Source organism: Passer montanus, unplaced genomic scaffold, assembly GCF_014805655.1.
Source record: "Passer montanus isolate IOZ18808 unplaced genomic scaffold, ASM1480565v1 scaffold22, whole genome shotgun sequence".
NCBI classification, from domain to species: domain Eukaryota; kingdom Metazoa; phylum Chordata; class Aves; order Passeriformes; family Passeridae; genus Passer; species Passer montanus.
In genome coordinates, this window is record NW_024366815.1 from 745027 (window position 1) to 799181 (window position 54155).

The 54155-nt window shown below is 40.1% G+C and overlaps 1 protein-coding gene across 1 annotated transcript; it reads right to left on the minus strand.

The window, feature by feature from the left end:
- Window positions 1-6782: 6782 nt before the first annotated feature.
- Window positions 6783-37929, minus strand: GOLPH3 (golgi phosphoprotein 3). The gene is made up of 4 exons (XM_039709719.1): window positions 37539-37929; window positions 17888-18019; window positions 14023-14137; window positions 6783-10615 (listed from the first exon to the last, which is right to left on the minus strand). The coding sequence occupies exons 1-4, from the start codon at window positions 37752-37754 to the stop codon at window positions 10191-10193; spliced, it is 888 nt and encodes a 295-aa protein (XP_039565653.1). The 5' UTR covers window positions 37755-37929; the 3' UTR covers window positions 6783-10190.
- Between the last annotated feature and the right edge of the window lie 16226 nt (window positions 37930-54155).

Genomic DNA, 54155 nt, shown 5'->3' on the forward strand with positions numbered 1-54155 from the left:
GCATTTCATGTAAAAACTTGAGAAGCTCAGCTCATGCATTAGAGAACAGAAACTTAAATGTTGTTACTGAAACACCCACGTGATCTGTCCTGTGGAGATGGAGACCTCACAACCACATAAACAGAGGCAACAAGGACAAGAATTGAACCAATATAGCATTTCTACAATCACTTATAAACCAAGGCAACAAGAGCAAGAATTGTCATGATGTAACATTTTTACAGTCACACAGAACAAACTGTCTTTCAAAGGCAACAAATGCTTTCAGAGCCACTGATTTCCCTGGGCATGGGGTCAACCTGTGCTTTCAGTGAGTTCAGTTCAAAGCTCTACCCCTTCCTTTCTGTTCCATCCTGTCTCTGGCACATCCCACTGTGTACCCAGGGATCCAGTTTCCAGTGGCTGCTGTAAAACAGTCTTTTTGAAAATTTGGAGCATCTGTTTTAAAACTTCCCCTTGTCCCAAAGATTTGGAAGTTCACATGCCCTGTGGCTTAAAGCAGACAGCAAGACTGAAAGTGGTGGGTTGTTTCTAAAGAAATCTGGAACGCCTACGTGCTTTTTAATTATATAGCTATGTGCACACTTAATTTAATTAAAAAACAATTACCACAATTTATGATATGAGTACAACTCTTTAGCAAGCCAGAATTGCAGCTGAGTTTGCTTTTTAACTCTTCTTTTTTGTTGTTGTTTTTGATTGAGTGTAAGTGATCCTGGCTGATGCTTCTCTTTATGGAATAATAAGAGTTTGTTAGGATAGGTGCTCTGGCTAATTTCGGAAGTGGCAGACTTTTTCTCTTCCTGAGGCAGGTTGGACAGAGCTGGCAATTTGTTTATTTGACTTAAATGATGTTGAATTGAAAAACAGGAGACTAGAAGAACCTATGCTGAAGATTATGCTGTAAATGAAAGAGTCTCTTACTGTGCAGAGCAGTACAGCAGGAAAGATCCCTGCAGGGAATACAAGTTCCTACTACACCACTAAATTCCTTGATATTCATTCATAGAAATGAATGTGCATTAATTAGGAAAGGCAAGTATTTCACCAATGCAGATATGCTATCCTGTCTTTGAAGAAAGCAACAGGTGTATGTATTTGCTGAAAATATCCCATAAATTCATGTTTTGAAAAATAGTTTCTCACCTCCTTTTACTTAACAGAAGTATGCACAACAAGGGTTTTCTTCAAGTGAAAATAACTATAAATAACACACATGGACTTGAAGGATATTGCAACAGCTCAAAAAACCCAGCTCTGCTATTCTGACAGCAGTGGGCAGAGGTGCAGCATTTCTGCCTCTCCCCACATACCTCATGCCAAACTACAGGCAGGTGCCTTCCTTGGGGTTTGCTGTCTGGATGAGACCCCTTGGTGCGTTATCTGCCTGATGGTGTCACCATCTTGCAAAAGAATTATTGATTCTGGCAGTTTGGCTGGCAATAACTCCAGTTTATCTGTCAAATTAGGCACTGAAAATCTGCATCTAAACCCAGTCCCATGAAAGAACTGAGCAAAGCTTCTGGCACATGTGAAAATTTGGGGCATTCAGGACAAAGCTGAATAATATCGTGAGGGCTGAATTCCTGCTGCTCAAAGAAAATGAGCAGACCACCCTCTGTTTCCCTGCTATTTGACCAACCTTTTGAGCAGGAAGCTCGTTGGAGTATCCAGCTTAGCAGCCACAGTCCAAGCAATGAAACTGATCACAGGATTACAGAAATATTAGCTGAGAAGGACCTTTGGAGGTCATCCAGCTCAGCCTCCCACTTGGAGAAGGGTTTTTGCCAGCACTGGATCCGGTCAGCTGTGGCTTTGTCTAGACCAGTGCACAAGACCTCCAAGGATGGAGCTATCCCAGTGCCTCTGGTTAATCTATTTCAGGGCTGTAGCACCCTCCCAGGGAAAAAAAAATCCTGAAGTTCGATCTGAAACTCTGAAAGTGCAGTTTGATGTTGTAACCCACTGGTGTATTATCTGCTGCTGCTGAGATGAGTTGATCCCTGCGAGTTTTGTAACTCCCCTACGAAGTGGTTGTGGACCTCTCGTCCTTCTCTTCCCTAGATTAAAATATCCCAGCTCTTTGTACCTCTTCTTGTAACCATGTCCCCCAGGCTCAGGATCATCCTGACTGCCCTTTGTTCAACTTTTCTTTCTGAACCAGGGGACCCCAAGCCACACCTCACATGGTATTGCTAATGTTGATAAGCTCTTCCGCAGCTTCTTTCCCAAAAATGATGAGATGGTGTTGAAAGCCTCTCTGAAGTCAAGCATCCATTGTTACTCCCCTCCCAGTTCCCACAGGAGGCGTTTCATCACAAAAGGCAATTTTGTCAGTCAGGCCAAGTTGGATTTAATGAATCTTGGACCATTCCCTAGTGCTCTCCTGCCCTATTAGATGTTTGGAGTGGCCTCAAGAGGCTGCATTTCTTGCACCTTTGCAGGATCCAAGACAAAGCTGACTGTATCCTGCTCTCCACCTCAAAGACAGGCACAACACTGGCCCAGTCCCCAGGGCCCTCTCTGAGTCACTGTGGTTATTCCCAGCTGAATCTGTCCATCCCTGTCAGCTCCTTGGGGTGAATCCCATCCAGCTGCATGGATGGATGTGTAAATTCAACTTCCCTGGGCAGTCCCTGATGCTGGCTGCCTGCCTCCATCCCAAGCTCTTGGGGCACACCCTGAGCTCTGGGGCAGGCAGAGAAGAGCACACATCAGCATTTCCTCATCTCTCAGGTCACTTGGTTGCCTCCCTCACTTTCAGACTCACAGTGCTCACTATGGGCCGCCTCATCTGGGAACACCACAAGTGGTGCTGCCTTGTGAACCTGATAGATCCCCAGGGCTGAGAGAGGGAAGCCCAGGGACATGGGGCTCCTAGCCTCGGAGAGGGGAAGAGCCTGGGAGCAGAGCAGCTCCCACGGCAGCCTTGACAGTTGGCTGCAGATCTGAAACAGGCAAGTGGCAAATCTGCAGAGCCCTGGGCAGCTCAGAGACATTGATGTGGGAGAGCTGGGACTCATTTGACTGTATAAGCAAAGACCTGAGGACCAAGCAGAACTAAACCTCATTCATTACTGCAGCCCCACAGGGTTTCTGAACTCCGTTCTGTGCTGCGGATGAACAGAGCCTGCAAGACACACTAAGAGCAGCATAGTCACCAAACTGCTTGTACCTCTAGTTATCTCTGAAGCAATTACCTTCAGAGGACATACTTCAATTAAGGCTGCTGCTTCTCTCTATTGCTGTGCAGAGAAATTGAAAATGTGCCAGACTTATCTGCTGTGTGTGGCTCACAAATCCTTAACCCTTGTGCTGTCAGCCATATGTGATCTTGCCAGAAGGTCCTGTCCAAGAAGAAAGAACTTAAAATTTAAAAAAAAGGATACTTCAGTACAATCAAAAGACAACTTTGTCTCCTCTTAAAAGGTAATATTAGGAGCTGGTTCAAATGTTTGTAAATGCTGTGTGCAATTTTTTTGCATATCAGTACTGCTTATACATTCTGATGTTTTTTGATGAGCATCTCAGATTTGGGTATATTAAAATGTGTGCAAATCTTCAGCTGGATCTCAGAAGGAAGCTCTCAATAGCTAAAGCCTAACATCAGGCAACATTCTTGCAGCGAGGTGTCTACTCATGCAGCGAATTTAGCTCCATTTCCTGTTTGCAACGTATCCAACAAACAGACCCCAGTTGTTATTATGTGTTTATAATTGCGTTTTATTTCAGGCCTGTTTTATTTGTACGTATTCCAGCTTGAGGAAGGTCACGTGCACTCCCTTGTTTCAAGCAGAGCCGCTGGCCCGCGTGACGTGGCGCTTTCCGGGCTGAGTGGGACCTTTGTGAGCAGCAGCTGCTCCCTCCCACGCAGGCCAGGCGCAGCCCCAGACACATCTGCAGCGCGTTCACTGGTGGGCACCAGCCAGACTCTCACTGCACAGCTCCTCTGCTGCGCTCCAGGGATAAATCCCCCGCCGCAGAGGTCTCCCTGGCACACGGAGCGGGACCGCTGCGGGAGCAGGCTCCAGGGGAGGACGCTCAGGTGTGCCATGGATGTGAAGCCCATGGCCTGCCTGGATGCAGACCGGCTCCCACGTCACCTGAGGAGCACCGAGTGTCCCCAGCCTCTGGCCCAGAGCCAATGCCAAATGCAGTGGGAGTGAAGAGCAATGAAGCATGTATCCATGTAAGATCTTAGTAACTCTGAAAAAGGGTAATGATGGGACGAATCCCAAATCTTTCCAGGACAGGAAGCTCTCTTGGACCAATTTTTGTTCAGGCAACAGTGTGACTTCTCTGCAAAGGACTTGGCTTACTGCCACTGATGAGTAGGTTACCATAAGATTCCTGTTTGGAAAAATGATCTGGTTTTGATAAATTTCTTCTGCAAGTTCTCTGAAAACACAAGGTTTGAGATTTTTTTTAGTGTGTAGAAGTTGTTCTGTTTAGCACTGCAAAACCTATTCATTACTTAAATTGTATTTTTCAGAAATGTCTGAAGTCCTGAGAAGTTTAAGGAGTTAAAGAGGGATTCTGAAAGCTGGTTGAGACATGATTTGATTTCATTTGAACAGTCAGGAAACAAAGAAGGACCTATAAAGATGTCCTGGCAGTAGCAAAGAAAGCTTATAAACTGCCTGTCATTGCACTTTACAACCACCAAATTCTTCTTTAACATCTGCCTTCAAGATCAATCCCATGTCAAAAGGATAAAAAAGCCAAGATTTGAATAAATGTAAAAAAGAAAGGGGCAACAGATCTTGAAAGACTAGTGCATTAGATGATGGCAAACCCTTTTTGAGCAGACATCAGATGCACTAGATGAGAATTAATGAGTTGGTAATCAAGAAATCAAATGAAAGACCAAAACATTTTAGTACATAGTGCCAAAAAATGACTGATTCCATCACACTGTAAGTGTAATTATACCTTTTTCTTCTCCCACTCCTCCCTTTTAATCACATAATATACACATAAAGAAACCTTGTAAATAACGTGTGTCTACACCTTTGGAAAAATAAATACCCAAACAGAGCTGAGTCTTTGACCAGCAACACAAACTCAACTCTTATAACAAGCAGAGACCCCAAAACAGAAAATTGTTGTTGTATAGAACACTCTCACTGTAGGAAAAGCTTGAGTGAGAGATAGCAAGTCCCTGAAGCACTGGCTCACGAAATCTACTTGTATTAGAGAACTAGTAAAGTCATCACCCTCAGCTGCAAGTTCTCCCTGCTGCATGGACTATAACTTGCTTTAGAAGCTGGTAAACGTAAAGGTAAATTTTCAAGGTAAATTAGCACGAGCTTGTGTTCACCTTAACAAACCAGGTGTTATGAGCTGTAGCAGGCCACCAGCTGTTGCAGTTCAGCCATCAAGGCAGCTACTTTTGACAAACCCATATCCTGAAAAAGAGGAGGCTCCTTGAGGCTTTGATGGGGAATCAAATCAGAGGGGAAAGAGCTTTGATCAACCACCACCTAAAACACAGGACTAAGTGCCACATCCAGTTGTTTCTTGAACACTTCCAGGAATGGTGACTCTGCCACCTCCCTGGGCAGCCCATTCCAGTGCTTCACCACCCTTTCAATAAAAAAATTCTTCCCAATGTCCAACTTGGAACCTCCTGTGGCACAACTTGAGGCTGTTTCCCCTTGTCCTATCACTTGTTCCCTGGGAGAAGAGTCTGCCCCCCCCCTCGGTACATTATAATTTCAGGGAGTTGTAGAGAGTGACAAGGTTCCCCCTGAGCTTCCTTTTCTCCAGAATAAACATCCCAGGCTCCCTCAGCTGCTCCCCAGAGAATTTACGTCCCCAACACTTCCTCAGCTGTGTTCACCTCCTCTGGACACGCTGCAGCACCTCAAATGTGCCCACTGAATTAAGGGGCCCAGAAGTGGACACAGAACTCCAGGTGTGGCCTCACCAGTCCTGAGTACAGGGGGACAATCATTGCCCTAGTCCTGCTGGCCATACTGTTGCTGAAGTCACCAAGCAACACGACAAGAAACAGAGAAGACCAGAGCCCAGAGTTGGGGGAGAAAAAAGTTGAAGCAGCAAATTATCTGGAAGTACAGAAAGGTGGAAATCAGGGGGAAAGCCAAAGGCTACTATTTATCAGCATTTATTTCCCTATTTTTGTCTGCTGTCCTGGGACCCAGGTTTTCCTTGTCTTTCTACAGCAGCTTTCTTCAGGGTCAGAAGACATTTCTTACCATAAGCCTTGCACAGGCTTCATGCTGCTGCTCTGCGGGCAGGAGAAAGCAAGACCCACTGTGGGGAGACTCCAGATCTTATTCAGAGATTAACAAGGACAGCAGCTTTGACCACACTTCTTCCCCACCCACTGCCCCAAGGCAGTCACCCCACACACACACCTGAGATTTCACTTTCTATTTAACACTTACAAAGCACCTGACCTCATCTCATTTCTTAAGTAATTAAATTGTTAAATGCACTAAGCATTTCCACAGAATAAACTTACTTTTTCAAAATTTCTTTTTAAAAAAATTATCAGAAAATTCATACTTCTCTGAAGCTGGAAACCCCCCCTCCACAGAGAAAGACAGGCAATAGGGATAACTGGGACATAAGAGACTTTGGCTGCCTGAAGCCCAGCTAAGGCAGAGCTAAGGCTTTGATGAAAACCTTAAAAAAAAAGTTGTTTCTCAAACTGGTGAATAATGCAGCCTGAGGAAAAACTGGAAATTACTGAGCAAATGAAAAAAATATATCCTTTAGGTATTGCATGCATGTGATATGCAGTAACCACCTGCAGCTGATAGCATGAAAGAGTGCTTTATTTTGTTACAGTACAGATTCAGTCCAGTTCACAGAGAACACATCAGTTAATACATATCTTCACCTTGTAGGATAAATGGGCATGAACACACGAGCACACAGCCAGCAGCCTTTTACCACCACTTAGGCAAATTTTGCCTGAAAAGCATCATTTACACACGTTTCACTACCAGTCCATGTAACAGCACTGTAATGCCAGCTCTAGAAACACAGGAGAGGACAATGTCAATCTCAAGGACTGTGAAAATGTGTGTGTGTGTGTGTGTGTGTGTGTGTGTGTGTGTGTGTGTGTACACACACTGCTTGGTGATTTAACTTTCAAAATCCTGGTTTTGACTTTAAAGTTTGTTTTAAAATAATGTGTCCCTGAATAATACAGGCTATTCCTTGAGGCACGTGTTCAAGTTCAGGCTTTGGATAAGAGTCTTCACTTGAAGCAGCCACTGAGAGCCGAGGGTTTGGAGCAGACAGAACTGTCTGGAAACCAGGCAGGTCTCCGTGAGCTGCAGTAGCAGCCCACAGGCAGAATGGTACCTGAATCTCATCAACACAGTCTCCCATGTTTAACCATTTTTTAAAAACCTGAAGTAGCAACAAAGGCAACGATGTCAGCCAAATCAGTTCCTGTTAACCTACCAAACTTACCTTTCTAGAGGTTTTGGGCTTTTTGAAGCACAATTTTAGGACTCAGCACTCCAAAACCTCATCTATTTCCCCTGCACATCCAGGTTTACACCAGGTGGTCCAGCAAAAGACACTGTTGCTCTTCCCAAACCCTTCCTCACTTACATCCAATTTCTTTGACATGTCCAGCACAGACTCTCCCCATCATGGTCAGAGGTCCTATCTAAACAAAATAAAGCTGATAAATACTGTGTGCAGTTATCCCCTGTGTGGAAAAAAAAACAAACAAAAAAAACCCCCAAATCATCTTTCTCAGGGAGGATTAAGAAAGGATAACTTCTTCTAAACCATGTAGACCATAAGGATGATAAAACTCCAATATCCCCACAACCAAACATGAAACCAGGAGGAAAATGGAAGATACTCACAGAATGAAGAAGAGGCCAGAAAAAGGACAGTGAAAGATACTTTCAGTCTGAAGCATGCTTCAAGTAGCTTAGATTTTCAAAGCCATTTTAAAAGTTTTGTGCACATAACTTGCTCCTGCATACTCCACCAATTTTCTGACCTTTCCCCCTAATTACTTTTTCCTCCTCTCAAAGAGCAACAGAAAATGAGAAAACAGACCACATGAGAGACACAATGAAAGCTGTAAGCTGCATCTACTACCAAGTATACAGAAAGTATTCCATAAGCTGTCAAATATAAGAGCAACACAGCAATTTTCATTTTCCTCCCACTTAAAAGCAATCACAGCTTGAAATGTTTAAAAGACAATGTCCCAAGTTCATGCCCAAGCCGCTCAGTTTTCAACACAGCATTTTACAAGTGAGAGAACACTGTTTGTCTTTTTATTTGTAAACCAGAGTTTGAAATACTTTACAATATACTTTTAATTTCATTTTTCTAAAGAAATAGTATTAAGAACTGAAAGAACAGTCTGTCATTAAATGTCAAGGATCGTATTTTTAAAAACCTTTCTTAAAAAAGGTTATAGAGGTATGATGAATTTAAGTTGTATTTTAAAGTCTACTTAAGCATCTCAATGATTGAAAATGAAGTGCAAAATTGGAAGTCCAGTCACAGATGAGACTGTAGAACTGTGCTCAAGACTGAAGAGGTCTACCTAGGGCAGGCACAGTTGCACACTCCCCAAATTAATTCAGCCTGTCCTAGCTATGAATCCTGCAGATCTCAGCAACACCACTGATTAAGTCAGTTTGAACTACATAATACAAATTCTCCCTTTCTAATAAGAAGGATATAAACTAAAGCTTTCAGTTAGGCAATAAAACCTTTCTAATTAGCAACAAAAAAGTATAAGTGACATGCTTACTCTGTTTCAGGCACTTTCAAGATCATAGTTTATTTACTGTAGGTAAAAAGCTAGTATACAGATTAAGGGATCTCTTAAATTTCAACTCTACAGTTATACACCATCTAGTATTCTTGGTCTGAATATTAACCAAAAGGTTTCTAAACACCTGTAAGCCCCACTATAAATCTGCATTGGTATGATGAAAAAAGTATAGAAATCAATATTTAATTTTTTCAATGCATAATATTTACACTGTGAAACCAATGGGAAATAACAAGCAGCGGCAAAGAGGCAATAAATTTTAAAAAGCCAGGGTTTTATATAGGTTTTGGGTTTTTTTACAATAGTGTGCTAATCAGCATAATTGTATATATAAAAATTAAAATATAGCAGAGCATCCCATTACAGAAATCTGAATTCTCTGAACTGCTGCCATTACTTGCTAACCATTTACATGCAACACCTGCTAGGACTGACTTTTTGTTTTTGAAGTGTAAAACAGTTCAAGGTTTAAGAGACAAACACTAATTTGTGTACAAAACCAAAAACTGCACTCAACAATTGTACTGGTCATGAGTCTTTTCCATACAGAAGTGAGGGAAAGAAAAACGTACCAATGATAGAAAGCAGTCTCTTTCCATTCACTAATTTTCAAAGGCAATGCATAGACTGAGAATACCTGGATGGCAAACTCCAGGTACTCTGGGAATGAACAGCTTTCACACACAGGACCTCTGCAGGAGGCCTTTCTTTGCATCAGATGGCAATGGCTGACAGCAAATAAGGGGCACAGGTGTACAAGTAAGTAGATCTTGCAAAATACTAAGATGGGGCAGTTGTTAATATACAATCTGAACTATATATACACAATATAATGGAATGTATCCCCTCCCAAAACAGGTTTATGAAACAATTGGACCTTTCTATACTAGCCTTATGACTCAGTTATCATTCTAATGAAAATATAAGTACACAAGAGACCTGCATGAAAATTAAAATTTATGGGTCATTTTACAGGAACTATTGACAAAGCTGCTTAATGGCATTTCTGCTTTATAAGTAATTTTGTTATATGTTATTGAAAATATCTGTGTATAAAATGTCCTGACAGACACTTTAACATGGAGCTTTGGTGACAAACCACTTCAATAACAATGAGGTGAAAAATTAAACAAAGTATTTAAGGTAACTCAAACTGAATAGGAAATGGAATGCCAATATGGCAGTTCACCCTTCTTCTGTTGTTTTAAACAGGAAAGTCTCTTGTACCAGCAAAATCCTGTACACAGATAGAGAAGTAGGGAATACACCACTTATAATTCCCATTAAACAAAAACCAATTCATCATGTGAGAAGGTACAAATTACAGAAAACATGAATAGTCAATAACAGAGAAAAAACTGGTTTACATGAAAGAATAGAGAACACTTCAGTCTGAATGCAGTTACTTTGTGAAAGCTGCTACGACAGCCCACAGAACCTCATTGGTGTTGGTTTTCATACATTCAACCTCAGGGTCTAAATCCAGGAGCTGCCGCACTCTCTTTGTGGCTAAATCATACTGCTCATCCAGGAGGGGGGCAAAAGCGTTCTCCAGGACATCTGAGGCGTGGGCTAAGTACACGAGCGCCAGCAAGCGCTTGTCCATGCGGTGGGGGTCGTTCACCCACTTGTCAAGAACTGCCTCCTGAACCTTCTTGATGAGGCGCTGTTTGATGTTGTTGTTGGTGAGAGGGTGTGTAGTCATGTCAAAAAGCAGGAAGTTCTGTTTCTCTGTTGTCAGTACACCTTTTTCCACTAGATTTTTAGCTAACCGCTCACGGACATTTCGTAGTTGGTAGTGCAACTTCAGTGGGTTCCATGTTTCACCTACAACAGCAAGAAAACCGCACAACCCTTAGACAAAGTTTAAGCTGCACTGCTGCAGTGATTTTTTTTTTCAGTCTGTGGTGCAGAATGAGCTGTCAAAATCATATAGCAGACTACAAGACACTGTGCCCCTGTCAGCATTTCTATGATCCCTGGCATGGAGGCAGAAACCAGGAGAACCTCCTTGGAGCAGCTCTGGGGTACCTTGACAGTTTGGATGAAACGATACTACGCCATGTCTTGATTACAGATATGAAAAATAAACAACCTTGTATTGTAAAATAAAAAAACAACCAGTTATGCAGAATTAATTTACTTCATGTAACAATAAAAATGAAGTAAAATTAAGCACCTTCTACAGTCTTTTACTGTGTCAGAGACCAGGAGAAGTGTTACTGCCTTTCTTCTGCCACAGAGACAAGCTAATGCACAGTTACCCAGTGCATTTCTTTATTTCTGCAGGTTTCCACTCCTCTCCCCCTTCCTGCTCCCACCATATGAAAAATGACCATGCACTGTTAGTGTGTGTGGCACAGGTGTGCTCACATGAACCACATATTAGACAGAGTCTTTAATGCTTCTATATAAATTATTTCTAATTCCTTTTGTTAAAGCAGAAGAACTGGGCCCTTCAGAGCATGTGACTGTATGCACAGAGGAAATTGACAAAGCACAAAAGCAGCATCAACAGCTCCAACTAAAACTGTTTATCACTGAGAATTCTACCTTTGCTTAAGAGCTTATTTAACAGGCTAAAAATTTTAATTCCAGCTTACTTAGGAATTTATCATAATCCCCTCCTGATGTAAAAAACTATGCATTTTAAGGGGCAAGAAAAGGAACAGCTTTAAGTATTTCTTACATAGATGGACGTTTTCCATAAATGATATGAAAATTTCTGTACAAAACTTTTGAAAAATTTATCGGTTAGCATAAAATAATAACAACAACGACAATAAACCACAGGTGACTTTGAGGTTTCTCCCACTGTGACGGAGGGTGACACACTGTATCCAAGTAACAGCCAAGATAAGCAAACAAATGAGGTGACTCCAACTGCAGAGTGAAAGGCAGAAAACCCAACCAGGCCTGAACTACAGAAGTCCAGCTACACATCAATGAATGCCATTCCCCAGTTTGATAATAAATGAAACTATCACACAAACACAAAAAAGTGGTTTCCTTACCACCTTTCACAGGGCAAAGGCTATTCCCTAGATTTTTGTGCAGTTGCCATGTGGCTGAAATTTAGTGCTGTGGTGACACCTTGTGACCAAGCTCTTCAATTACACAGACACTTTGCAGACAAGGACAGAGATGTTTGCTACATCTCCAGGAAACCTGATATTTTGGTGCAAACATCTACATTCCCTACCTTTGCTTTCTTTAGAAGCTACCTTATAAACACCAGCCTGGCAAACACCACCTTGCACGTCCACATATTTATTTACATGATGGCTTTGAACTCACATGTACTGTAACTCCAAGCAGCACTCTGCATTACTGATAATCATGGATAGAGTAGATTTTTTTTCCAGGATCAACCTGGTCTCCAGGGCAAAATTCTAATAGAGTTTATGAATTTATTAAATAAAGCAAAATAAAGCAAAACCAACCTAACAATAAAAATAAAAACCCCCACCCAGGACCTTGAAATATTTTTCTTCACAATGACAGATCTCTAAACCATGGGAACCAAAGAACACTAATGCCATCCAAGAATTAGTAATTAATAAACATATGTTAGAAAAAACTATTGTTTCAAGCCTTAGCCACAATACTGATGATAACAATCTTCCCACAGCCAAAGCTCAGAAGGGTCAGGAAAACCTTAGCTTAGCTCAAAGAAAACCTAGTTCATTCATTAGCTGACCTTTTTTGAGCCAGTCCTAACTTGATGTGCATTGCACTGGGAAAGGAGGTGAAATGTCAGCACAAATTATGTATTTGGGACAAGAAAAATGAATTGTTTTGCCGTCTGTAAGAGGGAAGGGGAGCTGAGTGAGAACTGAACTGCATGGCTCCACAGCAGCCGTGACCCTCCTGACATGTAGTCCAGTCTCCCCCCTGCCTGACAGCCAAAGAGCAGGAGAGGGGGAATGGCCAGGACCTGAGAACGAGGTGGTGTGCAAGGAATGCTGTTTAAGTTACTGCAGAATGAATGGGAAGAACAAAGAAAACAGGAAAGCAGAGAAAGGCAAAGAGATTTTGCTCATTTCTGCAGCTTACTGGTTTTAAGAAGTAGCAGATTTTACACAGGCAACTTCCAAATCTCACTACTCCCAACTTCACAGTCACATTGTTGACAAGGAGGGTCAATGGTGCAGGGTTTTTTCCTGCGCTGTTTGCACAAGTACAGCTCTGATCTCCTCCAAAGAAGCTGTATTTATGTGCTTTGTGAAAACAGACAAACGCTGGTGATCAATTCTGTCTGCAGTTCAGCCTGGAGAGGAGAAGGCTCTAAGGAAATCTTGCTGCAGCCTTTCTGGGCTTAATGGGGGACTGCAAGATAGATGCGGTCAGACATTTTAGCAGAGCCTGGGACATGAGTAACAGTTTCAAAGTGAAGGAGAGTTGGACAAGGAAGAAGTTTTTCACAATGAGACACCAGAATGGATCGCCCAGGGAGGTGGTGGATGCCTCCTCCCTGGAAGCATCCAGGGTCAGGATGGATGGTCCTTGAGTAACCTGGTCTAGTGGAAGGCATCCCCGCTGACTGCAGAGGGGCTGGACTAGACGGCCTGTAAAAGTCCCTTCCAACCAAATCATAATTCATAACTCTGTGATCACTGACATTTCATTTTTTCTCAACTATTTACTAGCTTTACAGGGAAAGCTGTGTGCAAAGTACTCCTTTTGAAGGCTGTTTTGATCAACAATAATTATCTAACATTTAAAAATATTTATTACATTTCTTCAGTTAATGAAAAAATAAAACTCCTAATGCTTTGTTTTTTCTTTCTGATTAATGGCCAAATCGCTCTCAAGTTTTGTGTGCAAGCTATGAGCTCTTCACCTCCTTTCCTTATTGAAAGATCTGGATACTCAGTGCACACACTCAGGCTCCCAACTTCCATCAACCATCATTTCCAAACACAGAGAAAGGCAGCTCCATCTCCAGGGTGCAGTCCTGATTTACTTCAGTCAGCGGAAGGCACCTCTTCCACCGAGCTGAGATGTCCTCTGACACTTCCATACAGATCCTTTCTGTACCAAGTTAAGTCAAAAGCAACAGTTACTTATATTTGATTAAAGGCTACAATCAACAAGAGACTACCCTAGAGGACAGACTAATTAACTTTTCTGCATATTTTCTCTCAAAAAACCTTGCAATATAATCTCTAGTGATGCCAGATAATTAGCTTTATTTGGGTAAAGAAAGCAAATACATTATGAGCAAGGCTTACCACTAAGCAGTTCAATCCAATTTTGTACTGTTTCAGGAGGCTGGGTCTCTTTTATGTGTTTCAGAGCTTCATCAAGAAGAACATCCCCTGTAGGAGCATCTGACTTGCAAATCACCTAAGAATGAATAAAATACAGTCAGTATTTTGACATAATTCATATATGACAAACACACCCATCAATAAAAAAACCTACCTGTTAGGAAAACCAAAATATTTTTTTTAAATAACAAACTCTCTCTTAAGAATATACAACTTTGAAAATCCCAAACCTTTGTTATTAAAAAACCCCAAACTATATGTGTTTTAATTCAAAATACATAAAGTCTGAGGTTATCTGTAACTTAAATTAACCTTAATGGGCTAAAATTATAGTATTAATAACAAACTTAAAAGCTGTATTTTGAAGGAAAATAACTCACTTATCTAGCTAGGTGCCCTACTACAAAGTAGCAAAGGTCCCCAAAACAAAGTACATTGCACTAAATTAGTTTCTGAATATAGTCTATTTTACTGCTTCAAGTCAATTTATTCAAAATACTGAGTTAAACAATAAGGTTGCATTATAATAACAAAAAAGGTTGTAAAATAATAACAAAAAAAGTACAAAAACTAGTTTTCTTCAATATATGAACAGACAAAAATAGGTTCATGACAACATCTGCAAGTTTTGCAGCTCTGAAGAACACATTGCCACCTAACAGAGTTTCATTTAATAACAGTTAAACCACACATGCTATAAATACACATGTACTAATAAACCCCTTAACATGCAACAATAAATACAATACAAGTCTCTTATTTAATAATTTCTAAAATTATTTGAGTTCTTCACTCAGGAAAACACAACAAAAAAATTGATTCAGAGTAACACAGTAAAATTAAAAAACATGAGTAACATGAGCTTGTTTACCAGTATAACTACTTACAGAAACCATGCACAAATACAATTTTTTTTCAGGAGAGAAAATCAAGAGCACGAAATTAAAACTTCCAGATTAAACTAGCTCAAGTCGGTATGTTTAAATAAAATCTTTCTTTATTTATAGAATAATTAGTACAGTTGTTAACATTAAAATTAATATTAATATTAACATTAATATTAATAATAATTGTTATTATTGTTGTTGTTGTTACTATTCTATCTGGCAATTTAAACAGCTCACAAGCTAGCACTTTACAAGCATCAGGGAAAAGGTAGCAGGTGATTGACAGAAAAATGAATACATCAACACAATTCCATATATATATATATATATCTCAAAAGCAGGAAGCGAAAACTTTTATTTTTCTTAACACTTAGAGTAGTCAGAAACGTGTTCTGGAAATGTCATACTGTTCCACAGTTCACGGAACATCCTGTTTCTTCAGAGATGCTGGTCCTTAGCCTGATTGTAAAAAAATATTCTTTATTCCAATTTTTCAGTGATGAATCAGGTACTACATTTGCCTGGTACTTATCAACTAAGGAAATTTCAATTATACAGAATATTTAATTTGCATTTTTCACAATGCAGCTCTGCAATTAAGCAAAGCTAAAAAATTAAGTACAGATTTTTAAGTAAACTTCATTTTCTAGTTTTAATACAAAAATTCACTCTTGCATGAATTGCTCAGAACTGTTAGCAATAAAATACTGAAGCAAATCTGCCAAGGATTTTTTGGGATTCCTTTTGATTCTAATAACTATCGATTTGGTCTGCTCTCTGATCCTGTACAGCAATGTAGAGTTACCATCTTCTATTCTCAATAACCACTCACAAACCTCAACATTTATTTGTTTCTAATATTGATCCCAGTAGGCAGAACTCCAAAATGGTGTGACAATTACATACTCTTAAGCCAAATTTACAAGGATGTTGCAAAGTGTAACACATCACATCCACTCACAACTCTCACTAAGGTCCATCAAGTCCTTGTCCACTCTTTTCTCAGTCTCATTTGACTCTCTATGGCATTCAATCATAGATTTAATGCATCTTGATTCGTTCTGAAGTACAAAATATTATCAGCAGAGATCAACCTGATTTAAGGCTTTAAGTGGAAATCATTGTAGCTATCATTCTTTCAAGTTAATTACATGATTAAAGCCACAGTTAGGTAGTTATAAATCTGTGCTACTGCCCAAAAAACTTGTTCTACACTCTTCTCATCCTCACCTTATCACTTGTGCCCCACCTGATGACAAGATCAAGAGAGTGGTTCCAGTAAAAACTGAACTGATCAAAGTAAATTATTTCACCCCTGAATTACAACCCTGGATGTATTATTAGACAGCTCTTTCCACTCATTAGGCACAGTATTTATTTCACAGCCAAAGCAAAGGGCATGGGGAGCAAAGCCTGCAGAAGCAGGACCAGGAGGACACCTGACAGAGTAGAAACTTAAATCTCGTCAACACAGAAACGAAACTGAAATTTAGAGTAAATGGAAAACTTCAAATAAGGTGCAAACCAACATAAGTTGTTCAATTTCTAAATTGATGAAGGTGGTGCATTTAGGGATTTTATTTGCAGGGAAGTACTTAAGCAGAAAACAACCTTCATCTAAATTTTAAATTAATGCCTATTTTTATAGAACTTTCCTGCCTGAAAACTGAGAAGTATCTCAAATACTTTACAACAGCAGAAAAAGAAAACCTCTAAATTGCATAGATTTTAGATCACTTTAAATAAATATATTTACCCAATGCCAAAAATACATGATAAAATTTAACAAAAAACACATAACCACAATCAAACAAAAACTAATCACAACTCAGACCAATAATTCTGCTTGTATTCTTTAGTGAATATACATACAGGTTATTTTTCCATTTTCCTAAAAAACCTAGCAACCTCACAGTTAATATTTCAAGTAGATAGAACTGACAAGGTTTTCACAGAATGAAAATAACTCCTGACTGAATGCCTAAGAAGATTACTGAATGCCTAAGAAGCCAAAAGCTCTGGAGAAAAAAAAAAGTGAGAACTAATCAATGCTGAATATGCTTAAACGAGGCTAAAAGAAGTAAGGACTGTTTGTCAGAACAGAGGTTCAATTTTTCTGAAGTGAAGGGAGCTGGGAGAAGGTTAGGGAATTCACAAGCTTGCCTTAAAATTTAGCAAAAGATAATATTGACAGAGAAATGTGCCATAAAAGAATTTATTTGTGGTGGACAGACAACATTTGACCAGGTTTTCAATAGGCTTATTTTACAAGTATCCTCTAATGCTGATGAAGTAAAAATTCTTCCAAGAGCTTGACTTTGCACATTTTGCACAAAGGGAAAATTCAGTGGTAAAAGTAAAAAAAATAAAGGCCTCAAATCTTCAGCCCAATTCTATAAAGGACCATAGAGATGGGGTCATCTTGAAGGTCAGAGAGCACAATTTAACACACCAGCCTCATGAACTAGATAGTTGTGTTCTCAGGGGTCTCAAGGTGATGGTTTCCTTCCCATGTAATGCAAGCACAAACTGCAGCGCTGTGTACAGCAGAAGTAAACGGGTGGCCTGCAGGACACATCTGGCATCCGGCAGTTATGCATTCCTTCCAGCCCCAGCCCACATCCCACCGGCATTGCAAAAGCCAGTTCCTTCGGCCGACTGCGGCCCGCCCCAGCCAGAGCCAAGGCTGGCAGCAGCACCAGCAACACATCCCGAGAGCAAACACGGGCACAGAACAGGCACCAGAGATGTTCCAAGGCACTTCATCTCACCACCGAGACACCTTTTATCTCTGCACATCTGCCTTAGGTCATTAGTCAGAATCATCATCTTCACATAAAGAAAAAAACCCCAGGCTTTTTATTAGAACCAGTTGTAATTTATAGGTCCTGTATTTCGTGGAGCCTGACAAGTAAATGTGACCATTTTCCTGCACTCACCTTTCTTGTTAGCAGACTTTTGCGCCGCATTCCACAGGCCTCCAGCTGGAGACGCCCCCGCAATGCCAATTCAATTAACATACAGCCACGCAATCCTGAGGAGATGCAATCATTCCAGAACGATGTGTAACCCTGTGAAGAATGAAAGACAGTAAAATATCTCCATCTCCACCTGAAAACGAGCAGAAAAAGGGCCTTGCTGTGTTCTCTAAGCAGTTCTCCTGCTTTCACACTTTTGAAGTAGCACCACTAGTCACTATCATTCCTGCCCTGAAAACATGAAAGAGAAACAGTCTCATCCTCTGTTAGTTTTGACACTCAGTCTCTGCCTTGTGAAGAATTGGGAATCCTCAGGAAAATAATACAGAATGAAAGAGGGCAATACCAAGAACTACAATAAAGTGTAGTTTTATACACAGTCAAAATAAACTTACAATATTTTTAAGACATCAAGCAGTTGGCATTACTGACATCACTTGGCCTTATGAGTGACTGAGAAACATTAATATGATTTTACATACATAAACAATGTGGCACTGAGGAAAGCAATAATAAACTAAAAATGGATATTAAGTTAACTATGGAGTATGCTGGAAAACACAAATGTGGCAATCAACACAAATCACAGAACAGATTCTTTTGGCTTGAACATAGAAAACTAAAAGAAAAAAGCTTTAAAGAAATATTTATAACAGCTACTATTTTGTCATTTAAATAATTTGAAAATGTGCTTTTACAGCTTGAAGCACAGTTCTTATACAAACTGCAAAACTACAAAACACATTTATTCCATGAAGCACACCTCACCTACTGTGGTTTCTCTCTACTTCTGCATTGACAGCCATCTGCTTAAATGGCAGAGCAAACCATTTGACCCAATAAATTTATTAATCTGTATCTAGAAACACAACTATTGACTTTTGTACTCCATTGTTCAACAGTTATGACCAAAAATAATCTTACAAAAAAATTATCTTATATGGAGTAGCCAACAATGTTCTTGCATATTTTTTAATATTTGAGTATTTAAGATAAAAGTAAAATCCTTGAGATATGTTCTGAGAAATGTTTGATATGATTCATAAAGATCTTCCCAAAGTCCTCTAGTGAAGCACTTCAAAAAAACAGCAACTTCAGGATACTTTAGAAAAGGATGCTGTACACAAGAGAAGGTTGGGGAAGAGCAGAAGAGTGCTCTGCTTTTCATAAATTTGTCTTAACCAATAACCAAGACTAGCTTAAAACAAAAGCAAGTCAATTTTATTATTTTTTGCAGATGAAAGCTACCAACACATAAAGATATTTTAAGTCCACTAAATTTACAAACCAGTCTCTAACTAATGCCATCAATTACAGATTTCCAAAATGTGAGAATACTTGTTTCAATTCTGCACTTAGCTGTTTTCAAGAGCTGTATTATATAGATGACCAGTACTTACGAAAAGTCTACAAAAGCCCTGAATCTCTAAGGTAATTACTGAAAAAGGTCCCATATATTTATTTAAAACACCATAAATATGAGTTTGGAAAGGCATTTGAGAAGTTATCTAATCACCTTTCTACTCTAGAGCTGATACTTTGCAGGTATCAGCTACTCCTATAATGCCATTCTGTAATTAAGATTTTGGCTGGCACCAGACATTTTTGCCAAATAACACATACAATAAAGTACAGTATTTGCTTAAGAGGGAAGAGATATGACTCCTACATTCTATTTCCAATCAGTCCCTTTACATAATAATTTCTGAAGTCAGACAACACATACACAAACTAAAAATCTACAGCAGAAACTCACAGGCACAATAAATTTACACTTCTTTATACTCATAGAACGTTTCATATTGTTATGCAGACAATTAAAATGCTGATGCTTGTTCCCCTTTTTTAGCAATGAAAGCTGAATTTATTTTTAAAATTACTGTTTTTCAATGAAGTGACTTTAACTACACCACTCCCGGCACCAATTACCAGACGTAAACTGCTCTGTTCCAGTAGTTAACATGGATGGCCACAGGCTGAGGGTTGCAGAGAAATGCAGGCTCACTGGTAAGATAAGTCAGGTCAAAAAGGACCACATAAGTCTCTAGTCCAACCTCCTGCTGCAAACAGTTATGAAGTCAGGTCAAGGTGCACAGGGTTCTATTCAAGCGTGTCTCAAAAGCTTCCAAGGATGGAGACTGCACAACCACCCAGAAGTTTTTAACCAACTAATCCTGAAAGCCAATTCAAAAAGATTACATCCTTCATAAATGGAGCTGCTTGTTTTCATGGGCTGGATGACAGTGAGAAGAGTCATGAGAATAAACCTTGTTGCGACCATCTTCTTATTTTCCTTCTACCCCCCAGGCTCAGAGTTCACAGGTGATCCTCTAGAGAAGGAACATTTTATTTCCACACACATAAATAAAAAACTATTAACAGAGTTAGGAAAGGGATTTTTTTCAATCCATTAAACTGATCTTTCCAGATTGTTCTGGTAGATGAATGGGTTGGTTTTGACACCTAATGCAAAGATATCGCACAATCAAAGGAACTGTCACAGAATATCACTTGAGCACACAACAGTCTAACTAAATGATCCTTAAATTAATGCAATCTTCCTGGAATAACTGGAACTGAATGGGAGACACTTATTTTTGATATTCCAAACACCCTCTTGACACCTGCTTTAATTGGTATATAGCATAACTAGAAAAGATGCACAAAAGAGAAACAAAAGAGTGGAGATTAATAATTTATGGAGAAGTGGAATGGCAAAATAGAATAATGCACTATTTGTAAAGGAAACAAGGGATAAGAGATGAAACCAAGCTAGCTCACAGGTTAGGAGTCAGTAGCCAATTTCTTTTCTGTTTTTCCACTCAATTGTTTTAACAGGAAGGCAAAAGTTTAAAAAAAGTTTAAAAACTTCTTTGAAAAACAAGAACAATAATGGAGTTTGACAGACAGCAACGAATCTAAAGCACACGTGGACCAGGATGAAGTCAGTGTTCACTGCAGGAATTGTCACCCTGATCCCACCCTCTCCCTGAATGTAACCTGTCCACTGCTCATCATAGCACACAGAACCAGACAGGGACATGGTTTTTAAAACTGTTCATTTATTCCAATTCCTAGCAGTCTCAAAACACTTGACTGAAGATCAAACACCGCTATGCAGAAGTGCAACTAATTCTACTATTTAATGCTCTTAAACAGCATTAGTTTTCTCACAAATACAATACCAAGTATTTTTGCTCCATCCATCTTCCTGCAAGTCTTACAGCTTTATAAACTCTCTAACTCAAAGAAATACTTATTTCATTAAAGTTGCTAAGCAGCAGGGGGTAAGACTTACAAAGCAGGAGATTATTTTTATCTGACAGCAATCACACTAGAATAGCACTTTAAGCTATGAATAGCTTGCAAGACAAAATTTTAAATCTACAATGACTCAAAGATCAAAAAACTGTTTACAACTGTCATGTTTATTTATACAAACACAGCACAAAAGCATTTTTCGTCAGACCTGACCTAGAAACTTTCAGCTAAAAACTAGTGTTGCAAGACAAGCAAAAAGGGAAATTAGAATAAAGTTTACACCAAATACTTGTTTCCATATTAACTTTGAAAGCTCAGACTTTCCACCCAGGTATGGCAAAGTACAGAGCTGAGACTAAGATCATGTTTCCACTTCAAGAATAAGTTATTTAAAATCCATGTTCATTAGGTCATTTCTTTCCCACCAGCTCCCATGGCATTTATTCACTTTCTCCTATTCCCTTGCCTTCTACCCACTTCCAGCTCACACAGGTATTCCTGTTCAGTTATTCATTAATCACTTGAAACTGCCAACTATTAAACAGTCCATTGTATAACAGAAGCCAGTTACCAAAACTACCTTACCTTCCACTTCCTGCTTCTACTTAGTCTCTTTAGAGCCATTAAGTTACCCGAGAGATTTTAAAATTCATAAGTTTGTATGTAATTTTTCTTTTCTTTACAAACATTGCTAACACCTTATCTGTGATCCAACAGGGCACTGCAGCCATGACCACTATAATTTCATAAGTACGTAAAGAAATGAGCGAGAAGACAAAAAATGATCAGATATGCCTGAAGATACTTGGTGCCATGTTAGTGATTGATTTCTACACAATTAAGGCTGATTTAAGACTTATAAAAAACTTCAAAATCATTTCACTTAAGCACAAAACAGCTAACCTTCACAGATCAATGACTCTCACAGTTTCCAGGCTACTGTCACACTAACTATTTGAAACAAACAAAGAAAAAATAACTAAAAAAAAAACCCAAACAAAAAAAAACCCCACAAACAAACAAACAAACAAACCCAGAAAGACCCCACTGAATCAACATCACTATTTTCTGTTTCACAAGTGCGATTTGAAGCTACCCAGCAGTAACAATGCAAAAAATGCAATTAAGCTGCAGATGTCATCTTATGTTTATGTAGAAGTACTCCCTAATGGATTACAAAGCCAAAAAAAACCAAAAAATCCCCAACTTTCTTAATAAATGATAGAACAAAAGACTCCGAAAAAACTGGGTAATCTTTTACTCAATAATACTTTGTTTTATTTATCAGAGTTGCTAAAAATCTCTTCCCACTACAGAAATATACATTCTTTCTCCACTTCTTCAGTTAACTCGGAATAGGTGAACAGCAGTTCTACTATACCTGGCACAGACAAGAAATGAACAGGGCAGAATAAAAACCCATGAAAATACCTCAAATTCAAGAGAAAGTAAAGCAAAATGCTTGCAGACTTACAACTCTGAGGCTTCAAAATACACACATAGTAATATAAATAAATATGATGTGTTTAACTCATGTGGTTAAGGGCAGCTGTTTACAGAACACAGACTGCAGCTGCCAATGCACTCTAATCCAAAGAGTCTCAAGCTATTGCAGATTACTTTGCAGATCACAGAGCCATTGCAATTGGAAATCAGCATCTTTTTTAAAAGCATCATAAAGTCATTTAATGATATGTGAAAGTAACTTGTGGGTTACTGACGCCTACTCTCCAAAAAATTAAGTGTTTCTTTATTTTAACATAACAGGACCCTCAGGCCCATCCTCAGATCCACACAGCCTCATATTTATTATCAAAGGTCAGTGTTAGGTTGAAGTTTTGGCCCTGACTCAGACTCAATTTACATTTATGAGAAGGCACAACAGAAGTTTCTCTGGGATAATGCACATAATAACACCCAGACTATGCTTCTCTTACTAAAAGCTTTTAGCTTTAAATTGAGGCTCAGTAGTACTTCTTAGACATTCACTTAGCACCCTCTACCAAAACACAACTAAACATCTATAACATCCACAAACTAAACATCTAGAACTAAAACATCTCTAATACACAACTGAAATAAACCAAACAACTGAAGGGAACCTTTTAAAGGAGAAACATCACTACAGCTACCCAAACCCCTGAATTTCTATTCTCAGGAAACTCCAAATGTTTCTATTATGAAAGACACAAACAAAAAGACTTTGAAATTTAGTAAATAATGTAATTTCTGAAACTTTATGCAGAGACAAAACAAATAAAATATTGGTTAAACTCTTTCCAGTCATGGCAGCTCAATCAAAAGGAAAACTGGCCAACTAACAGAAAGCAAAAGTGAACAACTACAACTCCTGAAGAGCTTGGGAGTCCCAGCTCTGAGGTAATAAATCTTACAGTCTTATCAGAAGACATCACATCCTTAGCTTCTGGGTTTCTCAGCCAGGAGGTGCAATCCAGGTTAAAGAAAGCTTTCACATCAGTAAACAGTAAATTCTAAATTTACAGGTACCCTGTTTTCTATTAGAATAGTATTTCAATTTAAAAAACTGCAAAAATCTCTACCTAGATGATAAAAGATAAAAATAACACTTCCCAAACTTGCTGGAGTTTGCTGTTACTTTCCTTATTTTGGCATAGATGACACTCAAACAGTCTGCTGGGGGTAGCAACATAAAAGCTCTGAGGCACAAAACTATGGATTTGTTTATATACAAACAAGTGTTGAGCTTTCCCAAACAGGTGTTTCTTCCCTGCTATCTATCCTTTCCAATGTGCAGTGGACTATTTTTATGTTCTCACAAATCACAGATGACAAACATACTGGAAAATTCACCATGCTTGCTGACATCAGGGAAAGTTACTGAGGACAATTACCTGCAGGCCCAATTAGGGGCCCTTGCCAAATACACATGCCAGAATAATAAATACATAGTTTGGAGACAGATAAAACCACAATGTTCAGTTCTACTGTTCAGATGAGCATAAGAGGAAACAATTGTCAAGAAATTTAAGCCTGAGATGGACTAACTAAACTGAATGTGGAACTTGGGAAAAAAAAAACTTTTCTATGTCAGTTCAAATCACCTGTAGGTCTGGGAAAGGTAAATTGAGTAATCTGCTGGTTTAAATTTTGTATGAGCTGCTTTTCATTTTGAACAGCACAATTAGCAAAGAGTCTACTTACATCTAGCATTTACATAGCAGTGTCATGGAAGAAAAATGTACCTGCACACTCACTGTGTGTAGTTAATTTTGAGAAAAGCTCATGTTCTATACATACACACATATTCAAATTTCTTTTCTTAGAGGTTCTGAGGGTGGCAGGGAGAAACATCAGCGGAAAAACAAGAGGAAAAGAAACAATACAAAATTATACCCCAGAGTTCAATTACTTTTCCAGCATAAGCAACCCCGAATCACTACTTTTTACTTTGGAGAGATTCATTTCAGTTTTACTGACCTTTCAAATCAATGTCACTACATCTCATTTTAGCCTTGCACAAGACCTTGCATGTAACTGGAGAAGGTACGTCCTTCCCCATATCTTCATTTTTAGCCATTTGAGGACTAAACCACGGAAGCAGTCCAAAGCCTGAACTGCTGTTAAGGACAGAACATTTCTTCACTCCATGGAAGCACATTGCTGTTCTCTCACCTGAGCCCACAGGAGCTTTGTGTAGTCAGCCAGATGAATAAGTAGTGTTCCTGAGAGCTAACTGACATTTTCCTCACCTGATTCACCACACAAGTTAACAAAATTTCAGAGATAGTGTGGAAAAGGGAAAGAATGTAGTTGGAAAGGATAGCAAAATGTAACAACATCCCATTCCATGACAATCCACACTTCAATAGATAAACTGCATTCAAACCCTGAATAGTTTTCATAACCCGAATAGTTTCAGCTAGAACTTAGTATTTGGGACAAAGAACAGAGGAAAAAAAATGTATATTATTGGGATACCTGTGCTGAAGCCACTCATGACCAAAATATGCTGAGACAAGACAAAAAGTAGCTCCCCATTTTGGACTTCAGCAATGACTACCCTGATAATCATAAATTGGAAGTTATTTTATTTAAATCCAATAAAGCAGCAATAGCATCCCTTTCTAATTTTCTGAAGCAACAGCAAGTTCTTTCAGAGGCACCTACTAGCCTATTATTAGCCAACACATAGTACAGAGAAAACATAATATAAAATCATCATCTGTCACCCATTTGAAACCTACTGCAAAAGACAAGCAGAGACAATTTATCTTGAAATAGAGGCTGTGGCAAGTTGTATTTCATAATGGACTTAATCACAATTGTGACAGAATTGTCACTTTTTTACTAACAAGTTCCTCCCTGAAGTAGTAGTTTTGAGATGACAAAGACAGCTGGGGAGAACAGAAGGGAAAGGATTAACAGCATACACTGTCCAGGTGCTCTGCAGCAGGTGAAGAGTTATTAGGAACTTTGGTCTGCAACAGTTTTTGTGTCAGAGATGTCTGCTTCCTTCCCTCTGCAACTTATCTCCTATGTAAGAATTGGTCACAAGCAACTTTACAACTTTAATCTGCTTCACAGCTATGATTGCTCATGAAACAAACACTGCCTAAAAGCATTTTGATTTTAATGAAGAGTATGAGTGGAGTGAAAGGCATTGGGCTATCATATTCTCTCAAAAGACAACCACCATCTTAATACACTGTTTCCCTTATGTAGTCTCCCTACAACTACTGATATTACTTTGAGTTTTCAAAAGCACTTGCATCACCTGAAGAACTTCTACAACACATCCCCTTAGAGCTGCTCCCAAATCCAAACAGGCAAAGTACAAAATATAGAGACAGAACATATAGAGAAAGGATAACAACTGTACTTGGTTTATTATAAATAATGTTTTAGCATAGAATTTCAATTAATTCTGGTGACCCAAAAGCCTAATTTTAAGCATTCCAAATGCATCTATCACCAGCATTCTTCTACAATGGAAACACTACATCCTCTTGGATTAAATGGAGATACCAGCTGACAGCACTAGGAGAGGACAGAGAACAGTATGGAGCATTGTCTTCTAACACCTGTACACGATTCTGTTCCTATCCTTTCTAGCTGAAGGTGAAACTGCTGACTGGAACTGCTGATTGCAGAAAGTCAAATGGTCTGACACTGCTGCAGGTGAGCAAACCTCTTCTTTGTGATAACATAAATAAAAGCAGAAATCACAGGCAAATCAAAGCCAGTAACTGAGCTACCGGGCAATAAAACAGCAATAAATTTATGGATTCTTTAGATATGAAAACCTGTTAAAAGTTAGTAATTTGTTTAGGAACATCATGACACTATACAACTAATGCAGTTTTACATCTCTTGAATGGGGTCAGAGTCAGCAAGACTGATGCTATAGATGCTTAACTTAATACTGAGTGTGTTTTTGTATTTATCCAACAAATCTGACACCTGACTTTTTCAGTCAAAAACTTCAATTACATAATTTTTAGATGATCCCTTAGAAATAAGGAAGCCTTTAAAAAAAAACAAAAAACAAAAAAAAGGAAGTCTTTCCTTCCAGCATACTGTTACAAGAAGTTTCACAGCACAGTTTGCCAGCAGGCAAACTGGTCCTGAAATGCAATAGCAGAAAATTCAAAAAAGTCCACAAACTTTTCCAAGTTTCCAATGACAAACAGAAATGCTGGTCAATGCTAGAACTCCTCTTCTGCAGCCAGACACCATTTGTTCCACCTCAGCTAGGTCCTTATACAGACCTCAGTGAACCTCTGACTCAGCTTCAGGAGCCTTAGATGGAATAAACATATAAAGCACCTCCAAGTCCAGTGAGAACCAATTAAAAGTCCTTCTGCCAGCCTAACTAAACATATTTATAGGAACGTGGGGAAAAATGCAAATAACAGAAAACAATTACAGAAGGCGAGGAAAAGGAAAAACTACTGCAGCACTCCTTGAACACAGGCTGGAATGTCCAAAATTACTTCAGTTCTCAAGGTAAAAGTAGACTGCTCTCATCATAGCTATCTTATATGAACTGATCCATTTTCATCTTCAGGGAACCAAAAGATCTGTTCTTTTCCTTGCAATGCAGGTTACTGCAATTTCTATCATCCTGAATGCAATCACAGCACAGAAGCTGCAACAGGCAGCAAGTCTCAAATAAGACAAGTCGACGTAGTCAAATTATGTATATGCTTTAATGACCCAGAAATTCTTACTTTCTAATACACATTCAACATATATGTTTCAGTTTATTAGCTCTTAATAGCTATCAGCTTATTACCTCTAAGAAAATCTCACACTCCATGACACTGCAGTACTGAACAATGGCAGACAGATTTAAACAGAAAACCAAGTCCAGCTTCTCTGGCAGCATTCTTTAGCAAGTCCCAAATCAAATTCTTTTAGCAAGGGACTGTGTGGCCTTAGCCCAAAATGAAATAAAATGTTCAGGGTTCGGTTGTCTTGCTTGAACAACTCTTCAATAATAGTTTCAATGTTTTCCCCCATCAATGGACTTATCAAACAAGACAGACAAAAAACATCCTGCACAAAACAATTCTGGAATACAAGAATGATAGTTAACCTGAGAACACATGCATTTTTTCCCCCGTGCTTAGATTCCAAGACACTAGGCAATCCTGAAACACGAAACTGAAATTTAGTTCAGACAACCACATGTTTCAATAAAATTCTTAATTATTAGCAAATTCTAAAATACTAACCCTCCATTTTCCTTACTAAATGGTTTTCATACCTACTGTCTTGTCATATATTGATTTTCACTGCTTCTACAGACTAAACTGTTTTAAAGTATTTGGTTAAATACATAACCCAGCTTCACTTGATATGGGTGCATTCAGAAAAGGCTATTTTCTATGAATTATATAGCAAACAACAGATTTAATTACCAAAAGTGGGAGTTTCATTTTTCAGGTATCTCTAAAATGGGCAACAAAGTAATTTCAGCTACAGTAAAATAAATAGCTGGAAAAAGCATTTTGAATACATTCTGAAAATAAAATAATTTTATGAGACATTCATCCCTTTTACCAGTCATCCCTCAGAAATCACAGCATCATAACCTATATCCTGCAGCCATAACCTATATCCTGTAGCCATAACCTTAGGTGGAAGGGGATCACAAGGATCATCAAGCCCAACTCCTGGCCCTGCACAGGACACCCCAAACAATCCTGCCATGTGCCTGAGGCATCTCCAGAATCTCACTCCTCCCCACATCTGGGGTTGCCCCACCCCAACTGCAGAATGTGGCACTTGTCCCCGTTAAACTTCATGCAGCTGGTGGTATCAAACCCTCCGATTTGCCAAGGTCTCTCTGCTGGGCTTTTATGACTGCCAGGGGTCAACAGCTCTTCTCAAGTTGGTGCCATCAGAAAACACAGCAATAATACTAAAAACATAAAAACAAGATGCCCAAAACATGTAAATGCTAAAAAAATATTCAAATAAAACACTGCTATAGGAATACTCTGGATTTTCTCATGTGTCAAAGGAAAAATATTCAGACTTCAATCATGTGCAATTTAAATAAACTGGATTCCTCTTCACATTACATTAGATCTTTTTCAACCTGTACTAGATAGCTCTTTCCTGCAAATCTGACCTTTCAAGTAAGCCACCACCTTCTCAACCCCGAAAATTGCAGGAACATCTAATAGTACATCCTAACCTATGAAACATTTTAAAATCAAGAAGAAGTCAAGCCAGAGTGCAGGAGTGTTTATTACTGGAGTACTACAAGGCAAGGACTTTGATGTTTTACTCCACTCCCTCTTGATTTCCTCTTTTAATGCAAATGAAATCATTAGCCATTTACTGGAACATAAATTATACTCCAGTTATAAATAGAAGATAAGTTAGTGAGGGAAATTTCTGAAATGTTCTGACAGTCAAACACAGAAATACTTCAGGAAAGCATGCTTACATATTCTACAAAGCACAGTATTCTTGACAAGGATCTTGTCAGGTATTTGATTAACCTGCCACTGCATTTAGGAAAGAGTAACAGACAGCAGCTGCTGTCAGGCACTGAAAGCACTAAGGCCAGATGTTGCTGCCCATGATTTCAAGCACGTACACACACACGTTACACAGGCACATCTTTCATTAAAATGAAGATAATAAAAAACCCATACATTTTCTAAAGAGGAGGCAACTAGAGCACACACACTGCTCTACCCTTACGAGACCTCTGATTAAATCAGCATTTAAGAGTCTGACTGCTCATTTAGAAATGAAAAGACAAACTTAGAAGCCCAACTTTCTTCATGATTAACTGTAGACACAAGCAGATAATGACTTCAAATATTTGCATGACTCTTGCAAAGCCACTTTCCATCAGTGTCCAATCTCTATTCTCCATATTGGCACAAAATTAAAACGTAATTAATTTGTTCAACAACCTTTGATTTCAACAAACTGATTTCTACTCTACCTTGTACTGCCACGGAACATAAAATCTAACAATTATATGAAAGAAATGTTTAATTAGAATTTAATGTCCCCTAGTGCTGGGCTGAGCCTGGGTGGCAGTTAAGTCCCATAAAACTGTTCCCTCAGTCACTTTGGCATGAGGGGAGAGAAAAGTGAAAAAAAAAAAGTTTAAAAAAAAAAAAAAAGGTAAGTGATGCCAAATGCTTACCACCCACCCCAAGCAGACTGATGCCCAGGAGGTCCCTTGGCTATGAGCATCCACCCCACTCTCTCCACCCTCTTTTTATTGCTGACCCTGGTGCTGCACAGCCTGAGGTGCCCCTCTGGTCAACTGGGGTCTGCTGACCCGGCTGTGCCCCCTCCCAGCCTCTTGCATCCCCCACTGAAGGGGTGGGCAGGGTGAGGAACAGAGGTGGCCTTGATGCTGTGCAAACACTGCTCAGCAACAGAAAGCACAGGGTGCATGTTATCACCACTGTTTTGTGTTATCAACATTGTCTCGTCAAAAACAAAAAACATAGCACGATGTTGGCTGCTATGACAAAAATTAACTCTACCACAGACTGGTCCAGTACATTTCTCTTAAAAACAAAAGGAAAAACCTGAATCTATTAAGTCTTTCTGATACAGATTAAGCAGGCCCCTTATAGGCTGACTAAGTAAGAGGTGAAGGTTTCACTAACTTTGACTAGGCAGGCCTCATTTATTAAAATTATAATTCAGTCCTCCAGGTTTACAAATACAGTGTATCTGCACCCAAATAAAACATCTACATCTTCACTCTCTTCTACCTTTTCTTTTACAGCAGCCACAATTAAAAACACTGTGTAAAACACTGTATTATTTCAAACTGGGAAGGTGCACAATGCTCAATTTTGATTAATATGCACCTGGTCATTAATGTGGATGGAATTCTAGAATCGTGCTTTGGGTCTTTATAAAAGCATGTACATAATGGAGAGAGATTCCTCTGTTCTTAGTCTAAATCTTACCCATCTTCCTTTCAGTTCTTTTCAGAACAAGCTTCTAGTTCCTCACTTGTTTCACTTGCCCAGGTGCAAGCAATCTTCAAGAAACAGAGTAACTCATAATAATGCCACGTCAACATCTTTGTTATGACGTTAAATAAAAAGTCCACCCACTGCACTGCTCTCACACTGAAAGGAACAAGTTCCTCCATTTACTATTTAACATATACTAACTGTAAACTGAGAGTCTCAGGCATAGTTTGCAGAAGCTACTAAAGCAGGAGTTCCATTTCAATATCCAGCCGAAGCAATGTAGTTGCAGTTAGCCCTCCCTGAGTGAGCAGCACAGACAGAATATCCACCTTTTGTCTTGTCTGACATTTACCTCAAGCTACACAATGACTGTCATATACTTGCCTGGTCACTGTGCCCTGCAGAAGACAGAACACTGAAATTACATCATAATACATACAGAATATTTCTCTCGTGGCACAGACTGCCCAGCGTGGAAGTGCCACAGTAAAATCAAGTGTCTATTGAAACAAAAAAGAAATGGAAGTGCAATGTGCTGTGCTGTACAAGAATGACAAGCTAAATACAAACCTCCTGTTATAAACCATGTACAAAAGACAGTCTGGCAGCTAAGGACTCTAAATAACACAACCACATCATGCTATTTAGTAAGACCATAAAGGCAGATGACTAGAAAGTATATAGCAAAAAGCAGCTTACCAGTGCTTAAAAGAGTATCAGCAACAGAAAGATATGCAAAAAGCCTGACAACTAATTTTCCCAGTGTGATGAAAAAATCCTGTAACATCCACAAACAAAAAGAGAGCTTTGAATATAACACTTCTCCCATTATAAAGACCTTGCTTGTATGGGTTTATTATGTCAACAGTCCACCACAAACACAGGAAGAAAAAAAGAAATAAAGAAAAGTGAAATGCAGTAGTTTAGCACAGGTTTTACTGGGGGAGGTGGGAAAGACTTGGCATGCATAATGCTGGTTCTCACTCAGACCAACAGCATAGTGATTTTGTGCTGCTACTCACTTGTGCTCCTACTCATCCAGGCTTTCATACAGTGTACATTGAGGAAGAGAGCAATTGAGAACTATTTTATGTGCAATTCATAATTCTTATGTCTGAAAAGCACATGTGAAATCATTCTGCAGTAACATTTTATCAATATTTCTGAGAGAAAGCAAGTTACTGAAATTTATTTAAGACCTGTTTGCAAGCCAGAAAAAAACCCAGTTAAAAGTGGCACATGGCTAGTTAACTAATTATTTTCTTCTTTTACTAAAACTTATGAAAAAATGGACTGAGAATGTTGTGCAGAGAAAACCAAGCACATTTACTCCAAACTAGCTTTCCCTCTTCCCAGTAATGCAACACAGAGATGAGTATGTGCTGTAGTAATTATCTGATCTGTAAGAAAGTAATTCCTAAATATACTGTCTGCAATACTTAGTCTGGTCAATTTTCCCTTGCAAAGAAGTCCATTACATGGACCTCGACTAATTGAAATAAATGCTATCTATATAGCACTAAATGTTATCTACATTAGGATTAAAGAATACCTGAAAAAAACCACTACTTCTTTAATACAAAATATGATTTTCAGTTTCATTATTATTTCTCTTCCAGCAGTAAAGAGCAAAACTTTCTTATATATATACTTTATTCAAAATGTTTAATAAAAGTAGCTTGCTAAAGGGAGAGGAAGACTAGTTATGGCACATTTTTAAGAGCGCTTAAGTTAAAGCTCTGAGAGCATGTAAAAAACTGGAAAGCACTACTAAAAATGCCCTGACATTTGTTTTTGACTTTGCCCTACACCAGACAGCTTGCCATAAAAAAGGACTTTCTACACTCAAAAGTTACTCATAGAAAAATAGTATCAATTACAGATTAACCGTGCTATGAAAGCAGGGATAACCACACCAACTGCATGCAAATGATCCAAAACCAGCCTCAAAAGAGCCCAAAAGCAGGATTTACTCAGCAGCACAGTAAAGAGGCACTTTACTCATCTCGTAGCAAAGAGAATTGGGGTACTCCTCCTCCCACACCTCCTATCTTCTCCTAGTCTGTCATTTATCTATAGACATGAAATACAAAAATAAAAAAGACCAAAAAGGTAGGCAACTATGAAAGAAAGAATTTTTCACCACAGACATTACACACTTTGTTGTTATTAGGCCCTGAACATTTGAGAAAAAGCATGCCTTTGTCCAGGTTTCAACACATTCATACATCACTCTTCAACTGCAATGCGAATGAATTCCCAGCGGACTCCTCTTCAAGTTACACTTTGTTTGCCTCAGAAATTTTCCAGCAAAACTTGGGCGCTTCTAAGTTGACATTCAGCCTCCTGCTGAAACTGTTTTCATGAGACAAAAAAAAAAGACTAAAAGGATACAAAGAAGACTTTTCAAAATCTGTTAATTTCTTTCAAAGGCAAATCACCTCAAGACTTCTGCATCACAGTATCCATTTCACTAAGTCAAACCTTGAGAGCAGGAAAAACACCACCCATATTTTGAATGTCCTCAAAATTCCCATGCCACCTTTCATGCAAGTACCTTTAGGATTAAAATACAAAATTCAAAAACCAATTGAGACACTCATATTTGTAAATATAATAAGGAAACTACATTTTAATACTAATCTGGTCAATACAAAATAGCCTATCTGAAGCAGGCACACTACTTCCCTGAAAGCTTATTTCAATACAATTAAAAATATCATAAGCTGGAGACCTTCATGTGACCTATCTGGACACAAAGCTATGCTGCAAAACCAAATTTTCAGCAGTAAATGAAATTTTTGAAGGCCAAACATAAACAACAAAGATCCAAGATAATTTCTGTACCTAATGAAGTGATTTAACGTTATTTCACTCCCACAAATTACATTTTAGTCTTCAGCTAAGAAAGGGTAAAAAATCTAAGAAATATTTAATGTTGCAGTAGACTGCAGTAGCCAGGTGTTTTTCAGCATACTTTACATGAGTATTCTTTCAGCAAGTGAGGAATTAGTTACAGGTCAAATAAATATTTTATCTTGGTGGGTGCCAGGTCTCTATAGGTGCTTCATTTTGTTTAGTTGTGGCAATTGTATAAAGGATAAAAGCAGCTCAGTACATTGCTACATTTGAATAGATTCCCAACAACTACCAAAAGAAAATTTCAAAAGGGAGGAAAAAGAAAAAAACCAACCCAAACCCACCACCAGAAGAAACCCTACAAGGATGAAATTCAGTGGAGCAAGTCACATAGCAGGACCACCTCACAACCTCTCCATTTTTATGGCACTGAATTACAAGATGCCGGGAGGACCTGTAATGAAACAGCTACTCTGTACTCATCTCTTAGCTATTATTTTTAAATAAGCTGGAATATAAGTTCTAATATTTATTACTCCATTCTTTTGCTTCAGTAGTTCTTCACTGTAACTTCTTTTTGCTGTGGCTTTGACCCATCCTATTACAATACTGTGTTTTTTACCTAATACAGCACTGGTTTACTTCAGTGCATGCTTTTCATTCCTATAGCAACTGGCTATTGCTCTGCTTTAAATGGATGAACCTGGCTCTCTTTTCCAGACATGTTTGTGAAGGATTTCCAAATACATGCAGGTATTGTGATGGCTCCCTGAAAAATTTTAGTGATGTATTTTCTTCCAGTTTATTACCCACTCCACCAAGGACACCTCATCTGTCATGCTATGCAAGCAAGCACATATTTCAGCACATATCCCTTATAACCTATCTTGACTTCAGAATACAAAAATAATTATGTGTACACAGAAAATACAGACTGAAGAGGAACTGTTGGTGGAAAAGAGCAATCAGAACACATACATTAGGTACAACCTAATTAGGCCAAACTGGTGGGGGACACAACATTAACAAATAAAAAGACCATGTCCAAGAAGCATGCACAAATGCAGCTAATTGTGTTCAGATGTCCAGGGGGATTGAGGGGTGGTGTGCTTGTTTTACAGCTGCCAGAAATTCCCATCACTGAATCCATACTGCAGCAGCAACTAGACAACAACTCAGAAGTCTTCCTGTAGTTGTTTATAACCATCACACCACCCTGGAAACAAGATTCACATGAGTATCTAACGATCTCCTGGAAACACTGAATTCATCAATGCATCACTAAATATCTTCCTGAAAAACTGTCTCCTAATAGCAAAGAGTCATCCATGTACACTTAGAAATTATAAAGGTAGCTCCATACACGTGAGCTATTTTGTATACAATTCATACGAAGTTAAGCCACATCCACCAGTGTTTAAAATTCCCTAAAACTCTGAAAGCTATGTTATCAATGCATGTATCAGTAAGTGTTCTGAGAAAGCACCTATTTACAGGGAAATATGTTCTTTGGCTAAAACAGAGTCCTTGTTTTTATATTTTTTATTTATATGTTCTTTGGCCAATCCAGTCTACTTCTTGTATTTTTTTTATTTTAATGTAAACATTAAATTGTTTTACCCTGTTGGAATAAACAGGAAGGATAGTCTCAGCTTTAAATTTACAGATTTTCAATCAAGCTTGTATCTCATAAACTTGCCTTTGCCTGTCCCTTAGACTTCACATAGTTTCACAATTAAACTTTAGAGACTCTATATTGCTCTGCTTTGCTCGCTCTCTTGAGAAAGTCTCACTCAAATGCTACAGTAAATCAGTTCTACTGGAAGCAAAGACTTTGTAAAAAAACATTTCCAGATGTGTAAAGTAAGCTGGTTCTGCTTACTTATTATTAGATCAACAAAGAACAAAAAATATTCATATTGTAAATTGAGCCTGTAGTTTTACTTCCAGTTTAAGAAGGAAAACACATGACAAATGGTTTAAATTGTGTACCCTGTACACAGGGGCACAAGCAGGTCCAAATCAAAGTCTAAATCCCAACACTTCATGTCTAGCAAAGCTCAAAAAGAGGGCATGCTACAGCTCCTGCATTTAAGCCCCCTGCTCTAGAGATGACATTACAATTCTTTTTGTCTGATGTCTCCACTGCAAAATCTCAAGGAACTTAGGGATATCCATGCCACTGTAAACATTCAGTTCCTTTTTCTAGACAAAGGAATAATGGACCGTCTTCAATGCATGTCACTGTTGTGCTTAGCAAAGTCAGATAATTTGTAACATTGATGCACACCATTGCAAAGGCAGCCTTTTTGACCCAATGGTAACTATTGCCTTTTGATATACCATGAGGATTTGTGCCACATACTGCTCCTGGCAGATACAACGCTCCCTACCTTGAGATCTTTACATCATAATGCCCACCAATTCAGGATATTTAGCACACAGTCCTGGTCAAAAAACAGGTTGAAAGATCACCCAGTTTATACCACCTTCCTCAAGGTAAGGTATCCTAAGCCAATCCTGACAGCAATTGCTCCTACCACTCCTAACTTACTTTCCCCCAACTATTCAGGCATGTAGAAAGAGAAATGCTCACATGCATTCAATTCAACAAGCCTTCAATTTCACACACAGAAGCAGAGATCATTATCTACTGAGGCTGTCAGGACGCCATGGCAAGGTCCACCTGAAATGATGGGACTGCAAGAATATGCTCTGAAACACACAGTCTGAGAGAGAAATACAATGCTATTGCAGCAGGTACATACACAGATCATAGAGTTACAGAATAAACTGCGTTGCAAGGGACCCACAAGGATCACTGAGTCCAGCTCTGGCCCTGCACAGCATCATCCCCAAGAGTCTCACCATGTGCCCAAGAGTACTGTCCAAATGCTGCTCGAACCCAGACAGGCTTGCTGCTGTGATATGTGTTAAAAAGCAAATGTTAATCAAGAAAACCACTCTTTACTCACTATCAACCAGTAAATTTATTGCAGATGCAATGCCTTGTCAAAGAACATATAACTTACCAGCTTCCCTCCCATATTATATTGTCATCCTGAACAGGCAGAGCTTCAAGAGACTTCCATTCAAATCAACAAACTGGATTAAATTATTTACTTGTCACACAAATTAAAAAACAAAAGCAAATTTACTTGACAAAAAAAAAAGAAAAGCTGGTCACTTAATCAAATCCATACTGTACCTCATATCTAATTTATATAGGATGCATCACCCTATAATCATACACCACATCAAATTAAACTTCTTCCCTGACAGAACTCTCATTCCACAGTGTGTGTGCTTTCTATATTGACTGCCTTTTACAAATGAAAAAAAATTCAACACTGGTGGAAGTACACCTTCCTCAATGACTTACTCACAGAATCATGGCAAACAATTAAGCAGTGAAATCAGATATATATCAAATAAAAATACAGAATTATATAATAATGCAATTTCTTCATTTTGACACACTTCTCGTTACTCACAGCCCATTTTTGTCATATAACTCTCTCTCCAGTTTTAAGATATTTTTCATATGCATTACTCCGCAAAGTCTTAGTAGAAAAGGGCTGCTCAGCATCCTAGAGCACTTGAGCACCTCGTAAGTACATAGAGTTCTGACTGACAAAGCCCACAGGAGTAGAGGGCTCTCCTACATTAGAGGCATGGATAAGTTGAAGGAGCATAAATGTGCCAGGTTCACCCAGGCCCTCAAGTCCAACGCTGGCCTGAAGCCCTGGCCCCCATACCCGGGTCCTCTATGTTCCCTCTCATGTGTATTCATCTGACAGCCCTTCTGCAAACCCCGCAACCAAAGCTCTACAAACTCTGCCGGGTTCCCCCTCCCCAAAACCCGTGCCCTGTTCCAGGCACATCACGTCCCCCATCCCCTCTGCCCCCGAGCCCACAGCCACGCTCACTCCTGTGAGCAGCGCCCTTGACCCCATCCCACCACCAGGCTCCTCTTCCGCACAGCACCCCAAAAGCCGCTGTCCCCTCGGGCACCCCCTGCCCAGCGCCCCCGGCCGCACCTCACGGTCCTTGAGGCCCAGCAGCAGCACCTCCTCCATGAGGGTGAGCCGCGTTTCCTTGGAATCGCCCTTCTCGTCGTCGCCAGAGTCGTCCCGACGCCCTTCATCCTCGGGGCCGCCGCCGGCGCCCCGCTCCTTATCGGCGGCGGCGGCGCTGCGGGAGGCCTCGGTCCGGCGCTGCACCAGCCCGGAGCTGCGCTGGGTCAGGGAAGTCATGGCGGCGGGGAGCGAGCGGGGCTCGGCGGCGGCTCGGGGAGGGGACGGGCCGGGCTGGAGCCGCTCCGCCCTACGCGCCGCAGCCGGGGGCAGTCATGGGGAGCGGGCCGGTCCCGGGGCGGCCGCGCTGGCGGCGGCGGCGGCGGCTCAATATGGCGGCGCGGGCTGATGTCAGCGGAGGATGTGGCAGCGCCGGGCGGGGCGGCGCCGGAAAGGGACCCGCGGCTGAGGGAGCGCGGCCGTGACCCGGGGCGGGCACTGCGCTGCCTTCGGGATAGGGGTGCCCTTCCACAAGTGCCTCGTTGGCACAGCGGCAAGAAGGGTCGGTTTCATACAGTCATTAAAGTTGGAAGAGACCTTCGAGACAATCCAGTACAACCGTCCGCCCCGAACTGCCCCTGTAACCCCTAAACCACATCACCGGCGCCGGATCCAGACGGCTCTTGACCTCCAGGGACAGCGGCTCCCGCACGTCCCTGGGCAGCCTGTTTCCATGGCTGACCCTTCGAGTTCAGCCAGAAAACCGTGTCCGATTTTGTGGCGGGTGGATGTGGCGATGAGCAGCCTGGGCTGCTGGAAGGTGCACGGCCCCAGGGCCAGCGCAGTGACCTTGCCCTTGGGTTCGGCACTGGAGAGGCCGCATTTCCAATGTCCACTGAGTGCTCCTGGGCCCCTCACACGACACTGAGGAGTTTAGAGAAGGGTCAAGGAGCTGAGGAAGGATCTGGAGCACAAGGCTGATGAGGAGCAGCTGAGGGAGCTGGGGGTGTTTGGCAAAAATAAGGCTCAAGGGGAACCTTATCACTCTTTGCAAACTCCCTGAAAGGAGGGTGTAGCCCAGTGGGGTTTGGCCTCTTGTCTTGGCAGGACAAGAGGATACAGCCTCAAGCTGTGCCAGGGAAGGTTCAGGCTCAGCATTAGGAAGCATTTTTTCACAGAAAGGGTGATTAGACATTGGACTGGACTGGACCAGGGAGGTGGTGGAGTGACCATCCCTGGAGGTGTCTGAGGAAAGACTGGATGTGGCACTCAGTGCCATGGTCTGGTTGGCACGATGGTGTTCTGTCACCAGGCAGAACTGGACTCAAAGATCTCAGAGGTCTTTTCCAGCCTGGTGGATTCTGTGATTCTGTGTCCCTGTCCGTGGCAGAGGGTTGGAACGACATGATCTCTTCCAATCCAAATGCCGTGATTCCATGATTCTATGTATATATACATGCACCTGTCAGGTGAACTCAGATGAGCCCTCAGCAGTTTTCACCTCAGATTTTGGAGATGGAATCCCTCAGTTCTGCTGCTGATGGGCATCTTTTCAAACCTTAAGCCCTTTTGTATGTGGCACACCAAAAACGCAAAAAAAATCTTATCAAGTATAAATCCCAAGTAAGTTTTCAGGCAGTGTAATTTATTGCAGAATAAAGGTGTTCATGCTGTAGGCAAGGATGGCTTACACTTTTTTAGTTCACAGTTAGAATATTGCATTTAACCAATATTGTGTTTATGGACACATAAATACAAAGATATGTAAAATAGGTATTTAATATATGAATGAAATATGTCAGTAAATAGATGGTTGGTTTTAATAAGTTGTTTGTTTGGTGTTTTAATTTATTGTTGTATTTTTTATTTTTTTTCCTAACTGGATCCTGTTTACCAGGAGCTCTGAGTCACTCTGGAAGTGACTTTAGCTTTCACACCCCCAGTTCTTGCATCCCTTCCTATTGTCACTTGGTGATAATTTGGTGCAGCATAAGAAAGAATAGCAGATGGACAGTCCTGATCCCCAGAGGATCTGGATCACTCACGCAAGTGTTTGCTGGTTGTTCCTCTTCTGGTTTTTGAGGCCTGCTGATTATTCACAGTCCACTCACTGTGCAACATTCTGATGGGTTTTTTTTTTTATTTTTCTGTGTTTTTTGTTAATTAAAATGTCCTACTGTACCAGCTCAAATGCCAAACCAAAGCTGAAGGATCACTGTTATTTTTATCAAATTAAAGTTTGCTCAAAGAAGAGATATGACAATAGCACTACAAGATGTGTTTCCTGGAAATGTAATTTCTGAGTTGTAATTAAACTCAAACATTTATTCATTTAGTCCTCTCTGAGCAACTTGGATATTTTCCTGAGGATTACAGTCCAGATGACAGGCATGTAATTAACCTGGGTCATTCCCTTTGCCTTCTTTCAATATAGTCACTGTATTAGCTTTTTTCCTGTTCTTTGGAGCTCACAAGGTTTATTGAGAGCCATATTTAGAGATCAAAAAGAGATTCCAAAAAGCTATTTTGGAAACCTGTATTTAAGCTATCCTGGCTTACTGATACAAGTCACTTAGCTGTAGTGCTACTGTTTAATTTTTTTTTAAAGTACTGTTAATGGAAAGAATTTAATCTTTGTGAAGTCTGATAATATTTACCTATTTCCCCAGAATGCAAAGATATTTGATGAATACATTTTCTGACAGGAATGTTAACAATTCTTACATTTTACTTTAGTAATATCATTGGTACAATTTGCCTTGTGCCTACATTCAATTCACATTCAAGCATGACTTACATTTTCTCTAATTCCTATCTTACAGCAATTTTATCGTCTCCATTTTTATCAATAGAATGCACTGTTTGGGCTGTTACACTTATTTTCACTATCCCACTAGATTACTGTGGCATTTAAGTACATTTTTATTTTGTCCTGATTGCATTTTAAAGGTTAACTAATGGAATGTCCATTATTAGCTGATAATTTTTTTTGTCTTTTTTTTTATCCTTTCCTGAAGGGCCTCAAAGGACTCATCATTACTTCATTTTTGTAAAAAACAGACTTTTAAAATAGTTGCTTTAATAGTCTTTAAAAAGTTGCTAATTATATTATTGATTTGCCCTCTTTACTGTATTTTGTTACAAAAGCAAACAAATTAGGATCACTAATAGGTTAATCATTTTTTGTTGATCAATTTAGTTTTTATTATTATGAGGTCTCCAGTGAAGTTCCTTATACGTAAGAGTCAGTTTTTTGACTTAGAAACTCAGGTGTTTGCACAAATTTAATGTTGTCATTACAAACAAATGCATTTCTTCATTATTAATTTCAGTTCTGACTCATTACCTGATGAACATAAACTAAGAAGTTCAGTGCGAATCATGAACACATGAATTGAATTTTGAGCCAATTAATTTTTTTTTCTACACCACTGCAACACTGATATACAAAACAAAAATCTGAATGAAAAGGATAGCAAACAAGACATGTTTCAGCATGTGATTTTGTTGTTGTTCATCCTTTCCTCACAGCAGAGAGCTGGTGTGCCAGAGAAGAGCACTCTCTGGATATCACCTAGGAGATCCTTTGTCACGACCTTCATAACTGTGATTTATTTTACAGTGCCAAGCAGTATTTGAAAAATATTTGCATGGCTTTATCAGGAGTTCAGAAGGCTGTAGCCCCCGACACTGCAATGTGTGGTTGACTGTTGATTATTTGGGTTGTCACTGGGCACCTTGTTGGGTACAGACTCCTCTTCCTCCCCCATCCCAATGCCAGTGTTATCCAGAGCGCTGAGGCCCAAAATCTTCAAAACACTTCTGTTAAGAAGTAACAATACCAAAGTACAGGCTGTGGTCTATAAATAGTTTTGTTCATCTTGCAGTAAATTGACCTTGTAATGCATCCTAGTTTATCCTTAAGCCGGTCTCTGGCAGAGTGCAGTAGTCCTCTGAAGTAGCTAGGATATTTTTAATTGCTGCTAGCCACCTGGGAGGTTGAAATAAAAGGGAGAAGAGCAAAGGCATGAATCTGAGAATTTTACTTTCTGTCATGATAGTTGCAGTTGCCATTATTTGCTTCTCCGTGGGAGCAGGGATTACCTCAGTGATGTCAGCAGGAAAAGTGAGTGGCAAACTGATTGCAAGTGTGTGTTGGGACAGCAGATCCTGAAAGAGTAACTTTATTTAACACCTGAGGTAGGAGCTCACATTCTGGTAACTACAAACAAATGTTTCGCAACTTGAACATCAGGAGCATGACACAGAGCTGGTTGAAGCAAGGAATTGCAGACACCTCAGCTTAACAGATATGCTCTGGAAATTCAGACACAAAGGGTGAGTCCTACTGCTCCCATCACAGTACTATCACAAGATATAGGTGGGCAGATTTTCTCCTGAAGAACAGTTAGATTAATGGGAGGTGCATGTTTTGAAGCTGACAGCAAGAAAACACGAGTTGTTTTCCAGAAGAAGGCTGCTGGCTCTGTTATGGCTCTACCATTCAGCAGTTTCACCAGTCAAGCTTGTTTACATTCCTGCCTGTATCTTCCATTCCCTCCCAGTGAAGGTTTGACACTCCCACCTAGGCCAGTAAAAGCAAGTGTCAGGTGGAGCCATGGCCTGAATCCATGTGATGATCTGATTTAAAAAAAACAACCAAGAAAAAGGCTATATTCCTCTGTATGGTTTCAGGGATCTCTTGACAGGACAATCTCATATATAGGCACAGGATCATTGCTGAAGGAGCACTGTGCTGGAGTATAGGGTATGGAAACCCAAGGACCAGGACCAGATGGTGACAGGAATTCCTTAAGGCCAAAAAGTCTTCACTACCATGCTGATTACAGACATGCTGCTTGAGTGCTAGACTAGACATTAATGCCAGCAAATAATTTGAAACAAACTGTTGTGAGATTTGTTCTATCCAATATTATCAGTGTGATCTCCAAGAACAGGATTTTCACTGCCAAGAAGAATCAAGATGCTGGAAGGTACAGAGTGATGAAAGAAGGAGAAGATGAGAGACAAGAGGCAAGAGAAGTGAGCGGGCTTGTGTGTGATACTGTGTGTGGGAAGAAGCCAGAGTCAATGGCCAACTGACTGTAGCAGCTGTGTCTGGTACACAGTGATCATGCAATATTGTCTGTTTCAGTTTCAGCTGCACCTGTTTTACTTATGCTGTTGTTTTGGTTACTAAATAAATCATTTGGTAGCCAGTGTAGACCACCTGGGCTTTTCTTCTTAGTTTTAGGAATGGGTTTTCCAACACTAACAGCAAACTATTCTAAGTAAAAAACCACTTACTGATGACTCTTTCTAGCTGTACAAAAAACTCTAACTTGGCTTTAAATGCCCAACTGTTTGGATGTTGTTTAAATTGTCAACTGTTTGGATGTTGTTTAAATTGTCAATTTATAAAGTCAAAATTAGTCAGTGTACCTTTTCCAATGCCCATCTTTTAAGCTTCTCCCTTAGGATGATTCAAGGGCAATGTTCTAGGCTTCTTAAAAATTTGTGTATTTAATTACTACTTTCAACAGCCTAAATGCCAGTATTGAGCACTTATAAAATCAGATGCAGACACTTAGTAATAAAATTTATCTTCAAAGGACTTTGAGTTAAAATCCAGCACAAGCTACTTTTAAGTTTTTTATCTGCAATTACAATAATTTGTGGATTTTTAGAAAAAGAGTGACTGGCATTTTAGGAAGACCAAAGGCAGACATGAGAAAGTGCTGTGCGCATTTGCTCATTTAAAAAGCATTTTTTTATTTTGAGTATTTCCAGATACTCTCATTTTCTTATCTCCAGGAGAGTTGAAATGATTGCTAGTTCCTGAAATCTTTGTATTGTAATAGCATCTTCCTTCTTGTATCTGGGTGAAATTCTTTGCCAGGAAGGATCTGTATTGGTTATTTTATTTCACTACAATTACAGTAGTGAAATCATAAGGACGAAATTATTAGCCAAAGTGCTGTTTGTAATTGAGATGTCTTTTCATTTCTACACAGGGGTCCTGTTCAACCAGCATTCCTAGAAAAAATGTGCAGTTTTCTTGACAGATGTTCATTGTCCAAAATGAGCCCTATGAAACCTTCACCAAAACTGTCTTTGGTATTTCGGCAAAACTTAAAATGTTTAATGCAGTGAATTTTTTACAAGTTCAGCTTTGAAAAATGTTTACTTCACATCCTAGTGTAACAAATGCTTTACTATCTACTCCTTTTAACATAGAAAAATACTTATCAACTGATTAAAAAATACATCAAGCCAGATGGCGCAAAGAAAATGTTTCCACAGAGTTGTAATTTACAAGATAAATAGTGATTAGAGCAGCATTCATGTTGTCTAAATAGAGAGTACTTGTGTGCATTCGGAGTGTGTGTAGAATAAATGTCGAATACTCTTGGTAGGTCTACACCCTTTTGCAATGACCAAAGACCCAAGCAGAGAGAATCAAATAATGAGTGGCAATTTTAGAACTGTAAATATGAGGTAAACAGAGCCATGGGGTCAGTGAGAGAGAAAAGCACAGATTCCAGGAAGTAGTAGTCACATTAACTCAGAAAAGGTGTGTGAGCAGCTGGGAAATAGAGGAAAAATCTAGAAGCATTTGGTAGCAGACACCTCTGAGCCTCTATAAAAATTGTTGTAAGGGAGAAAGGTAATTTGGAAATGCAGCTTTTTCTCCTGAGAAATCAGCCAAGTGCATCACACTCTCTGTGCTGCTCCTGGCAGAGGTGGCACGCCCTGCTAGTGCGGGTGGTTTGTACTCCTGATGGCAGACAGGGGGTTGTGATCACAGGGAATGCCAGAAGGTTTTTAAGTCTGGCACAGATGTCAATACCTTCTGTAGTACCTTCTACCCAGGGAGCAAAAAACACAGATAAACATTTGTGGATTAAATACACTGGCAGCTCTGGAAGTGTGTCTAATTAGTTTGCTGAAGTTAGCTTGGAAAACGTGGAAGAATAAAATCCAAGTCAAGTCCTAGGGAGCACTCTGTCTCGCCCCCTTGCTGTGAACTGGCTTGCATGGTTGACTATGGCAATGGGAGAAAATTCCAGAAGATGTTTTTTGGAGAGGACGTACTTGCCTTTAGCTGGGAAAGTTCAGAAGTGGGACTCAGAGCACCACACAGAACTGTCACCTTTCTGTGTTCACCTGTAATCCAGGTGCCTCTGCTGACTGCAAGGTAGAGAGCTTCAGAGTATTATCCTGAGAACTGATCCCCCAAAGGACCAAAACAAGTCAAACGTGGATTGATAATTTGGGGGGTTAATTCTGCGCTGGATCATATCTGTGAAAAAACATCTATCTTCTGTATTGCAAAATTATATTATTGCTATATCCCATTGTATGGGATGGCTTTTAAAGCAATTTCAGTGGCAAGAACTTTACCATCTATGCAAATACATAAATCTGCTGCAAAAGAGCTGCTATTCAAACAGAAATCTCTTCATAAGGGATCTGCAAATAATTTTTAAAGTGAATCTACGCTGCAAACCACATTCCTAATTAAAATCGTTGTGGTAATTTGAATGGTTGGTACAAAGGCTGTTTAGGACATTAACCGCCTATAGAGATTGATGGGCATCTTAGCATTGTTTCTAAGGTTAGCCAGTTATTAAAAATTTATTGCTGTCCAGTTGAATAAGTACATTTTCATAAGTCCTGATTGCATTTAAGAGTTCATTCATAAGCTAAATATGTAAGGACTCCTGCTATGTACTAATAAGGCTACACGTACAGAACAAAGTAAAGATCACATTATCACAGAATATTCTGTGTTGGAAGGGACCCACAGGGACCATCAAGTGAATGGTCCATATGGAGATCAAACCCACAACCTTGGCATTATTGGCACCATGCTCTAACCAACTGAGCTCATCTCAGGATTGAGAAGTACATTATTTAACTATGAGACACAGAGCAAGGTAATTCTAGAATGTCTCCTGTTTTTTAAAATTAGTGTTTGTAGTTATCACAGTGAATTCAAACAAAGCAGAAACCTTACTAGTAATCAGGGACTGTCAGAAAACTCAGAAAAAAATATGGTTTTACCATTAGCCTTGTACCTTCATAGAATGCTCATGCTTCTGCCTATTAGTGTATTTTTTTTCTCTCCCTGAAAGCTAGGTTGAGGAAGAAGATAGGGAACTGGAAACTTCACTGTTGAAAGCAAAGAGAGCGAAAACAACACCAGAAATACACAGCAAAGCTGGAAAGGTTATGGGACTCTTTTTCTAGGAATGCTGTTACGGGGAAGGAGGACTCCCTATCCAGAAGCCTCGCTGGCTGCAGAGTGAAGCTTGGTGCCTTTCTCTGCATGCCCAAACATGCAGCAGCACTGAGCCTGACAAAAACAGTCTTGAAAAACTTGGCAAGAGAGTGGTTTCCCAAAAGTATTTTCTGTATCTTGAAGGAAAAGGAAAGGAAATGTGAAAAAGTGCTTGCATTACTTGTTCAGTTTAATGCACTGGTCTATCACTGAGGGCCACTTACTTCTGTATTATTGTATTTATTTTTTTATAAAGGTACTGAGTTCTTGCAAATGTTGCCTTGATCTGGCCAGAAGAAGCTTTCCTTTCCTCTTGAATCTGCTTACATTAAAACTCCAAGCCAGAGCAATGGCAACTGTCTGCCTCAGAGCCTCAGGCTTAGAGCAGCAGCATCGTGTGGCAGGTGACCCTCAATCACTTTCCCGTGCAGCTTCACAGCTGGCTACACAACACAGCCTCCCAAAAATCTGCCTCCCACAGCTCCTGGGACAGTGGGATGCTCACAGCAATAAGCTACATCAGTGAAGCCAGGATTAGACCTTCAGGGCTCAAATTACTTCCCCAGGGAGGAGAGATGGAAAAGGATTGCAGCTAAATTATCGCTGGCTGCAAATTAAGATGGAAGTTGGAAACAAAATCTTAGTGGAGAAACTCAGCCAGTAACTGGTAATAAAAATACATCCAGCAGCCTAAAAGGGTGGCCCTGGTGTGGTGCAGGAACCTCGAAACAGCAGGAATGCATCTGTGAGGGAGGCCCTGGGCTGCAGCAGAGGAATGAGAGGAGCTGCACAGTGTATCGGTGTGTTCACCTGCATAGACAGTAAATCAAGATCTCTGCCTCATCTTTGGAAGAAGAAGAAGAAAAAAATCTCATTCTGCTCTTGCTGAGGTACAACAAATGACATCTGAGCTTTCCATATTTAACACAGAATGTGTCACACTGATGAGTCAGCCATCTGCATCAAGGTGTCCTACTTTGGTATGTATGGCCTCTTCTCACTAAGTATTTTCCCTAATATTTACTTAGGTGCCAGCTTAATTCTCTTTGCTAAGGGATAAAACAGTGGTTTTAATTAATACCTGTTTACTACACAGTTAAGCCCTTCAGAAAGAAAATTTTAGAAAACCATGACCCAAGTAGCAAATGCATGAGCAGAACAAATGCATGAGCAGAAGACACAAGATTTTACTGGCCTTAATGGTCAAAACATACCTGTGGCTGAAACCCAGCAAGGTGATTTCCCACTGCTCAGAGCAGGAGAGCAGGACCATACACTGTGCCAAAGCAAAGAAAGCAATCCTTATCCTGGAAGCATGGTCCCACTCTGAAACACAGCTCTGCAAAAAAACCCCAAAACCAAACAATCCCAAACCCAAAATTAGGACTTTGCCTCTTCTTTAAATCAAATGCATTGTTTCTCTCTGTGCGAACTCAGCCTGGAACTGGAGAACCAGCTTGGCCCGTCACCATCAGTCACAAATATCCTGCAGCCAAAACCAAAGCATTACTTACATCTGGTTATCAATTGGCTTCAGACATGAATGTCACATTTGAATATGTTTTTGTTCATCATTATTAACACAAGGCTAATACAAAGTGCTAAGTGCTTCTGATATCCTGTTTTATGACAGAAGCTATTTCTGATCCTTTTCAAGGCCATGTTGCTCTTAGCTGTACTACTGCATTGGAAGTAAAATTTCAGTAAATTATTTTTATGAAGCTGTGGTTGAAGCAGACTGTAGCAGGGACTTCATTTTGCCATTAACATGACGAAATATAGCATAGAATAAGAAGGATCAAGACTGTTTAGGGAAGAAGATGCCATTTTTACCACTTTCCTTTGGCATGTTTGTTTTGGAAAGATGTTGCACAGAAATTTGAAAATACATAGACAGATAAAACTATTTTAAAGTAGACTTTTTACTATGGCTCTTTAGCACAGCTGACAAAAGTAAAAAAAAATCAAGATTCCTAATTCTCCTTCATCTGCCAGTTTCCCTTCTGCAGGAATGCTGGGCAGTTGGCCAGCTCAGTGTCCAACAGGTAACTCCAGTCAGGAATAAAAGCTTCTTTGATGAAGTTTGGTTTATTTACAAAAATGTAAGAAACTCTGCTGCTTTGAGCACAGGATAAATCAAACAGCTGGGGACAGCTTCTGTACACAGCTCTTTGAGCCAGCACCTGAGCCAAGCACCATTTTGAAAGGCTTCTCCTCTACCAGTTCTCCACAGAGCAGTCCTTCACTTCATGCTCCTCACTGCCATCAAACACATGTCAAAAATCTGATGGAATTGGCCCATCAAAGTGGCCACTGAGTGGTGGCACAGCTACTCCCTGCCTCATATGAGACAGACTGCTTGGACTGCTCATCAGTGAGGATTTGGTGGTGGCCACACTTTAATAACACACAGTTATTAAAGCAACATGTACCTTCTCCTAGCAGGCCCAGGGAGACATTCAGGAGGCTTGGGAGATCTGAATCAATGGGTGATTCTCACTGAACAAGCTCATCCTGCAAGCGTGGCTGCCTGGGTGGCCCTGCTGGCAGTCCAACAGTTAAACAAACTGAACAAATAATAGAGACACATGAAATCCTTGTCAACACCTTTTAAACTCAGCTGGTAGATTCTGAAATGCAGGGAATTCTCAGAACTTTGAGCCTGTAAGCTAAAGCTTAGAATTAAACACAGGATTTGATTTGAGACCTTGGAAAAGGCTTCCAAACTTAAGTACTATAAGCAAGAATCTGGATTTATAGTTTGAAGCAGAGACACATTGAATTAAGAAGAAGAAGGTTTAGAGTTTTGGAGTTTAGGATATAGAAAAAATAAAAGTAGTTACAAAGGTAAACAAGAAGTTTAGAATGCAGTACTAAAGGCTTGTGTATCATAGCCTAAGAAAGCTTACACTGTAACATCAGTTCATAAGATGAAATACTTAAGCGTTGGGTCAAAAACATAAATATCCTTTTTAGCAGTGTTTTATTGGTCAATAAATCCTTAAAATGTCTTATAACTAAGGGTATTGTGACCTTCTGAACCACACAGTAAGGATGTGAGCTGAACTCACCCTTCCTGCCTATGCAGAAGAAAAAAAATAAATCACATCATCTAAAAAAACTCAGAAATCCCATCTCAAAATGCCTTCAAAAATCCCCATACTCAGCCATACCTAAAGGGACTGAAAATTCTGCTATAAAGGTTTTCCAAAAGCTCACACAGTTGAATAGATGATATTAAGGGGTGCAGTTGTGCTTAAGTGTTTGTGGTGGGTTGGCCTTGGCTGGTGCCTGCCAAGGCCACTCTGTCACTCCTCTCCTCAACAGGGCAGGGGCAGAACATAAAATTGAAGGTTCATGGGTTGGGATAAGGACAGGGAGAGGTCACTCACCAGTTACCACCATGGGTGATGGTAACTGGATGAACACCCACAGATGTTACTTTAACTTGCTGCAAATTAAATCAGAGTTGATTAATAAGAAGTAAGAATGAATCTTAAAAAGGCCTTCTCCTTTTTAAGGAGAGCATTCCCCCCTCTTTTCCCAGGCTCAGCTTCATTCATGGTTTCCCTGCCTCCACTCCCCCCATGACACGAGGGGACAGGGAATTGAGGATGAAATCAGTTCATCAGTGGTGTCCCTGCTGCTCCTTTGTCATGGGGAGGACTCCTCAGATTCTTCCACTGCTTCATTGTGGGTTCCTTCCAGTGAGATAGTCCTGCACGGACTTCTCTAAGGTTAGTCCTTCCCAGAGGCTGCATTTCCTCATGGAATGTTCCAGCAAGGTCTCCTCCCCAGGGTGCAGTCCCTCAGGAACAGGCTGCTCCACTGTGGGTCCCTTGTGGGGTCACAGCTCCTGCCAGGAGCCTGCTCCAGTGTGGGCTGCTCTGCTCTCTCCACAGGCCACAGGTCCTGGCAGGGCCTGCTCCAGCACAGGTTTCCATGGGCTCACAGCCTCCTTCAGGCACATCCACCTGCTCTGGTGTGGGCTCCTCCAGGGCTGCAGGGGACAAGTCTTTTCCCACTTGTCCATGGAAAGAGTTAATTCTTCTTTATTTTCTTCAGTTCAGGTGTATTAAAGAATTCCTTTTCAGTCCTATGATTAAATTTACCTTTTTCCAACTCCGGTTTGGCATGCTCAGGTGCTATTTTACTGACTAAATGTAACTTCTCAAAAGAAATTTCTTGGCAGGGAACAGCCATTTACAATGCTCCCCTAACAAATGCAAAGATGTCAGTCAACTTTTCCCTCCATGTGTTGCAGCTGGGGAGACATTTTCCTTCTGAGGCTGGAGCTGGAAGGTAGCAGGCTGTACATTAATAACTGAGAGGGAAAATGTCCAGGGAGAAGAAGGATGTCCATCAACCTAGACAGAATATTAATGTCAGCAACCAGCACAAGAAGGGCTATTACTACTTTAATAAAACCCGAAGATTATAAAAAAAGTTTATGTTCAGTAATTTCCTGCTGCCTAAATCATTCCGGGTCCCTGGTAATTGTATTTCAGCTGTTTCTAACATTCATTATTGCCTGCAGAACTCCGGACGTTTGCCATATTCATGCAGCCTCTTTCTTAATTCCAAACCATTGAGTAATGGTTTTACTATTACTGTATTTCTTTTCACTAACTTGCCCTTTTTATCATCATTTCTGCCAGACAGCTATTCAGCTGCAATTTGAATCATAAAAAGGACCATTGCTTTCAGAACAACATTAGGCAGATAAATTTTCATGGAAAATTAGAGAAAGTACTAGATTCTACACCTGAGAGAAATAATGAGCAGATTATAGACAGAACAGATCACCTGCATTAAATCTAAATACAAATGAGAAGTAAGTAAGTAAAATATGCTAAAGGAGAGTGGGGGAGTAACCAATCAGCTCACCTATGTGTGGCTGAAGCTTTGAAGAGAACAGCAGGAACGCACCAGGAATCCAAAACCACCTTCTGAGCAATGCCTCTTTTTAGATTACAAGTCAGAACACGATATTTGCTTTTCAGCAGCTGCCCTCAATCACTGCTTGCTCACAGCACAGGCAGCAAAATGGTATTTAAGACCCTGCCAGCCCAACCAAAGCACAGCCTAAGGAACTACAGGCCTGAAGAGCATCAGAACATGTTTGATGGCCATAAACTGAGTTCACCGGGTTTGCTCACCTTACTTACCTTCCTGCTGTGACAAACAGGTCAGATCCAATACAGCTGTGCTTTAAATCATCCTTGTAAGGCTTCTACAGGCAACCTCAAAACACAGCTGGTTTGGATTGTGTTTCTTTCTTCCCTGTCTTTTTGTTTTCCCTCAGAATGTTAAATAGTTGGAGCTGACTGTGCGTGCTATTTACAGCATTTCAGCTCACTGCACATTAGAGGTGGTTCCCAGGATTTATCTCTTTTTCAGCAGCACAGCAGCTGGAGAGTGACTTTTCCAGCACCTGTGGTTCCACCTTGCACCTCATCTGCTCTGCCTGGGGGCTGCCAAGTGAGAGGGGCATCCTCAAACAATCTGCTCCTCTTGTTTCCCCCTGCATCCCCACGGGGTGATTTGGATCAACGAGCTGAAAAGCTAATCCACAAAAGCAAAACACTGATTTCCATAAAATCAGCTGGCAAGCAGCAGTGTGAGGGCACTGCTGGGCAGTGATTAGTAGATCAGGTGCAACCCAATCCCAAACCTGCTGGGAGAGCAGACCATCGTTCTGCTGTCACTTGTGCAGGCACCATCACCACGAAGTGCTGAATCTACAGGAGATGTATTGCACTAGAAAACACATTTTGGGATTACCATCCTGCTTTTTCATTGATGCAGTTTTTGTTTGTGAAAAAGTGCTGTGCAGGAGGATATTACTCACTCTAAATAAAATAAAATAAAATAAAAATAAGAATAATAGTACAATAACAACACAACTTCCTGAACAACCATGCTCTGTATTGGCAGGGAAGTAAGAGACCTTGTACTCTGAGAACTGTTTTAAGTCATCTGTAGTACTTCTCGTCTGGCTTTCAAATATTCCCACCACCTCTTGCAAAAGGAAAAACTAAGTGCAGCTGGCAGGTATAAAATCAGTATTTTCCAAAGTTAAATGAACAACCATCAGAAAAGGAAGAAATGTTTTCTAATGGTGAATCCAAAGTGGAAAGTCTGGGATGGGAAACTGGAAAATACAGGAAGTGGCTTGTAGGAAACTAACTGGGTTCATGTGTATAGTGCACTCAAGGATGGTGGTGAGGGAACATTCTGTTTTGATTTATGAATTGGGGTCAGAGTGAGAGTGGAAATATATTCTTGCATCACCAAAACATAAAGCAATGAGCACTTACACCCTCCAGATAAAATTAGCATCTCTGTCATCACATTCATGCATAAACATACTTTCAATTAATGTCTCCAAAATAAAAGGAAATTAGTCCCACTGATTGCAAAGTGAGCTCATGGAGTTCTGACTTTTAAAAGTCTTAAGAAGACTTGAAGGCTTACACTCTATTAGCAAAACTGTACATTATTTCTAGTAGTGTTATCTGTTCTTAATTGGAAATTTTCTTCAGATAGCAATAATTATGGTTTGTAAACTTCAGAACTTGTAGAAATATCAGCTGGTTTGAAGGAAATTCAGTGGTTCCATAGACTGAATTTTGGCTTTTATAGTATAAAGAAAATTTTATTTCAGTACCCAGAAAAAGACAAAATGCAATACTTAAAAAAAAATTGCTTTAAGAGAAAACCAGGGTACCTGACTTGGTTGTAAATGAACAGATTTTCCTGTTTGAGAGAAGCATTGCTTTTAGCCTGAGAACTTCAGATTTGGATCATGCCTGAACTGCAGATACAGAGGTTTCTGTTGCATTCTCCTATCCTGATTTCCTTACTAACGACACTGTGCATCTAATCCATGTTCTATCCATCACCTGCTTTGAAAACCACTAAATAATTTTGATTCTATTTGACAAAAAATTATTTCAGAAGTTGCTAGATTCCAACAGGCAATCCGGAGGCTACGTGGCCAGGCCATGCCAAGTGTTGAGCATTACCTGGTCCCCCAGGAACAGAGTCACAGCGCTTGAGCTGTCCAGCAAGTCAGCAGAGGTGACAAACCTATGAACTGCTGGAACAGCACATGACTTAGGAACAGGGAGGAGATGGATGGAGACCGAAGATGTTCTGGCATGGGTGAGGGCAGGAAATGTCAGAAGAAAGGATGAAATTGAGTGGTCTGGCCAGAAAGTCAAGGCCATGGGAAATCAGTCTTCCTACCTTTGCTGTTCATGAGAAAAATTTACAAATATTTTTCCTAGGCATGTCTTATTCACCTGCTTTAAGCATCAAGGGATAACATTAAGGGAAATTCCTATTCGTTTTACGGGGTTGCTACAGGAAAACCAGGGAAAACAAATGCTTGCTGAAGGCACAGCAACATGCTGCAATTGAGCAACAGCATTTACTCTACAGGGCTCCACAGCAGCCAAACACAGCAGCACTGTGCATGCACTGCCTGTCCAAACACTTGCCAAGATAGTAGCAGTCCTCTATTACATCTTCTCAGCCTCCACAGCACTTTTAAAGCTGTCACCCAGTCAAACTTAGCACCCAAGCAGAGGGAGTCCTCTGGGGCTCAGAACTGTGTGTAAATGTCTGGCCATGTCCTTCTAACACAGGCTGAAGAACCACATTGCCTTTGTACTCAACAAGGTGGTGCCCTCCCCACATAACTGTCTCCAGCTCAACTATCAGCTCTCCATATCTTCTGTGTCCACTCCTCTCCAAGTTAACTCTATTATCCCACCAAGTTCTGTCATCCTGCAAATGCTGGCAAAAAGCATTTGTCATGTTGACTTTATTACAAATCAAGAAAAAGGAAGCAAGACCCTAAGAAGGGTTTTCCCCTTCCACTCCTCACCCTCCCCAATTCACCCTAGAAAAGCATGTATAATTCTGCACACAGAATGCTTTTTTCAGACTCAGTCAAGTCACTACTAAAAATCTCCTTCCTATCCCAGAAAATGAAGTCCTTCACACAATTTTTAGAGATTTATGCAAAACCTAGCTCTTTGTGAAGGAGCACCCAGCCGTAAATACTGCATGAGGTCTCCAGGTAGTTTAGAATGAAGGTGACCTCTGCTGTGACAAAACTAATCCATTATAAGAAATCATCAGCAGAAAGTATTCATGTGCCCCTGGAAGAAATTATACTTCTGTGCTTCAAGCACAAAAGGAAAAAAGCTTCAGCTGGAGCAAAAGATCAGGAGGGCAAGCTGGCTGTAAACACCTTAATGAAGTGCATGTTTGCATTCCTTTATGCTGCACAACAACAGCTGAACCTTTTCAATAGTGAATACAATCTTAAATCAAAGCCAAGCGGT

Excerpts from the sequence above, each read along its gene's own strand:
- GOLPH3 (XM_039709719.1), bottom strand. The coding sequence starts at position 37,754 with ATGACTTCCCTGACCCAGCGCAGCTCCGGGCTGGTGCAGCGCCGGACC. Across the intron at positions 18,020-37,538 it reads TGGGCCTCAAGGACCGTGAG|GGTTACACATCGTTCTGGAA; the intron begins GTGCGGCCGGGG and ends CATTCTTCACAG. Across the intron at positions 14,138-17,887 it reads AAAGTCTGCTAACAAGAAAG|GTGATTTGCAAGTCAGATGC; the intron begins GTGAGTGCAGGA and ends ATTCATTCTTAG.